Source organism: Myodes glareolus, chromosome 7 (genome assembly GCF_982192425.1).
Source record: "Myodes glareolus chromosome 7, mMyoGla1.1, whole genome shotgun sequence".
In the NCBI taxonomy this organism is placed as follows: Eukaryota; Metazoa; Chordata; class Mammalia; order Rodentia; family Cricetidae; genus Myodes; species Myodes glareolus.
The window spans coordinates 57,048,312-57,109,259 of record NC_142032.1 but is presented as its reverse complement, the minus strand read 5'-3'; the positions used below and the strand labels follow the sequence as shown (position 1 = coordinate 57,109,259).

Below are 60,948 nucleotides of genomic sequence, written 5' to 3'. Positions count from 1 at the left end.
TGCCTTTACTGAGCCCTCTCGATGGTCTCTCATTGTAGGGTTCCTCCCCTCCCCCCCCCGCCAGACAGGGTTTCTCTGTAGCTTTGGTGCCTGTCCTGGAACTTGGTCTGTAAACCAGGCTGGCCTCAAACTCTGAGATCCACCTGCCTCTGCCTCCCAAGTGCTGGGATTAAAGGTGTGCGCCACCACCGCCCGGCTCATGTTGATTCTTTTTTTTTTTTACCCCCACCCCCCTCATGTTGATTCTTATGTTCACTGTATGTGATCATATTTTGTTTTCCCTTTAAAAACCAATTTTGGAGTAGGGGTGGATTGAGGAGGACAAGGAGGAGGTGAAGGGGAAAGAGAGGAGAGGAGGAAGGGGAGGCTTCGGTTGGTGTAAGTAGAGACTACTTTTTCGTTTTCCAGCTACCCTGACCCAAATAATCACACAGAAACTATATTAATTATAACACTGTTTGGTCTATTAGCTTAGGCTTTTTATTAACTAACTCTTACATCTTAAATTAACCCATTTCCATTAATCTGTATTGCCATGAGGCAGTGGCCTACAGGTAAAGTTCCAGTGTCCTCCTTCAGCAGCTACATAGCTCTCTGACTCTGCCTACTCTATCTCTTCCTGCCTGGCTATATTCTGCACTGCCACAGGCAAAAGCAGTTTCTTTATTAACCAATGGTAATAAAACATATTCATAGCATACAGAGAGGAATCCCATAGCAGATTGGGAAGTAAAATGATAAAAAAAGAAACTCTTTTGGTGGAGACAGCAGTCCAGACTGGCCGGGAGCTATGTATGTAGCCCAGGATGGCTGTGAACTTTCATTGATATTCCTGCCTCAGCTTCCTGAATTCTGGCATTAGATATGTGAGCCATCTGGCTTCCTTTTATGTTTTTGTTTCTTGCTTCTCTGCATGGGTGAGACCACTATGCATCTTCGTGTGTGTGTGTGTGTGTGTGTTGTTTTTGAGACAGGGGTTCTCTGTAGCTTTGGAGCCTGCCCTGAAACTCGCTTCATAGACCAGACAGTCCTTGAACTCACAGAGATCCACCTGCCTCTACCTCCCGAGTGCTGGGATTAAAGGCATGCGTTACCACCACCCTGCTATTTTAAACTTTTTATGAGTACCTACATGTATGTATGTGCATCATGTGGGTGCCTAGTGCCGAAAGTGGTGGTCAGATCCCCTGAAACTGAAGTTACAGCTGTGAGTCACACCACATGGGCACCAGGAACGGAGTCCAGATCCTTTACAAGACCAACGAGTGGTCTTTATCACTAAGCCCCCCACCCGCGCCCATTTCTAACTTTAGAGGGAATAGATTAATTAAATAAGTTCACTATGTTTTAAATTAGATGCTATTAGGCTACACACATGCACAAATAATGCAAAAATTAAATGCATCTCTGAAAGGACACTACAAGGACTGAACAAAGGAGCAGAGAACAAAGAAACAGTTTAGAAGAAAAGAAAACTAGGATCAATTCAGTCCTCCCAGGAACCACTTACCTGGAGCCCAGGGAGCACAGCACAGCCCTGGAAGGCAGGCCCATTCATTGCCACCTCACAAAGCAACAATCAGGACCCAGTAAAAACAGCACAGAAGCCAGAGGACACGGGAGCTTTGTCTATAGGAAAGTTAGGAAAGTTATTTCCAGCTTTTGTTTACCACTCGAGCTATTGCACGTGTGAGCTGAATACGGCGATGTCCAGACGCCAGGCTATAAAGAATTTATCTGAGGCTGTTTTACCAAACGAGGGCAGAATAATGAAGAAGACATGGAGCCTGGGAATCAGGGGATCTAGCTCTGGATAAGGGAAAAGGGAACTCTCATAGGAGTCTACACAGAAGCAAGGTCTAAAGGAAGTGTCCTGAGAAAAGAACTGAGGTCAGATGGGAAATTTTCAATGGTATATTAAAAAACTAAGTATATACCAATTCTATGAAAACATCTAAAAGTTCAAAAGTGGTTATTTAGTTAATTCTCAGCTTTACTAAGACTTTCATGTATCATACATAGCAATATAAACAGTAAGTAAAGATGACCTAAAACATGGAGAGCAGGGTCTCGAGCACTAAAGCCTCATCTATTACAAAAACCAAAAGATAATGTCTGAGATCGATAACTGAAGTAAAAGTAGTACAAGGGCTGCAGAGATGGTTCAGAGGTTAAGGACCCAGGTTCAGCTGCCAGCACACACACTGGGCAGCTCACAACTACCTGGGACTTCAGTTCCTGGGGATCCAAAACATCTTCTGGCCTCCTCGGGCATCTGTACTCACACCTATACTCACAGACATAAACCCACACACATCATTAAAATCTTTTTAAATAAAAGTATGCATTTTTAAAATAGTTAATGAATTGGGGAATGAGAAGAGGGAGTTGGGGACGGGAGAAGGGGAGGGAGAAGGAACTGGGGTTGGTATGTAAAATGAAAAAAACTTTTTCTAAATAAACAAATAATAATGAAGCCAGGTGATGATGGTGCATGCCTTTAATCCCAGCACTTGGATGGATCTCTTTGAGTTCGATGCCAACCTGGTCTACAGACCTAGTTTCAGGACAGCCAGGGCTGTTACACAGAGAAACCCTGTCTCAAAAACAAAAAACAAAACTTGACAAAAATGGCTGTTGCACAGGATGGTCCTGTGGAACGGGGAAAGGGCTTTTATTTTAAAGTCTATTCCATATCGCTGCATGGGTGTGTGCTTCAAATTCAGCATTATGAAAAAGGATACAGACTTTTCTCATCCATAGTGTTCCCAATTTCCTGGAGCTCTCATTCCTGTGTAGTAGCATTCTGCACTGTTTACGCTCATGTTCCTTTCTGTCCACAGGAGCAGGCCACACATTTCTTACCAATGCATGGTATGACAGTGTTACAAGGAAGGGTCTTTCCCTTTCTATCATTTTGGTTCTTGACTTCACAGCTTGACTGGGGTGAAAGGGACTGGAATGTCACCTGACCCAGTACACAGCCTGGCCCTGTGACAGCACAGCCTCACTCAATACCTGTGACAAGAGACCCAGCACCTTCTTGAGCAGACCTTCCATCCCTGGTAAGTTCTGTAGGTTGGGCTGGGATTTCTGACTGACAGCAATACTCCCTCCTCCTCTCATCTCTTCATCTCCAGTTTGACCTTCTGCTTATTCTAGCTGTGCCTCCGCTGGTTGATGCAGGAAGAAACCCTTTGTAGGGGATGGCAATATGGGAAGGAGGATGGCTGTTTCTTGGTCTAGGCCCACCGTCTCACTTCCAACGTACTCTCTTAAAAGGGTCAAGGTGGGCAGTGTCACCCTGGTCAGATGTTGTTACTGGGCAATACTGGCCAGATCGGAGCCATTGGTCTTGTGGGCAGAAGTCATGCAGTTCGGTATCGTCTTTTTGGAACATTTTTCCTTCCCTCCCTCCCTAGGAGCTGTCAAGCTCTGATGGTGTTAGAGCTGTTTGGAATTAATTCAGTCAAATTCTTCTTTTACTGGAGAGAGGAAGAAGCCTGAGGAGGTGGGCCTGAGCTGTGTGCCACACTCCAGGCTCCACCTGGTCAGACAGGAGAAAATGTTGGTCTCCATGGAGCAGAGCCGGATTCTCAATGTTCATAATGGTCTCTGAGGAGGGCCAGGGGCTGCTGGCATCTAAATACACCTTTGTTTAGTCTTCTGCTTCATTCCAGACCCCCAATGTGTACCTTTTTCAGGAGCCTCATGCATATTTTTGCCATGGCACAGAAAACATTCCACCCTCTGGACCGTCTGGGCTAAGTGTATCCTCACAGGTACTTGTTGGCATCTGCTTCTTGGGTCACTTCCCGGGTCCCAGAAATAGTCCTCCTCAAGCCACCAGCCCTAGCTCTGCTATCTAGCATGGTATTCCATTTCAGGAACAATGTCTCTGGACACGAGCACTCGGGTCAGGAGCAGCTGCTGTGTGGGAGCTCTGGCTGCGGCTGGGACCTCTAGCTCCTCACATGGATCCTCTCTACATCTTGAGCCCCCTCCTCTGGCAATCTTTGTGGCTAGTCTAAAATTGTGGACAGAGCCCTGTGTCTCCTGAGCTGCAAGGTAGAAAAGTAGAGCCCCTCACTCATGAGGAATGCTTAGTATAAGTGCCTGCGAGCTAAACTGGCAGAAATCTTAAAGGGCGGCAGGGGCTCAGTCTCAGCCCAATTCCCAGGCCAATCAAGGCCTTGAGCAATTGTGTCCTTGATCTGAAACAGATGAGTGGAACGAAGGAAGGACTGGGCCTCTGCTCACTTTGATCACCTCAGTTCTCTTCCTGGGACCTGGGGAGATTTCTTTAAAGAGCTGGGGAGGGTGGTAGGCAGCAGGAATTGTGGGACAGTGCTCAGAAGGGTTCTGATGGAGGAGGAGCTGATTCTGAGCACTCCCTGTCTTGTGGCTCAGGCCCAGAGGCAAAAGTGGGGAGCAGGGACTGTTTCAGAGAGGAACAGGAAGCTGATGCCTCAGTACCCTGCTGTGTGGGGGCGTGGCCTGGGGACACTGAAGTCACTGAATGGCTGGCTCCATTGTGAAGGCCTGACTGTTGGCCCAGGGCTCAGGCAGCTGCCAGCCCCTCACTCACAGGCATGTTGATGTGGGCACTCAGCAGGGGCGCACTCTGGCCTTCCCGGAGCACCAGCACCTACAGAGAAGACATGGTGGAGGGGGCACACACCAAATCTTCTGTCTGTGCTGGCTCAAAAGATAGGCTACCAGCCTGTGTCAGAAGACCTGGGAGCCTCTGCTGTGCTGACATACCCCATTGCAGCCCAGAGCCCCAGAGTCCTGCCCACCCTCATCCTACTGTCTTCCTCAGAATCCCACTTGCCTCTGAAACACCAAAGAGCAACCTACCTTGATCATGTCTGAGATGCCTTTGCTACTGAGACTCTCTACAAAGGTCTCCAGTGGGTAACTGAGTCCTGGCACCAACATAGGAACCTATGTTTGGGAGACAAAAATAAACTCGTCCTCAAAGCCCATATACCCAGTGTTTGGCAGCCTTCACAGCATTTGTGCCTCTCCACTCAGCTTTAGCCTGGGCGGGGATGACTGGCCAGAGCTGGGGAACAAGGGGAAGGGAGGGTAAGTGCATGCCAAATCCATGTGTCTGTGATGAATCCTAGACCTCTCGACAGCTACCAAGGCCAGGGTTGATTCCTCCCTATTCAAGAGTCTTGGTTATTGCTTTTCCCAACTTAAGGACACCTTGGTGCCTGGGGGAAACCTGAACCTTTGATTCTGTAGAAAAGGGGCAGAGCGGCTCCTGTTCTCCAGCAGGGGCAGCTGGAAGCAGCATGAGTTCTGGAGCTCCTACCCTCAACAGCATGGAGGAGGGCAGAGGGGCACTCACTCTGCTCTTTTCCATCCCCTCTGTGTGGCTACCTGGAGTCTCTTTGGCTGGGAAAGAGGCAGTAGAGGCAGGAGCTGAGTCTGGTCTCTGGCTTGGGTTGGTCTGCTGGCCACTCCCTTATCTCAACCTAAGGGCTAGGGGCACCTCGTCAGCCCCTGCCCTGACTGTTGGAGCTCATGTCAACATGGAGACCCAGTACCTTGAAGAAGGCCCGGGGCAGGGAATAGAGTGCCTCATTGTACAGGAAGCAGACCTGCAGCCCCAGTACTGGCCGAGCTGTTGAGGTATTCTGTAGGTGAAGTGTGAGCTTAAAGGTGGGGCCCAGGCCTTGAACCTGTGGAAAGAGTAGATGGAGAGGCCCTTAGGACCCAGTGGCCATGCACACTGAATACCACCATCTTGCCTGCTGCTTCCCCATCAATGCCATCAAGCCAGCATCTTTCAATTCTGTCCATCTGCTTCTTAAAGGGCACAGAAGCCTAGAGGTGTACAGGATGGCAAAGGCACAGATCAGGGAAGCTCTTGATGAAGGCTAGGGAGTTGAAGTAAAGTTGGCTGGGTACTGCAGCTGTATCATCAGTGACCTCAGGGCCTGATGGCCTTCTAGGCTCAATGCCCCCATTCTCAGGGACTCTGTAACCCTTTCTTCTTCTGTATCTAGCCACTCTCTTCAGAAAAGAAACAACTGAAGCTGGCACGGTAGTGCACGCCTTTATCTCAGCACTTGGGAAGCAGAGGCAGGCAGATCTCTGAATTTAAGGCCAGCCTGGTCTACAGAGTGAGTTCCAGGACAGCCAGGGCTACACAGAGAAACCCTGTCTTGGGAAAACAGGGAAGAAGAAAAGGAAAAGAACAAGTAGAATCTGGGAGGCTCTGACAACTCAGGCTCCCTGAGAAGTGACTGGGGTTCTATGGGCCTTGAGATTGCTTGTGTATGCGTGTGTATGTCTGTATTTGTGTATCTGTGTGTTTATATGTGTGTCTGCATGTGTGTCTATGTCTGTATGTGTGTCTGTGTGTCTACATCTGTATATATGTCTGTATGTGTGTTTATGTCTGTATGTGTGTCTGTGTCTGTATGTGTCTATGCTGTATGTGTGTGTCTATGTCTGCATGTGTATGTATATGTGTATGTATGTGTGTGTCTGTGTGTTTGTATCTGTATGTATGTCTGTGTCTGTATGTGTGGGTCTGTGTGTACATGCTCTGGTCAGCTAGGGTCAGGTCACGGTGCCCCTTCCCCGTACCAGGCAGTCCTACAGTCCTATTCCCTTAGGTTGGTCATGCCAACAGAAGTCATCTCTTCCCTCCCATGTTAACTTCTCTGTGCTCATATCCCACTCCAGCTCAGGGGTTTGTCTGAGGTACAGCATGGAACAGGGGAGTATGTATCCCTCTGTAGCCAACCACAGAGCGCACAATACAGAAGACTGAACAGCCCTCCTGAGGAGCAGTACAGGAGCTAAGAACAGTCCTCTCAGGAGGACAGGGCCTCAGTCTCTAGATCTATGGAGAGGTGAGAAGGGAGCACAGGGCTAGGTGGCTTGGCATTGGCTCTGGGTGCTGACCTGCACGGCAGGAGGATCCCACTCACCCCGTCCCTAATGTCCCTCCACCTGGGTGCTTACCACAGCGTGCAGCTTGAGTGGCTCCCGGGACGTGGTTGACATGGGGCTCAGGCTGGACTCCAGGGCCTGTACATAGGCTCTGGCAGCCCGCAGGCGCAGCAGGTACAGGTCTGTCTGGAAGGTCCGGTGCATGGCTGCAAGGGAACGCAAAGGCTGAATGAAGCAGTGGAGGGACAGCACTCTTGTTCAGAGTACCCGAAGAACAGAGAAAGCGGGCAGGGTAAGGCCTGCAGGAACTGGGAATACAGGGGTAGGGAGTGCCACACTGGATGCTGTGGACCATACCCTATTTCCTCCTAATCTTGCTCCCTACCCCAGGCTCCTTCTGTCCTGCCTGCAAGGCTGGTCTTGACCTTGGTCTTCTCACCCACCATCTCATTCTCTGGTTAATACAGGGCCTGCTCTGAATCTGGCCGCCCCAAAGAACATCAGTTTCCAGCTTCTGAAGGCTTCAGACTTGCTCCCATATCCACATGCCAAGTTCCAGATGTGCAGACACTGTTGTGTGATGTGTCCCCAGCAGCTCATGGGGGCCCAGGCTGCCTCAGCTTTGGTCATCTCCACCTGAGGTCCCATCCACACCATGTTCAACATAACAGAAACCAGCCTCACCCTGACTCACTTACTATTCCTGTCTACCCACTGGACACTGTCCCCAAGTCCCCTTGGCTCATCTCTTACCCCTAACCATTTGGCAGGTGCAGATGACCCTTCTTCAAATCCCCCTCTACAGCCGCAGCCCCATTCTAACTGCCTTGGTACAGGTTTTTAGTCAGAGTCTCACTATGTAACCAAGGCTGACCATGAACTTGATACCCACCTTCCACCTCCCAAGTGTGGGGATTATAAGGCTGTGCCACCACATCCATCATGAAGATAGTTTTACAGTTTTCTTTACTAGACTCTGTACATTTTCTCATTGTTTATTTCCAGGGATCTCTTTGCTATTGTGAACAGACCTTTCTCTGTCATATTTGCCAGTCAGACATTATTGGTAGTATAAAAAACATCTTGGGATTTTCAATATTTATTTATTTATTTATTTATGATGTGTCTCTGTGTGTGCCTACATGTGGGTATGTATACATGAGTGCAGCACCTGTAGAGGCCAGAAGAGGGCATCAGACTCACTGAAATAGGCCTTAAGATGATTATGAGCTGCCAAGTGCTGGGAATCAAACTTGGGTCCTATGGAAGAGTAGCCAGTGCCCTTCACTGCTGAGCTATCTCTCCAGCCCAAGATTATGAGATTTTAAGACTTTAAATCTGGTCACCTGATAGAACTTAACTCCCCATTAAATTTTTTGACACTTCATCCATTGTTTCATTAACATGTTTTGCTGGTTTTTGTTTGGTTTGATTTTGAGACAGGTCTTACTATGTAACTCCTCTGACCTCAGTCTCATAGAGATCTCCCCTCTCTGCCTCCCAGGTGCCACCATCATGCCCAGCAGTATTTTTCACTCCCTTGCTTGTGCTCCAGCAGCACCTGGAAGAAAGCATCTAGCACACAACATCACGTTGGCCAGATGGACTGAGCTTCCAAGCAAGGGGACGGCCCAATTTAAGACACACAGCATACCTGGTATCATCACAGGTAATGAACGAGTGGGTGAGCAGAAAAACTGAACAAGAATCCTGGCAAATTTCTCCTTTTCTCTTGAGAATTCCTGCATCTGGAAATAACTGCTGGCTCTGGATGCTAAGAGCCCCAATTCTCACCACCAGCACCCTCTGCCTTGAGGGTTAGTTTGTTACTTGACGACTATACTCTGACCTTCTCTATTGGCTAAGGTTTCTCTCATGTTCTAGGCACCCAGTGGGATTCTGTGTGTTCTTCCCGGAGTCTTACCAGTGCCAGCTTCCCGCTCTCGCAGGGTCTGATCCACATATAGACGGGTCTTTCGGGGCACGTTGAGTTTTGTGGTCTGTGCTAGTGGTGGGCCCATCTCACCTGTCCCTTCTACAAACACTGCTGTACGCTTCAGGATCTTAATGATCAGGCCACCACCTGAAAAGTGGGCAAAGAAACAAATTCATCCTCCTGTCCTACCCCACATTCTCATTCTTCCCAAAACAATTACACTCATGTCTTTCTGACGAGACTCACTTTCTAGATGGAATGGAATATCTCAAGTCTGTCTTTTCTTCTGAAGAAGGGACCCATGTGGCTTAGGAAAGCCTTGAACTCCGTGTCAAAACATGACCTCGACCACTTGCTCCACCTTCTCAAGTGCTGCTATTAGTGTGTGACAGCACACGCGGCTTCCAAGTCTCCTATCACTAATTCACTCATTCAGATAGCAGCTGTTTATAAAGTACTGTGATGCTTTTGGCACTACAGTGGGTGCTGAGGATGCTGGCTCAGTGGAGAGGCAGCAGCTTGACTAGGATTAGCGTCTAGGCAGAAAAACCCAACTGCTGACGACCTGACGCACATTACAAAGGACATGTCTGCAGGCCTGGATTTCCACCCATCATCTTCTCACCCCTCCCCCCAATCTCATCCTCTTCGCTGCAGGCGTACCCCACCCTTCCCAGGTCTGAGTCCTCACCTCGAGTAGTCATGATGAGGGTGTTGTCCTCTCGACCGTATCGGCCAAAGCAAAGGCTGGTTACTGCATCCTATGTGGACAAACCAGATTTTACCTGGGAATACCTTGAGAAGGAAAGCAAGATGGGCTGCAGGGGGGAGCCCCGATGGAAGTGAAATGGGTAAGATGTGAAGAAAAGCTATGCAGTGTTGCCTTGGAAATGTTTCTTGGGTTATTCATCTCCCTTCCAACCTCACTGGCCCTGCTGAAGTTCCACACTAAACATCCTTAGCCCTCTTTTGGAGTGGCCTTCTAATCAGTCTCTTGGGCCACCTAGTCTGTGTCTCTGTCTCCACGGTGTCTTTGGTGGCCTCTACTGCCTTTCAAAATTACAAACTTCCAATGACTTTGTTCCTCTGGGTAGAATATTTAAAGTCTTCCACATCAGACTCCAATCTATTGTACCCGGTTTTCTCCTCTTTATTCTCCTACCCTCCTACCCTCCCGGTACTATCAGGCCCAAACACTGCTTTCAGATTTTATGTAGTGATCATAAAACCACTTAGATTTTGGCATTAAGAATGTTCATGTGGGGCTGGGCAGTGGTGGCGCACGCCTTTAATCCCAGCACTCGGGAGGCAGGGGCAGGCGGATCTCTATGAGTTCGAGGCCAGCCTGGTCTACAAGAGCTAGTTCCAGGACAGGCTCTAACACTTCAGAGAAACCCTGTCTTGAAACAAACAAACAAACAAACAAACGAGATGCATGTGGGGCTCGTGAGATGGTTCAGAGGGTAAAAGCTCTTACTGTGTAAGTCTGGCAACCTGAATTCAATCCTCAGAGCCCACAAGGGCAGGAGCGCTCATCCCTGAAACTTGTCCTCTGGTCTCCAGATGCTCACCCTGGCACATGCACACATGGGAAATACATTTATCTAAAAAAAAGTCTATCATCTATCTATCTATATATCTATCCTTTGTCTATCACCTATCTATCTATCTATCTGTCTGTCTGTCTGTCTATCTATCTATCTATCTATCTATCTATCTATCTATCATCTATATAAAGAACCATAGAACTGGTGAAATGGATCAGCAGTTAAAGGCACTGGCTGCTTTATCAGAGGACCCAGGTTTGATTCACAGCATCTACATGGTGGCCTGTAACTCCAGATCCAGAGGATCCTATGTCTTCTTCTGGCCTCTGTGGGAACTGTGCACTTGTGGTGCACAGACGTAGTTAGCCCTGAAATCATATACATACTAAAATGGATCGATCAGATTGTAAGTGTGTATATGTGTAAAACAATTAACAACTAAAGAAAGAGGCCACAATTTTGAGAGATAGCAAGGAGGATGGATACATGTGAAAGGGACAATTATGTAATTATATTTTAATAGTAATAATAAAGAGCAGGCATAGTGGCACAGGCTTTTAATGCCAGCACTCAGGCAGATCCCTGTGAGCTAGAGGCCAACTTGGTCCATAAAGTGAGGTCCAGGTCAGCTAGTGCTACACAATGAGACCATCTCAAAAAAAAAAAAAAAAAAAAAAAAGGAGCTTTTATGCCCCTCAGCCTTCGTACATGCTCTGCTGATCCTGATCTCTAGAATGTTCCTCTGCCATTCATCCACTTGGAAAATCGATTTGTCACCCCTCATGTGGCAACTGTCCACATCATGATAGGTTCAACCATTATTTCTGAGACTTGTCCCTATGGGGTCAGGAGAGGCAGTGAAGAAGCAGGGATAGATGGATGGGGAGGGGGCTGATGAGGCCCCACCCAAGCTAAGGAGCTACTGGCAGTCAACGGTTGCTAGAGGCAGAGGAATCATTTTTATTCAGGGGTGTAAGCCACCAGTAAGTTGGTCATAATTTAGTAAATACACTCACCCCACACACATGCCAACAGTCCTCATTAATTCAGTGGGTTATGAAAAACACAAAAAACAAAACAAGACAAAAAACCATGAAAGCAGAAGAGACCTGTTGTGGGAAAGGGTATCAGAGGGAGTTAGGGAATTAGAAGGGGAATGTGGATGAATGAGATTAATTACATACATGTATGAAACTGTCAAAGATTAAATAAATTATAAAAGGGGGGAGGCTGGGATAAGGAAGAGCCAGCAGCAATGCTGGAGGTATGCTTACGGGGGCATGGATGACATTAAGCAGGGCCTTGTCACGGTAAATGCGGACTTCCCCATTGGCCAGAGCAGCCATGACAGCTTGCAGGCCCCGGGAACGCTGCTCCAGGAGGTTCATGGTCAGGATAGCTGCAGGCATCTGCACAGTCCATAGCTTCTTACCCTAGCAAAAAACAGCCAGTATGTCTGTAGGGAGCTCAGGGCTTCAGGTGGAAAGAAAGGGCAGCCTGAGCAGCAGGGTAGGGCTCACAGGGCAGCTGGTGTGGAAGGGGAGGGGCTTGCCAGAGACCACACCTTGTGGGTGAAGCCATGCAGGCTCTCCTGAGTGCTGCCCACCACCAGGGTCTTGTGTACCCGGACCAGCCCCACAGGCTGGGCACTCAACTCGATGCAGTATTTGGGGTGTTTGGAGTCTCTGTGGAATAAACACACAATCGCTGCCTAGAGAAGCCTTGCCTCTATCTCCCGGGCAGACCCATCCTTCTAAGCACCCCCAGATTAACCTGAAAGCAGCCCTGGTCCTGAGTAGGTGATGGGATTATTTCTCCATCTACCACTTTGTAGATGTGTGACCCTGGATAACACCAGCTGTTTTCCTGCCCTGTCCCTTCTTGCCCTCACAATGGTGACAAGCATCACAGCCGGGATGTCAGGGTTGTGATGTGTTTACCTTAGAGTGGCCTAGTGCTATTGGATCCGGGAAGTTCACTGCTCATCACTTACTGTTGATGTCCCCCCTTCAGCTTTCCTGTCTCTCCACCCTAGTTCTCCTTTTCCAGAAGAAACTGTAAATTCCTGATGAAAATCCTATAAAATCTTAATCTCTTCATTCACTTTCCATTGCTCAGAGCTTAAATTCCTGCTCAGCTTTAAGTCTGTACCATCTGGCTAACTAAGTCTGCCACCTCCAGGAAAGTATCAGAACTATTTAAGCGACATACAAAGTTTGTCTACTTTGAACATGGAAGACCACTGTAGCAGCTTAATAATAATGAAAAACATTTAAGTGGACACCAAGACTAAGTGGCAAGGCAAATACACCCATACATGTATTTACAGATGTAATTTCCTTTCCCAGAAATCACCTCTATTGGCAATGCTTTTCAACACAGGCCGTGGCCCACTTTCTTCAGGCCAGCTAATGACTGTGAGTCTCCATGGGCTTCTGGGTTCTTTCTTTAACAAGGTTGGTGCAGATTCCTGGGATCCAGGAAGTCTCCCTTGTTAGCCTTCTAAATGTTGGGATCACAGGTGCACCCCCTTCAAGCCACCACACAGATGATGTTTCTCTTCCCACTCAGCCTCCATTGCTCCTAAAAAGCACTCATCTAACTTGCAATATCTTTAATCTTTGTCTTCCCCAGGAAGGCAGGAGCCGTTACAGCATCCCACTCAGCAGCACATCCCCACACCCTGTACAGTGCTGAATGCTTAGCAGATGCGCAATAAGTGTCTTGGATTAAAAGGCTGTCTGGAATATCAAACTGATACATGGGTCACATACATTATAAAACAATCTAACAAACACAGGAGACTGCATCTGTCCCCTCCACCTCTGATGGCACTGTTCACGGATCACAACCATCATGCCAGGCTCTTACTTACCAGCCTCCTCCCCCGACTTCTACTCTCACCAATTCAACATCCTTTATTTTGAATTCTCATATCTTTTCAATCCCAAAATTCAGCTCCCATACCTCCTGTCCTCTGAAACCACCAGGTCTCTGTGGCTACCTTCTCAGGATATAGATGCTCCCATTTCGGCAGGCAGCAGTCAGCCGGAACTCCACATCAAACTGGCCAGAAACCTCCAGGAAGACAGGGACACTGGGCAGGCTCATCTGCAGAGAAAAGGCTCAAAACATACTGACCATAGTTGGAAGAAACTGTTAATTCTTGATTAAAATCCTAATCGCTTCATTCACTTCCCATTGGTTACAGCTTAAATTCCTACACAGCAATACCATCTCTCTAAACTCTGCTGCCTCCAGGAGAATATCAGAACTATTTAAGCGACATACAAAGTTGGTCTACTTTGTGTGAATGTGGAAGATCACTGTAGCAGCATTAATAATAATGAAAAACATTTAAGTGGACACCAAGACCAAGTGGCAACATAAATACATCTATATATGTATTTACATAGAGAATGGCTATGTGGGGCCTTTAAAAGGGCTGATAGGAAGCTGGGTGTAATGATATACACCATAATACCAACACTTGGGAGATGGAGGAAGGAGGATCACAAGTTCAAGGCTACCCTGAGCTACACTGGGAAAAAAAAAGGCAAAAATGAAACAAAAAGGTTAATGCAGTTTTGTAGACACAGGAGGACACTGACATCATGCAGTAACATGAAAAGAACAAACTGTCGGATGCTGTACATGAGCCAGTTATCTAAGGGTGCTGTGCTGTTTGCAGTTAACATCAACTTAGCAAAGCCTGGACCCACTTGTGAGGGGAGGTTTAGTTGAGGAGCTACCTAGATCAGGTTGGCCTGTGGGCAGTTGTCTTGATTGTTAACTGAGGTGGCAAGGCACACCTTGAATGTGTACCAACTTAGTGTCTGGGCTCTGAACTGTCTGAGTGAAGAAAGCCAGCTGAAGATTAAGCACAAACAAGCAAACAATATGGGTGCATTCCTTTCTCTCTGCTCTAGACTGTGGACATGAGGTGAGCAGCTACTTGGCTTCCCTGAAGGGATAACCTGTAACCTGGAGCTGTAATTCAAACCCTTTCTTCCCACGATGCTTTTGCCGGGGTATTCTATCACAGCAGCGATGATAAAGCTAGAACAGAACTATACCTCTGGATAAAACTATGTTTGACTCAAGTTAGATAACTATGCCACATGTGAGGACATCTAGAAGGATCCATGCTAAAGCTTTCATACTTGACCTAGTAGTGGTGAGCTCTTGGGATATCTATCTTTTTCTTTATACCTAACTGCATGCTCTCATCGTCCTTCAGTGAACAGAAACTACTCACAACTGAGAGAACAAGAATGCAGACTGGACCTTGTACACAGCCCGGGATAGACCTGATACTGACCTTGGTCAAAATGGTGAAGGCCTCAGGGTCAAGTACTAGGAGCTCCTTGTTCTCAGTGCCCAGCACCAGACAGGACACTGCATCTTCATCCGCCAGGTTCTTCTTCAGGGTCGTCATGGTAGTGATGACTGTCTGCAGAAGGACTCCGTGTTCCCAGACACCCCAGAGTCAGAGGTGTGAAGGAAAAGGGCAAAAGAGGAGGAGCAAGCATGAGGCGTGTCTGAATGTTAATGTCAAAAGTGTTTTTGCAACAAACCTAAATACTTAACAAGGAGTATTGTCTAAATTACTTATCAGCTATTCATATAGTCAAAAACCAACAAGGCCACATGTTTGAAAGCAGAGTATGTGGCTCATACCTATAATTCCAGCACTGGGGAAGCAGAGGCAAGAGGATTACTGCATGTTCAAGGTGAAGGTGAGCTTGGCTTACAAATCCAGTTACCCAGTTTCAGGCCAGCTAGAACTACTGAGCAAGTCCTTAACTCAAAAATAAAACAGAGACTGAAGAGATGGCTCAGAAGTTAAGAGCACTGGCTGCTCTTCCAGAGGTCCTGAGTTCAATTCCCAGGAACCACATGGTGGCTCACAACTATCTATAAGATCTGGTGCCCTCTTTTGATGGGCAGGCATACATGCAGACAGAATATTGTATATATAATAAATAAATAAATTTAAAAAAAATAGAAATATAAGAAACAGGGAATATACACGTTTTAAAAGAAGATCCAAGCTAACCATGGTGGCACACGCTTTAATTTCGTGCTCAGGAGGCAGAGGCAGCTGATCTCTGAGTCTGAGAATAACCTGATCTACAGAGAGAGTTTCAGAATAGCCAGGACTACACAGAGAAATCCTGTCTCAAAACAAAACAAAACAAAACAGCAACAAAACCAAACAAATGAAAGACATTACAAATAACCAATTAAACAATTAGTGAGCTACCATCAGCTCACTAATTTTTAGAGTTAGAGTTCTCAACGGCTGCTTAAGGCTCGAAACAAGGTGCTGCTCGAGAGAAGCGGCGAGAAAAGCACAGTGTGAAGGAAATGTATAGAAACGGTAAGTGGGTGTCTCTAGGTAGTGCGATCATCTTTATACTTCTATTTTCTAAATATTCTGCAACAAGAATGTAACTACCTTCACCCTTAAGAAAATGTTTGAGGGCCGGGCGGTGGTGGCACATGCCTTTAATCCCATTACTCAGGAGGCAGGGGCAGGCGGATCTCTGTGAGTTCGAGGCCAGCCTGGTCTACAAGAGCTAGTTCCAGGACAGGCACCAAAAACTACAGAGAAACCCTGTCTCAAAAATCCAAAAAAAAAAAAAAGAAAAGAAAATGTTTGATAATTAATATTATGTCCCAGATGTTCATAGCCATCCCTGTTAACTACAGATATAGACGGCACCTGCTGAGACCCTCGACCTGGAGTACAGCTGGAGGGAAAACCGCCGAGTGCCACTGGCCAGGCTGTGATAGAACTGCTCATGTTCCACTCTCTCTCTCTCGAAGAGAGTGTTTGGAGCTGGGGATATAGTTCCAGGGATACAGAAAATGTTTGCCTGGTAAGGAGGAGTTGAGTTTGACTCCCAGAAGCCATGCAAGAGATGCCAGGCATGGTGACATGTTCCTATAATACCAGTGCAGGGGAGGCAGGGACAGCTGGATCTCTGTGGCTTCCTGGCTGGCTGATGTGGACTAATTGGTGAGCTCTATGCCAAGAGCAATCTTGTATCCAAGGAGACGGATGGTATCCCAGAGGACAGCACCTAAGGTCATCCTCTGGCCTCCACACACATACCCACCTCCACACACTAGCATACACAATTTTAAGAATGTAAGCCCTTTTATAGGGCAATAAAAAGAGAAAGGGCATTACCTGCCGCTTGATAACCTTGGACTTGTGCTGGTTCACAAATGCCTCCATTTCACTCAGCTCCAGCTGCAGAAACCTGCGCACATGTAGAACTAGCACCTGCATGCCATGTCCTGGCTGCCCCTGGGGCCAGGCCACAGACACCCGCTTTGCCCCGCCTCCACAGGACTCCTACCTGAGTGACTGTACAGACAAAGGCACCTCTGCCTTTTCCCTGCAATGAGAGTGGCCAAAATGGCAGCTTTAGTGAAGGTTCACAGGGGAGTTTTGGGATGAAGTCGTGGAAAGTGAGGAAGTGGGCTCTCACCGAATGCCCTCCAGCATCTCCTTCAGGGTTAAGGGGTCGATCCGGTCCTGTGTTAGCATGGAAAGAAGGGAGAGCCTGTGAGCTCTAGCAGCCATGTCCTCAGCCAGCTCACTATGGCTATACCTGGAGACAAGGGACAGGTCTTCCTCTCCACTTTTTTCCAACTCCCTGCTACAAACCCCAAGTCCAGTTTTTGAATTTGAATCATGTTCATGCCCATCATTCTCTTTATGGTTGCCTCCCCTAGGTATCCCTACTCCCCAGGGTCACCTCCCACTCACTCCAGTGAGTCTGTCCATTCTTTGGTTTCCCTTCCCTAACAGGTATGTGGCTAGGGCAGAGAGGTTCTCTAGCTTCTGCTCTCCAAAAGACCTGGCTCAGTGCCTCCCTGGAAGCCATTCCTTGGGACTGAGCATACCTCACTGCTGCTGCCAGAGGTGGGCTATGGCCTACGTCTCACTATTGGCCACTTTGTGAGCCCACTCTTCTGAGAGTCTGGTCCTTCTTATTCAATAGCTGCTATCTTTGCTTTCTTGTTCCCTAGGCCACTTACCTCTTTGGCTTGGTTCCAAAGATCTTGTTCCAAAGGGTTTGGAGGTAACTGGGGCAGGCTGAACTTGAAGTAGGGTCTAAGATTCTTATATACATAGACACACGGTCCTGAAGCAAGTGCCAAGGCTGGCGTCCTGGGCTCATGCTGCTCCATGAGGAAGGTGGCAGCAGACGCTGGCAGGGCAGGCAGTGGGCTTTCAGTGAGCACTGTCGGGCCTTTCAGCACCTTCAGGCGGGGCTGCTGCCCACCTGGGCCAAGGTCTCCCACCACCAGCTGCAGGGAGAGGAGACCATTCAGCATAGTGGTCATTTCTTTAAGGATCTTCTTAGGCTCAGCCTTTTTGTTGGTGCTTCCTAGTCCATCCACACATTCATAAAGGTTTTGCTGTGGGCTTGGAAGAGGTATACCCCTTAGGAAAGCTAATTAGCCATTCTGAACTCAGGTTTCTCTCTTGCAGAATTGGAATATCTAACCCATGACACCTGGAAAAGATCAAATGAACTCTTCAATTATTCGAGCCTGGTGAGTATCCAGGGGTGGCAGATGAGCGGCTTACCCTTCGTCACTCATTCCTTTTCGTTCACTGTGGTGCTGGGGACTGAACCCACGACTTTGAACATAGTTGCAACATTCTCTGTTATGAGACTAAATATATTTATTTTATATTTGTATTAAAATCAAGTTTTTCTTTGTTTTGTTTTGCTTTGGAGACAGGGTTTCTCTATGTAGTCCTGACTGTCCTGGCACTCCCTCTGTAGACCAGGCTGACCTCGAACTCAGAGACCTGTTGACCTATCTCTGTCTCCAGATTGCTGGGATTAAAGGTGTGTGCCACTACCACCTGGCTGAAATCAAGTTTTTACTAAGGAAAATCTCTAAATACAAAGAAAAGTAGAGAGGAAAATATTATGAACCCATAAAAACAGTGAAGCTTTTATAATCATCAGTCATCAGTCTCTTGATAACCTATGCCCTCTTGAGAAACAGAAAATCCTCAATTCCCTGAGGTTTGTCTCTCTTTGTATTCTAAATTACATATATTTATATGTGTGTGGGCACATCCATGCCACAGCACATATGTAGAAATCAGAGGACAACTTTAGGGAGTTGGTTCTCTCCTTCTGTCCCATGTATCCAAGGGATTGAACTCAGGTCATCAAGCTGAGCAACAAGTGCCTTTACCCAGTGAGACTTTAATGCCCATGCCCAATCAGGTATTTTCTCGTGTACCAAAGAACTGCGTCACAGGATCTAAACTAAGAGGCTGTGTGCTCATCCCAGCAGCACATACACTAAAGCTTGGACGACACAGAGAAGATTATTAGCAGTGTCTACTCAGAGATGACACAGAAGATGGGCACGCCGGCTCATGCCTTTAATCCTGGCACTTGGGAGGCAAAGGCAAATGGATGGATCTCTGTGAGTTTGAGTCCAATCTGAAACTTAATCTACATAGTGAGTTCCAAAACAACCAAGAGTACTACACTGAGACGGTCTTAAAACAAAACAACAAAAAAACTAAACCAGTTTTGTAAATCATTTCTTATTTTTAAGCCCATTATTTTGTATAATAAACTAAAATAATTAAGCAGTAACAATTAGACATAAAAATTGGGGGGGGGGGCTGGAGAGATGGTTCGGAGGTTAAGAGCACTAATTGCTCTTCCAGGGAACCTGGATTCAGTTCCCAGCACCAAGATGGTGTCTCACAGTCATTTATAGTGGCATCTGATGCCCTTATTTGGCAAAAGTTGATAGCGCACTCACACATAGAATAAATAAATAAATCTTTTTAAAAGTCAAAAAAAAAAAACCCAAAAACAAGAATGGGGGGCCTGCAGTGGCAAAGGTGCTTGTCACCATACCTGATAACCTAAGTTCAATCACTGGAACCTACATTGGAGAGAACTGACTCTCAGAAGTTGTAACCTGACCGCCACACTTCATGCATCCTCCAAACCCTAAATAAAAAAATAAAAATCTCAAAATTAACTTCCTTGCTAATTTTGTTTTCAGATGGGGATTGGGTTTTTGTTTGTTTGTTTTACTTTGTTTTGCTTATCCAGGCAGGGTCTTGCTAGGTAGTTCTGGCTGGCCTCAAACTTGTTAGGCCAGTCTCAAATTCACAGAGATCCAACTGTCTCTATTGTCCAAATGCTGTGATTAAAGGTATATGTACCACCACTCCAGCCCCCAAATTGATTTTCAGAGAATTATATGTCATGGTATCATAAATCTACAACACTTTGCTTTCTGCTTTATTTCTACAGATCATGTTATAAAATTAATGTTCACTTTCTAAATTAAAAAGAAATTCCGGGGTTGTGGAGATGGCTCAGTAGTTAAGTGGACTGGCTGCCCTTTCAGAGGACCCTGGATAAATTCCAGTACCCAATATGGTTGCTCACAACTGTCTGTAACTCCAGCTCCAGGGGATCTGACACCCTCACACAAACATACATGCAAGAAAAACACAAATGCACATAAAAATAAATAAATCATTAAAAGAAAGATAGAAGTCCAACTAAATGTGTCTTTACAGTACTAATGGGTTCCAGAGTATGTTGAGCCTCTTTGCAAATCTCACTTCTGAGTTTTCCCCACTCAACTTTCTGATCGCCTACCTTGTACTCCCCGTCGCCGTGCAAATCTGCCAGAGCTGGAAAACACAAGCGGGTCGTGCATGAGAATCCCAAAGCCTTCACCATTACCTGATCCTCCCATCCTCCTAGATATTCCTAGGTCTGGAGACTCACCCAGGCAGGAGGAGAAGGTGTGTATGTTGGCCATGGGGTCGTAGTGCGCGTCCAGCCATTTCGAATTGGCTTCGTTGCTGCGATGGGAAAGGAGAGCATAGTTGGAAAATAAGTCCCATGGGAAAGGAAGAAAGCTGAGTAAGGTGATGCCTGAGACTGAGAGCACGGAGAAAGGGGAATATGGGATCAGTTTGCGCCCGGAGCGATCAGCCAGTCACGGACACTCTTGGCCTTTGACTTTTCGTAACTGACTTCTAAACGGCCCTTTCCAGAACTTCCAGCGCTTTCCGAAAGCAAGAGCCCAGGACCCGGCACTAAGGTACCGTCTACTCATCTGAGGAAAAGGAAGGCGGGAGGACCCGGGACTTCACCTCTTAGCTCTCCCGCTGTCGGAATCCGATGAAGGCGTTGCAGCCATCTTTCCGGGCGTCGCCGTGGCAACCACCTCCGCCGTAGCGCAACGCCCAATAATACCCGGACACCCGAAAGCACAGAAACAAACGTTCCGGAATGAAATTGTCCCGGCTGGAACCAAACGTGATAAACGCCAGTTTCCTTGACGGCATTTTCCCTTGCAGTATTATTTTGATTTATGGTTTCTGCATCAATAACAGGGTCCCCCCTGGGGAGGAGCCCTTGTTGGGGGATTAAGACCAACAAAATGAACTGCCTCAATTTTTATGGTTAACCCAATTGAAAGGGGTCATGTTCTTTCTGTCATACTATAGAGGTTCAGGCTCTGAAAAGCAAACCACCAGGATTAAAGGGTGGTATCTCAAGTTGATATGTTCTTGTTCTTAATCTCCTGAAATATTTTAAAGTACAAGAATGCTTGCTGCTCCTGCAGAGATTCCTGGTTTGCTTCTCAGCACCCACATGGCAGCTCGCAATTCTGTTAAGTATAGTTCTAGGAGATCTAATGCCGTCTTCTAGCTTGTGCTTGTACCAGCACAAAGTGAGAAAACGCATACATACACATAAAAATAAGTCTTAAAAAATGTCACAAAGGAGATCTGCGGAGCTCACACTGTGCCTTTGTGCTTTTCTTTAGAGATGACATCAAAATCGTACTGTGGACTGGAAGAAAAAGTGCGGTAGTATGCCCTCCCCAGGCTCTGACTCCAGAGGAAAAATCACACACACTGCAAAGATCATGGTTGTCTGTGGCATTTATTTTTCTGGCTATAAACGTAATACACGAAGAGCATTGGATTTGGTGAGAATGCTTTGAGCCCTGGCTCTGTCACATGCCACCTGCAGGCTTTAGGCCAGTCACTCCTCAGAACTGCCACTTTCCCACGTGGGAAACCGGAACTCCCTCCAAAGATGGCAGTGCAGATCAAGGAACTGAGGAAGTACTTGGTAAACTGGAAAGTGCTGATAAATGGAAGGGTTAGTATTACCACCCTCAGCTGAGGTAGCACCAGAGTCCGAGCTTCCGCCCCTCTCCCGACTCCTAATCACAAACACAATGCAGGGCCACTGACAGCCCTGGTTGGATGGGTGTGGGGAAGGGGATCACACCATCTTCTCAAGACTGGCCAGCTGGGGTCTCCTTGACCTGGTCCCTCCAGAATTGGGCATCTGCTGTGGCCAGCTGGGTAAGGACCTCCTCCAATTCAGGCCCATCTTCTGGAAAACGCTCACGGAAGGATCGGATGAGACCAGCAGCTGAGGCCTCATACTCTACAAGCTGTACTTCTGCGCCTGGGAGGAGATGGAGAGAAAACAGCAGCACCAAAAGATGTGATTAGGGAAGCAGAATCATCATTTCAGAGGTATGGGGCAGCGAGTCCTGACTGAGCTCGGTGGCACCAACTGCTCAACGTTTAGGTTAGTTATCTAATACAGGCATTAGAATAACCCGCGAGGAAGGCAGAACTACTGCAGCAGACTTGAATGAACTGCTATTTTCTTTCATCATTTCCTTAAGTCGAGTCTGGCATGGTAGTGCACACCATAACCCCAGTACTCACGGGGCTGAGGAAGGAAGATCATTAAATTTAAAGCTAGTCTAAAAGTCTCAACTAAACCAAACCAAACCCCAACAATCACTAACAAAAATGACTGATAACAGTGCCACGTCAGGGCTGGAGAGAGAGTTCAGGGATTAAAAGTGTTGCTCTTGCAGAGGATCCAGGCTGCTCTCAGCGTGGCCTCCAGAACCCACAGGGTGACTCACAACCATCCAGTCCCAGGAGATCCAGTGGCCTCCAGGGGTACTGCACACACATGGTGCACTTATATGCAAGCAAAGCACACATAAAACCTAAAGTCAATTTTTTTTAATATTTATTTATTTGTTTATTATGTATACAGTATTCTGTCTGCAGGCCAGAAGAGGACACCAGGCTTCATTACAGATGGTTGTGAGCCACCATATGGTTGCTGGGAATTGAACTCAGGACCTTTGGAAGAGCAGGCAATGCTCTTAACCGCTGAGCCATCTCTCCAGCCCCTAAAGTCAATTTTTAAGTGCTATATGAGATGACACAAATACAGTCCTTGGCCTCTTGAGACTCACAGTCCAGCAACTGCTTCACGTCTCGAACACGGCACGTTTCCCAGCTGTTCTAAGTCTCAGTGCCTTACAGGTAAAGTGGGGAACGAACGCAGTACCTCTTCCCTCAAGGTGTTGTGGTGATTACATATGCTGGAACACCAGCTGGGGGCTCAGTGAATGCTAGCGTCTCTGATCATCGTACCTGTGAGATGTGCCTGTCACAAGGCCCCTGGATTCTGGTGGCGAGCATCCCCTTTGTCACTCTCCAGCTGCTCTACCTCTGCACTGTGTGGTGTGGCATGTGACATGTAGCTCTGAGGTATACAGTAGCTAAGAGTGCAGGCTTCAGGCTAGCACGGCCCAAGTCCAAGTCCTGACTCTGCAACCCCTTAGCTGTGTGGTCTGAGGCATCTGTGTATGAGTATTTTAGTTCACAGATGAGAACTTCATTGGGCTTTGGTGGTTAATCCTTAAAAAGGTTCTTTTTTTCTTTTTTTTTTTCCAGTACTGGGGATGGAACCTAGGGCCTTATATGGCAGTGCAGAGCACACTGTCAGTGAGCTACAATCCCAGCCTATTGTGAAAATATTTCACCTAGTACTTGGGACCTCCAAGTCCTCCACCACCACCATCACCATCACTACCAACTACCAAAGTGTTAGGGGTAGAACCCAGGGACTACAGCATAGTGGGCAAAAGCTCTACCACAGCCCATATTCTAACTCACTACTACCTTTGAAAGGTCCAACCTACTCCTCAGGTCTGGTTTAAACACCACCACTTCCTCCCAAGAACTTTTCTGGAAATTCTAAAGATATTGATAGATCTTTATCCAAGTGTTCAAAGGACTATTAGTATCCTTCAAACATTCATTGACGTTTTCCTTGGGTGATCAGTATCTCCAAGTATTCTCATTCCTAATGGGCTCTGAACGGTTTCAGGAAATGGCTGGATCCCACCCATGGCACCATCCCTCAGTGGCCTCCCCTGGACTGAAAGATAAGAGACTGAAGGGGTTACTTTGTGCTGAGGGGCTGGAGACAGAATGTCTCAGGAAGGTGCCATTTAACAGGGACCTGACCAGCAAGAAGAACCAGACAGGCCCAGACCTGAGGGACATCATGCCAAGCTGTGGGAACAGCATGTACAAAGGCTACCAAGTAGGGTGGACTCAGCGTACTGGAGAGCAGGAAGGGCACACAAGGTACCAGCACCATGCAGTCAGGGTCAGGGATTCTAGAAACAGAGATGTCACTTGAGAAGGGGGGACTGAGGACATCTCCATCCTGAATGTTGTTGATTCCAATTTTCTTAGGTCCTACTTGGCCTGTATAGTCCTAGCTCACTGCCTGACTTTACCTCCTGCTAGGACCTTCCAGTTCCTCCAGGCTTTGGCCTGTCCTCCACAATCTCCCACTCTGTTAGCCTCCCTGAGACCTCTTGCTGCCTGCTTGACAACCAATGTCCATGTGTATGAGATGGAAAATGCCAAGATTCTGGGCCCAAGGCCTGTTAGAAAGAACATGGCGGAGAGGGAGTCATCCCTGAACCAGGAGAGTCATCCATTCTCTGGAAAGACTGCAGGGAGCTTCAGCAATGACTGCAACATCTGTTACCTTCAAGGCGAGTGTTGGGCTGAACAATAAGCTTCCGGGATTCTTTGCGCAGCAGTACTGTGTCCCTGAGGGTGAGGAAGCACTCTGGGGGTGCATCAGTGACCGTAGCATACCCCTCGTACAGGGCCCGTCCTGCAACCACATCCCCGGTGGACTTCAGCACCTGTAAGGAGGAGGAATTAAGTGCCTAGGGTTCCATAACACTTGACCAGGGAGCATGGCCAGGTGCACCTAGCTCTGGATAGGATGTGCTACGATTTGTCTTCTACAAAATTTCAGTGCTAAAACCTAATGACCTTGTTGGGTGTATGGCACACTCCTATAAGCCCAGAACTTGGAAGGTAGAGACAGGAAGACCAAGAGTTTAAGGTTATCCTGGGCAACATAGGGAGTACAGCCTGAGCTACATAAGACTGTCTCAAAAACAAATAAACAGGGGCTGGAGAGATGGCTCAGTGGTTAAGAGCATTGCCTGCTCTTCCAAAGGTCCCGAGTTCAATTCCCAGCAACCACATGGTGGCTCACAACCATCTGTAATGAGGTCTGGTGCCCTCTTCTGGCCTTCAGGCATACACACAGAAAGAATATTGTATATACAATAAATAAATAAATAGATATTTTAAAAAAAACAAATAAACAAACATCCTAGATGGCTATTCCAACCCCAACCCCTTTTATAGACAGAATCTCACTATGTAGACCATGCCAGACTTGAATTCACCAAAGAATCGCCTGCTTGTTTTCTTCATGTTGAGATTACAGGTATGAGGCAGACTATCTGACAATAGTTTTCTTAGGACCAGTGTATACTAAGAAGTCGGGCTTTGAAGTTGAAGAGATAGCTCAGTGTGTAAGAACGAGAAACCTGAGTTTAAATCCTCAGCACCCATGCAAACAGCTGGGCAATGACGCAGGGGCCTGTAATCTCAGTGCTGGGGTAGGGGAGACAGGAGCGTTCCTGGGTCTTGCTGGCTGCATTCCTTGCTTCAGGCTCAGTGAGGGACCCTGCTTCAGGGGAACATGGCAGAGAGCGATGGAGCAGGACACACCCACGTGTATGCCACACATACACTACACTCATACACATACACATACACATACACACACACACACACACACCCCAAAAGTTAATTTAAATGAAAAATAAAAGAGGTGGAACTTTTAAAAGTGTTCAGGCTCCTTCTCTGTGGGTGGGATTAAGGCCACGTGGCGGCAGCTGTGGAAACAAAGACATCATTACTTTGTCTCCTCATAATCTCCCCATGCTCTTGAGCATCGTTCTATCAGACTTCCTCACTCTTGTGGACACTGCTCAGTTCTCTTTTAACCCTTCTCTCAGTAAGCTTCAGATACAGCTTAGTGATATAGTACTTGCCTAGTAAAACTGAAGTCTGAGGCTGGGCGGTGGTGGCGCACGCCTTTAATCCCAGCACTTGGGAGGCAAAGGCAGGTGGACCTTTGTGAGTTCGTGGCCAGCCTGGTCTACAAGAGCTAGTTCCAGGACAGGCTCCAGGCTCAAAGCTACAGAGAAACCCTGTCTTGAAAAACAAAACAAACCAAACAAACAAACAAAGTCTGAAGTTGAATTCTCTAGTCTTGCCCCCCAACATTTCTTTCTCCTCAGTGTTTTATTTCTGCTCTTCAGTTAGATCTACCACCTGTCCTTTCTATGAGCCCTCCCCTGTTTATCCCACTGGTTATCTAGTTTGCTTCAAGGAAATCTACTTAGCTTAGATCACCTCTTGGTGACATATTCTGGCCAACAGGCCAGACCTGGGCAGCTCGTGCTGGGGAGTTAGTGCCATGGGTGCCAAGGGAGGCAGCAATATCAGGAGTGACTCGGGCAGGCACAGTCCACAGGAACAGGTTCTAATATCCTCAGTGGATAACAAAACCCGAATGTTCAAGTCTCTAATCCAAAATGCTGTGCTTTATGTGGTTAATCTCCACACATCTGCTGGTATAGTACATTTTAAATCACATTTACATTTCTTACAAACTTTAAAGATTTATTTGTGTGTATGTGTTTGGTGTGTGCAGAGAAAGCCAGAGCATCCTGCTCTATCACCCGCCACCATAGTCCCTTGAAACGGGGTCTCTCACTAGACCTGGAGCTGGGCTAGCAGCCAACAAGCTCAATGATCCTATCTCTGCCCCTCACAGTACTAGGGTTACAGGCACTGGCTTTTTACATAGGTTCTGGGGATTTGAACTCAGGCCCTTATGCTCATGCAGCAAGCATATTTACCCACTGAGCCATATCTTCAGCCCTACCTCTTTTGCTTTTGAGACTGAACCTATATAGGCCACGCAGGTTGGCCTCAAACTGTGAAGGAAGACACTTAACTCCTGACCTTCCAGCCTCTACTCCTGAGTGCTCGGATCACAGGTAGGAGCCAACACTTTCATACAATGCTGAGGACACGACCCAGGGCTTCATATACACTAGGCAAGCACTCTACCAACTGCGCTATAGTCCCGAGACAATTCAGTGCTATGTAATTAGTTCTTATTCTGTTCTGTTTAGGGAAAGGTAAGAAAAAATATTGTGCATGTCCAGTAGATATGAGATGATTCTCTTGAATACTTTTTTGTGTGTGCATTCGGTTGAACTTATGGATGTGGAACTAACTGGTGAATACAGAAATCGACTACAAGCTGAGCAGTGGTGGTGCGCGCTTTTAATCCCAGCATTCAGGAAGCAGAGGAAGGTGGATCTCTGTGAGTTCGAGGTCACTCTGGTCTATGAGAGTCAGTTCCAGGACAGCCAAGGCTACAGAGAAACCCTGTTTTGAACCCCCCCACACACACACAAAAAAAAAAGGAAAAAGAAAGAAAGAAAAAAAAAAGGAATCAGACTACAGGAATAACAGGAAGTGGGAGGTCCCTGGGTAAAATGAAGTCCATGCCATGCCTGAATGTGGGGCACTCAGCTCTGGCCAGTTAGTCACACAGGCATTGAAGCCACTGTTGCCAGACCTCCGGAGAAGTCATAAATACAGTTCACACCTAGCCTTTGTCAAGACCAGCAGGAGAAAACATGGCTGATACAACACAGCTGCATCAGAGACGACTTCACGTAGTCTCTGTGAAACACTGCCGAGGAACCTGAACATACGCTGCCAGATTCCCCCTGGACAGACCCAGCTGGGTCGCTCGTGGTGGCAACACCTTTATCCCTTCACTAGAGAGAAAGAAGGGCAGTCTCTGAGCTGGGGGACAGCCAGGGCTACACAGTGGCTCAGTCTCTAGAAGGGGCTGCTTTCGGTCTTGCCTAGGAGCTGATGGATTTGATTCCTACACTTAACAGCTCCTTTTTGCCACTTGCAGCAAAAATCTTCAGTTGTAAAGACGGTGCAGTGAGCTCCCAGAAGCTATCAGGATGGCTTCTCTTCTCGCCAGCTTCATAACTGGCCCATTTCTACTAACTAGATTCCAGTCCCACCTAGGTCTTACTAGCGTTGCCAACAATGCCCCTTCCTGCCCTAGGACCCCCCAATGACATTGCTTTTCATGGCTTCTATCCTAATTGATTTCTGGGTACTGAAGGAACGAAACCCAGGGTCTCACATATATTAAGCACATATACTACCTCCAGTCCCTAATTTAATTTTAACTTTACAAGCATGTGCTTTAGCTGGGTACAGCGATACACAGCTATAATCTCATATTTGGGAGGCAGAGGCAGAAGGATGACACAAGTTCAAGGCTAGCCTGGTCCACATAGTAAGTTCAAAGCTAGCCTGGTCTACATAGTGAGTTCAAGGCTAGACTGGTCCACATAGTGAGTTCTAGGCCACTCAGGGATATACACCTATGACCCTGACCCAAAAAATTAAAAACAAAAAACTAAAATCAACAAATAGGGCAGGTGGGGTAGCTCAGCAGATAAACACAATTGTCACACAAGCCCGACTTTAGTTTGGCCCCCAAAAATCTACATAAAAGTACAAGAGAATCAATTCACAAATCATCTCTGCCCTCCATACACACACTGTAGCTCATGCACAACTCCTCAATATCACACATAAGTTTTTGTCTGTTTTTGTATTTTTCAAGACAGGTCTCACTGTGTAGCCTTGGATGTCCTGGAACAACTCATTTTGTAGACTATGCTGGCCTTGAACTTGGAGATCTGCCTGCCTCTGTCTCCCACATAGACACAAAAATTTAAAAACAAAATCACCCCAAACTCCCATGCTTTAGTGAAAGATTCTTTAGATCCTTCCTGGAAACAGATGGGTATACAATCAGAGATACTTTGATCCTAATTCAACGACTCATAAATCTACAATTCATGAAATATAAATTGCTAAAAATATTCAATATGTTCCTATGTTTCCTTGTAGAAAGTACCATACCATAAAGACGGGTTTCTCAGGGGCTGGAGAGATGGGTCAGTAGTTAAGAGCATTGGCTGCTCTTCCAGAGGACCCAGGTTCGATTTTCAGAACCCACATGCTGGCTCACAACTGTTGTAGAAAATTATTTTAAGATGTGTTACATTTGTTTATGCTGTGAATATTTGTTTAATGATGCAAAGATGTGTTGCATTCTTTCATGTTGTATTTATTTAACTCTGTGAAGCTGTGATTCTTTGCCTAAAACACCTGTCGGCCTAATAAAGAGCTGAATGGTCAATAGCAAGGCAGGAGAAAGAATACGTGGGGCTGTCAGGCAGATAGAATAAATAGGAGGAATCTGGGAAGAGTGAGAGAAGGAAGAAGACTCCAGGGGTCAGTCACCCAGCTACACAGCAAGCCACGGGGTAAGAAGTACAGAAATGTGCATAGGATAAAGAGAAAAGCAAAAGGCAGATGGGATAATTTAAATTAAGAAAAGCTGGCTAGCCAGGTGGTGGTGTCGCACACCTGTAGTCCCAGCACTCAGAAGGCAGAGGTAGGCAGATCTCTGTGAATTCAAGGCCAGCCTGGTCTACAGAGCAAGTTCCAGGATAGGCTCCAAAGCTACAGAAACCCTGTCTCAAAAAAAGAAGAAGAAAAAAAGAAAAGATGGCTAAAAATAAGACAAGCTAAGGCCAGGCATTTATAAGAATAAGCCTCTGTGTATTTATTTGGGAACTGGGTGGCAGGCCCCCTAAAGAGTCAAAGAGTAAAAATAACCAACTGCAACCAGGTGGTGGTGACAGACATCTTTAATTCCAGCACTCAGGAGGCAGAGGCAGATGCAGCTATGTGAGTTCAAGGTCAGCCTGGTTTAAGGAGCGAACTCCAGGACAGGCTCCAAAGCTACACAGAGAAACCATGTCTCAAAAAACCAAACAAACAAACAAAAACCCAACTGCACACAACTGTCTATAACTCCAGTTCCAGGGGAATCAATGCCCTCTTCTGGCCTATGCAAGCATCTGGCCTTTCCTTCCCAATCTTTCTCACCATCGCACCCAGCAAGCAGTGTTAGCACAATACAGCTCTCTGCCATGATCTGAAGCATCCTATTGCATTCATGAATGAATGTCTGCATTCCTTCATGACCGTGTGAGAAACTGCTCATAGCTTATTATCAGTCATGAGAAAGACTTGCTGGATGAAGGGACCGGCCAGGAGGTTAAGAGGTATTGACAGGATGAGAGGGAGGGACGGAGAAGAGGTTGGAGGTGGCCAAGGTGAGACTTTCACTTACCTGGAGTCTCCGTAGGAACCGCTCCAAAGCAGGTTTGCCCACTGACCGGATCTTGCTGCGGTCTAGGTGGACACGGGCATCCGGGCGCCCATCAGAGCCTGTGGTGGGAGTGACGGTAACAAGTCCTTCGCCAGCCTCCAGCAAAACCCTCAGGATCACGAACCGGGCCTGCATGTGGGCCTGCCAAGGCCGAGGGAAAGAGGTCACGTGTGGCCCGTGTCTGGCGCTGGATGCAAAGCTTGTTAACGTGTTCAATAAAGCTGTCAGTTGTCACTGCCCATGTAGTCTCTCTTTACCCTTTCTGCCCACTCCTCTCTCCTCAAGTTCTTCCTTTCTTCCTCCCAGCCTGTTCACCGGGGCTGGCTGTGAGAGCAGAGCCTGGTGCCCTATGCCCCCTCACCACCTGCCACAGCTCTTAATGCTCCAGACAGCAGTCATTCCTGGGGTCCCCTCACTACAAAGACCCTGAGGACTCTCCCAATCTTTGTTTTTGTTTTGTTTGAGACAGGGCTTCTCTGTGTAGCCTTGGCTGTGCTCCATCGGTAGACCAGGCTGGCCTCGAACTCACTCAGATCTGCCTGCCTCTGCCTCCCAAGTGCTAGGATTAAAGACATGTGCCACCACTGGCTGGCTCTTTCCCAATCTTTTTTGTGCTCAACAATGGAACCAAATAGACATCATTATCCCCACTTCTACACATGACAAGACATTGAGGCCCAGAGAGGTGAAGTGACTGGTTCAAGGTTACACAGCTGCTAACGGAACAGTGAGGAGTCAGACCTCAGTCCAGACTCCAAACATGTTTTCCTTTATTTGGGTGTGTATGTGCGCACACATAATTTTCTTTGTATGTTTCCTTTTTAAAAAACTTGCCTCAATTTCCTTTTATATGCATGGGTGTTTTGCTTACATGTATGTGTACCACATGCATGCAGTATCTGTGGAATCCAGGAAATGCTGGATTCCTTGGAAATGGAGTTACAGACAATTCTTATCTGCCATGTAGGTGCTGGGAATTGAACCCAGGTCCTCTGGAAGAACATCCAGTGCTCGTAATCACAGAGCCATCTCTCCAGCCCTCTTTTCTCTTTTGTGATGGGGTCTTGTTATGCTGCCCAGGCGTCTCAGGAACTCGTGGGTTCAAGTAAACCTCCTGTCTGACTCCCCCAGTGACTGCAAGGTTTACAGCACCCACCTTGGATGACATGCATGGCCTTCCCAAACTGTATTTACTTCATTTTGTTAAAAAAATAAAAAGGCCTGCAATCTGGCTTGATGGATAAAGCACTTGCCAAGCAAGCCTGAGAACTCGAGTTTGACTCCCAGGACTCACACACTGGAAGGAGAGAACTATATCTATACAAAAATAATAAATTTAAAAAAAAATTAAATCACTATTGATTACCATAGTTTCAAACTATATGTTGATCAGGTGTGGTGGCAGAGGAAGGTGGCTGCGTTCACGACCAGTCTGCTCTACAGAGAGACTTACAGGACAGCCAGGTCACACAGAGTAACCCTTTCTTGAAAAACACAAAACAAATCGGATCCTGACTCTGGCAGAAGTGATGCGGCTTGTCCCACCAACAGTAGAGTCTGGGGTTACAGTTCCTCTGCATTTGTCCCATCCCTGCACCCAGAATCCTGACTATGGCCACACGGCAAGCTCCCTCTCTATCCTGAAGGTGGCTCCTTGCCAGTCCCACCTGTCGCCAGTTGGCCGCTTCTGGAGTGTAGAACTCCAAAGCCAACAGCCCAGCCCGAACCATGTTGAGCCAGTTCACGTAGATTACGTCTTCTGCGTCAGCTCCCTCAAAGCCAAAGATCCTGGTGGGTGGGGGGACAGGGATGATCCGATTAGCCCTATGCTCCAACACCTGCAGAGCTGCCCAGTCTGGGGACTTGGCCACCACCCCTCCAGCCCACTGTTCCTACTCCAGCACTTGGGGGTTGAGGCAGAGGTAGAGGCCCACACTCTCGGCCCGGCATTCTTCGTAGCTGGAGGCAATGGTGCTGAATTTGCTATCCCATGTCTCTCCACTTCGGTACCAGCTCTGAATCTAGAAGGAGGACCCAGGACCCAGGAGTCAGGCCCCGCCTGTGTCCCCCCTCCCAGCAGCCTGGCTCCATAGATGATCTCCTCACCTGCTCCCCAGTCTCTGGGTTGATCACTGTATCTTGGTCAAAGTTGAACGCACCTTTCTCATCCTGTAGAAGAAGGGTCATGAATGTGGGGTGGGCTAGGGGACGGTGTCCCCTGGGCAGAATCTAAGTAGCTCAGAAAGATAAGGAAAGGAACAGTCAGGCAGAACCCCTAATGCCTGTGACCCTCAGCTCTGTGGTGCCAACAACCTCCTCAGGTCCCTCAGCACTAGAGGAACCACCTACTGACTTCACTGTACAGAGAGGAAAACGGGAGGGACAAGGGAAGGACCACCTGAAATTGTCTGTGAACCCAGACTCTCCAGACCTGTGTAGGAGACACCCCGATGGGTAGGCCAAAGAGCCTGTCTGCTTCTCCCCATGTGTCATGGCCCCAACACTCATGCTGCCAGCACGACACCCCCCTCCACCTGCCATATGCCAAGTGTTTTTCATAATATCACACATTTAATCCTCACAGTCACCTCCTAGGGGAGGCTCTATCATCACCACACACCACAGGTGGGAAACAGGCTCAGAAATCAAGAACCTCTCTGCCTCCAAATATTCATCCATGCTTGCTAAAACCCTACTGTGCCAGGGCCACGCTTCACCTTCTCTTTTCCTTCACTTTAGTTCATGTGATGGTGTACAGGTGGGTCCACTGAGGCCCAACCAGAAGAAAAGTATTTAAAAACATGGCCTGAGTAAGGACTGGATGGGACACCATGCTTGGCTGCTGCCCCTTCAGAGGCTTTCTAAATTCTCTTGACTTACCAGGTCCAGCGCCAGCCCTCCCTCATCTAAGGAGGAAGCCCCACCAATGGGAACAGGCCCAACCCAGAACCCTGACCTCACTTGTGGTCCTTACCCTCCTCTGGTTGTTTGGCTATGTGGCTCCACACTGGGAGCCCACAAGTTTCCTTAGCCTGCTGGAGAGACTTTCTGTGTTCACCCTTTCTGTGTTCCTTAAGTGAAAGTCAAGGGCTCCAGGCACTGTGGCCAATGGGGAAAGAGAAGCGCTCCGGGGAGACAGCTCCTTAAGTAGGAAACAGCGCCAGGATCCCAGATGACTGAATGGGTAAAGAGGGCTCTCCAAGACAGTTCAGCTGGTGGCTGTTGACCAAGAGGGCCTACTGGGCTCAGGCTGCGGAAGCTCCCCTCTCAGGGGCCCCTAGACAGAGACCAGGAAGGGCCGGGCTCTGCTGCTGCTGTGCAACGCTTTCTCACTCTGCACCATGAGCCTGGACTTTCCCAGATATTGAAGGGAGCCATGTAGCCCCAGAAATGAACAGCTTTACTCAGGGTGGGACAGGTCAAGCGGCCCCTGCTGGCCCTTCTTACCTGCACAAAGAGCTTGCCGCTGCCATGGCCCAACAGCTCATGCAACCCCACCTGCACGTCAAAGGACGGCCCCTTCCAGCGGATATACAGGTCCTGTCGAGACAAGGACCCACAGATCACCATTTCTCCGTGGGCACATGGCACAGAAGGCTTCTCAGCAAAGCTGAGGCCCATGTGGGGAATGTGCTTTCTGGGAAGCCATGCTTAAACCATTCCATACACGTGGAGCAGCCCAATCGCAACCACACAAGGACCCAGGAGGAGGGACTGCCTCCACGGTGTGAAGGAATGGAAGCTCCTCTGTGACAAACCGTCATGTGCCAGGCAAGTGGCTAGGCCAGGACCAAAGCTGGACTCAGACCTTACCACAGTGTTGGTTCATATGCCTTCCCAGACTCAATACAGCCAGGTACAGTCTGGCCCGAAGCCTCAGGCAACCAGTGCCTACCTTGTCCTCTTCCTCCAAGAATGTGAGTTTCTCCCGCTTTGTGGCATAGGCCACAGCCAACACATTCCCAAGAGACACATTCTTAAAGCCTTCTGTCTGTCTCAGGTCGTCATCTAGAAGATAAGGAAGAGAGGGAAGGGCGGAGGTCAAGGGGAGCTGACAGAAGGGGGAGGGGCAAAGGGGAGGAATATATGGGGACTTCCTTGAATTGGGAGGACATGAAGGGAGCTCACAGTTGGGGATGTTGATGCCGGCAGGGATACCAGAGCCAGCAAAGGTGAGGACATCCAGGGAGGTGAAGTCAGGAGTGAGGAACTTGTCCTTTTCAAAAGCAGGAGGCCAGGGTAGCTCCTTCAGCAGCTGCTCAGCACTCGCCACCAGCCGCTCAAACTTGGCACTCATGGCTTTGTTCACCATGGCTACGAAACCTGTTGGGAGGTGGGGCTGTGGTCTGGCAGCATCCTGGGATCCCACTGCACCCTACCCAGTTTCTCAGCCATCACATGTATGATAAACACTGCTGTGTGCAGCAGCGCTATGCAGGCTGCTGGGGACCACAAGGTCCCAGGTCCCAGGCAGGAAAGCTGCAGGCATGAGAATTCTTTCATGTTCCTATGACCTCAGCCTGAGCCTCCTATATACCGCTGGGACTTTCCTCTCCTGCCAGGCTAATCCCTGGCTTTAGCAACTCATTGTTCAGCCTCTCTCTACAGAATGGGGAGAAAGAGAGTAGGCAAAGACCAGTCTGAATCCTCCAGCAATGACCTGCCTGTGGGATGGGGACCGAGGCAGTCTGCCATCAGCTGGGGACGACGACTCCATCAGTCTCACACAAGAGGCACATCCACTCTTAACTGTTGGGCACATCAGTACACACAAGACTTCATGATGCTCAGAGGTCTGAACTCTTGACACCCACAGATCAGAAGGGCAAATCCAGGGTAAGAAATCATGTCTGTCTGTCTGTCTGTCTATCTAGAGCCTTGCCAGGTCAGGCACAAAAGGCAGCACAGCCAAATGATTCAGTCAGGGTAAATGGACTCAGCCATCACTATGGTAAAAGCCTCACGTTCTGGCTCAGTGAGACAATAGAGGCTAACTTTGTACTACACAATGCCAGGTCACTGCAAGTAAACTGGCCCAGGGCTGCTGTTTTACTTCTAGGAGAGAAGGACAGAACCCTGGAGGGAGTTCTACCCAACCTCCCCACTCCATGAGAAGTTACCTTCAAATTCTCCTCGGGAGCCAAAGGGGTCACGGTAGCTCTCAATGAAGCCAATGTAACTAGAGGAGAGAAGGGGGGAGATGGAGGAGATCTGGCAGAAGGCATGAAGGGGGAGCAAAGGCTGGCATCTCACCTCTCTACAATGGGGCCTTTGTCCTGAATCCAGAAGCGGGAGCCCCTCTTATGGGCCTCAATGGAGCCCTGGGTGAAGCTCTCCACGTACTGGGCCAGCATCTGCTCCTGGTGGCTGTTGGCCGCATATGTCTAGGGATAAAGAGCTCTGGTCGGCCTTGGACCATCCACCTTTGCTGCCCAGAGGGGTTGGAAGTAGCCCCCTCAGGCCCCAGCTAGACCTACCTTGGCTTTCTCCAAGTGTTCCACCACCTTCTGGAGGATGGGGGCATAGTCCCCCCGAGTGACCCGGAAATGGCTTCCCTGGAACTCATAGCTCTTCAGCTTGGAAGTCAATTCAGAGTCGAGAGCAGGGTCTAAGGAATGAGGAAACACTCAGGGAAAAGTCAGTATCGCACACCCCAGCAGGCTTTTCACTCTGGCCCACTAAGAACTTCAAAGTCTTCCCACTGCCAACAGAAATGAGGATCAATTCTCTTCTTCAAACATGCACATGTTCGGGGCTAGGGATGTGGCTCAGCTGATAGGGCGCTTGTGTGGCGCACACAAAGCCCCGGGATTGATATCTGGCACTGCATAACCTAAGCAAGAAGCACATCTGTAGTCCTGGCGTTTGGGAGGTGGAGACAGGAGCATCACACTGAGTTTAGACCAGCCTGAGCTAGAGTGGGGCTTGGAGTACCTGGCTCTGGTATGGTTCCAACCATCAAACCTGATGATCCTAGGTCCTCCATATGGTGAGAGGACAGAATCAACCTTTGTGGATCGTCCTCTGACTTCTATTCCAGGACATGTGTACACACGTTAAGTGTGAAAAAGACAAAAGAAATGAAGCTGCAAAACAGCCGGGTATGGTACTGGATACCTGCAACACCATTAGTTAGAAAGTAGACACGGGGAGAGGTCAACTCCCCGTTGATGTACCTGTGTCATCTCAGGTACACAGTGAGTCTAGGGTACCCTAAAGACTACAGAAGACCCTACCTCAAAAAACAAAACCTCCACAAAACCCCAATACTCCCTACATACACACCCCAAGAGTTATGCTGAGCCCAGTGGTGCACACCTGTAATCCCATCAGGCTAGCCTGAACTACAAAGTTAGGCTCTGTCCTAGAAGAATAATAACAGGACTAGAGATGGCTCAGGGGTTAAGAGTCCATATTGCTCTTGCAGGACAGTGATGGTGCATGCCTTTGATCGCAGCACTGGGAAGGCTGGGGCAGGCAGATCTGAATTTAAAGCCAGCCTGGAGTAAGTTCTAGGATAGCCAGAGCTACACAGAGAAACCCTGTCTTGAAAAAAAACAAACAAATGAACAAGAGTATATATACTGCTCTTGCAGAAGGCCCAGGTCCAGTTCCAGCACCCGTAACAGCGTCTCACAGCTATCTGTAACTCCAGCCATGGGATCTGACACCACCCTCTCCTGGCCTCCGCAAGCACCTACACAGAAACTCACACAGGCACACACACTATACACACAAAAGAAATACTCAAAAAGAAAAAAAGAAAGAAATCTTTGAAAAAAATAAAAGGCCAGTTTTTCAGTACTTGAAATAGAATCCAAGGCCTGAAACATGTTAGGCCAGGGCTCTACCCACAATCCACATTCCTAGCCCCCAAGCCACTCTTGGTCACCGTCCTGCCCTACAACCTGTGCTGTTGGCATGTTCCAGCTTCTCCGTCATCGTGATCCCCCGTTTCCCAGACCTGTGTCCCTTTCCTCTCTTTCTTTTTAAAGATTTGTTTTTATTTTGTGTATATGTACAAATGCCTGCATATATGTATGTGCAACACATTCGTGCTTGGTACCTAGGAAGTCAGAGGGAGTGTTGGGCGCTCTGAACCTAGAGTTATAGCTAGCCTGAGGTGGGTGCTGGGAACCTAACACAGGTCCTCTAGAAGAGCAGGGAGAACTCTAAACTGCTGAGCCATCTCTCTGGCTGATGTGTTCTTTCTTTTTGAGTCAAAATAGACCTCGTACTGTTCCTTAAACTTTTCCATTACCCTGTGGGGGCTCATACTTCCCTCTATCTGGAGTGTACATGGTACATCCACTCACTGGGTACCCCACTGTCCCACACTGAGGACCTGAGTACCAGCAAGCACCAGACATTGGGAAAGACGATAACAGAAGCACACAGTCCATCCTAGCGGGGGGCTTGTCATTACAACACAGATGACCAACTAGAAAGCTACTGGGAATGTTGGGAAAGGTGCCATCCACCTGCAGCTGTGGGATGAGGAGGGGCCGGCTAGGTAAAGATGGGCTGGGCTAGAAGCTGTTCTGAGCAGGAAGTAGGCAACACACTGCATGAAGACGTAGTGATGGGATGTAGGAATCAGAAGCTGGAGAACGTGACTAAAGCAGATGCTGGAGGCCAGGGATGTGGATGGGTAAAAAACAGCTAGCGAAGGGCCGCACACAGGCCTAAATATAGTTGCTCTCCTTGCTTGTAACAGGTCCCCACTGCTGCCACTCCTGTCTGAGTGACCGAGGAGATGCTGATCTTGCTCTGGGGTGGGCTTGAGACCAGGTAGACCCAATCAGAGCCCTGTCTCTTGTCCACTTGCATGGACTGGTTCACATTAATACAGGACTTCAGAAAGATCGAGAGCCACTTTTCTGCTGTATGAAGAAACAACTGGAACCAAAGGACTCTTTGTGCTGGAGGAGCTGGGCTGCTGCCCCAAGATGGTTGACAGCAGACATTAGGGCCCGAGCGCACCTGTGTTCAGTACTGAAGCCAGTCGCACCTCATAGTGGGACTTCCCTTCCTGGTCGACCACCTTGAAGAGCCGTGTGTTGTACGCACTGAGGTTCTGGAAAAAACAGGAGGATTTGAGGAATGTGAGATCAGGGAGACTTGAGGGAATGGAGGAGCGGCCATTCCATGGACAAAGTGAGGCAAAGTAGGGGCTTCTCTGAGGGATCTTCCCAAGCCTACAGGAGAAGGCAGGCCAGCCGGCCAGGGAAGACCGTCATGCTGGGCTTCACACATCAAACGCTAACCTAGAAAGAATATTGAGCAGTGCGCGCCTTTAATCCTAGCATTCAGGAGGCAGAGGCAGGTAGATCGCCGTGTTCAAGGCCAGTCTGGTCTGCAGAGTGAGACCGTGCTTGCCTCAAAAAACTAAACTAAAATAATATACTGGGACTGAGAGATGGCTCAGCAGTTACAAGTGCTTACTGCGTTGCTTTTGCAGAGGACCCAGGTTTGGTTCCCAGCACCTACATGGTGGCTCATAACCATCTCTAACTCCAGTCCCAGGGCTCCTGAATAAAGGTGGCACACATTACACACATTCAGGTGTGCACACACGTTCTCTCTCTCTCTCTCTCTCTCTCTCTCTCTCTCTCACACACACACACAGAGTTCCACACATGTGGCACAGTGCTTATGTGGAGGTCTCAGAATAATTTCAGGAATTAGTTCTCTCCTTCCACATCTAGACAGCAGAGGAGCAAACTCATGTCACTGGGCTCACTGGCAAGCACCTTCACCCACTGAGCCACTCACCAGCCCCAGGAGCGATAACTTTCACTAAGCACCGACTCGACTCTGTGAGGCACAAAGCCACCTCAGCTACCTCTTAGCTGTGTGTGATGGAATTGGGAAACATCAACATAGCTGGCAAGGGGCTGAGGGACACAGGCCCCAAGAGCCCCATCTTGGAAGTGTGGGAATGGCCGGGGTGGATGCATCCTGGTACGTGTGTAACATCTTTGTCTTCCTGATTGGCATAGGCTTATCTCACACACAAAGATTCCTTCAGTCTTTTACACCTCAAGGACCCCAGAACAGGTGCCCCTGGTGAAGGGGTAGGGACAAGGGGCCCCATCAAACTAGTGTCCCAAATTGCCAATTCCCAAACCTGAGAGTCCAGGAAGCCCTGGGCCAGCTTAGCATCTTCCATGGTACAATTCCCAGAGAAATAGGTGGTGACTCCCTGTGGGGGAAAGAGATGGTGGGAAAAGGGGTGAGTGGGCAGACATGTGGGTGGAGTTACTGAGGGCACGGTGGAACCCTATATGGCAGCTGATGGCTTCCTTGCTAGGCTCTCTGCATCCCCTCCCAGCACCTCCACCCTGTCCATCTAAGTCCAGGGAAAGAGCTGTAAACTGGATTATCAGCTTGGGACATTTTTTTTAAGTTTTTTTCCCTGTGAGACACAGGATCTCACTATGCAGCCCACATTGGCCTCACACTCACAACCATCCTGCCTCAGCCTCCTGAGGGCTGGGATTACAGGTTTGTGCCACCATGCCTAACTCAGTCTTTCCTCCAGCTCCACCCCTACCCATCCTCGCTAGCTGGCCCACCCCTAAGGCTTGTCATATCCTCTTCCCAAGCAGCCCGAGCAATCCCTAGAGGCAGGGTCCCTGGAGCCCCCACATCATTCCCTCCTAGACTCCCTTCTCCCAGTTCTTTTCTCCTTTCCTCTTCGTGCACCTACATCCTGGCAGGACAGACCTGGAAGAACATTCTGGAAACATTCCATACAGTTCTCTTCCCATTACAGATAACAAGCAAGCCTGTGGTGCCAAGTGGCTTCAGCTAGAGAACAGAGGAAGAGCACCCTGCCTTCCATCAGCTGCCCTTCCACACATACCAAGCAGCCTCAAGGATGCCCTCCAGTCTACCAGGCTCTTGGATGGTGGGACTCACCTCATTCCCCAGCCCTAGGTGTCGAAGTCTTGGGTCCAGGGAGAACATGAGCTCCCCACAGATCTGCCAGAGTTCCCTAACTTCTGGCTGCTGCTGAGCAGCCTTACTGCCCAGGATCACACGTTCCAACTTTTCCTACAAGGAAATAGGAAGTCACTGGCCTGGTCACATGCCCTGCAAACCTCCAGGACCTCCCTCTACTTGAACCTAAGACCCCAGAGTATAGCCCAGGGAGCAGCAGCAGCAGCAAACACTGAGAAGAGCTGAGCCTCAGGTACCACAGACCGGCTCAGTTAGACATTGCATTGAACATCACCAGACCGCTGATACAGACATTCACATCTGAGGAACACCAGTGCATGGGCTCCACCTACTCCCAGTGATGACCAGCGGGCACCTAACAGCTCACATTTACACACCTGCCCTTGAGTGACTCTCAGATCAGCAGTCTGAAAGGGTTGTACTTTTCCTTCGTGTGTGTGTCTGCAGCACTTGGGGATGCTGAGTGACACTCATGTCACAGTGTCCCATTGACAGTGTTATGACTTGAGTCTTCCTTCACCTTTGACTCCAACCAGAGCCCCTTTTACATTCTCCAACCACAGCCCACCTCTGCCACCTTGCCACCCTCCCCAACTCACCTTAGGCAGGTTAGGAACAAACTTGGTGTCACCGAAGGACTTATAGTTGCCCATGTTGGAGTAGACCCCTGCAGCATAGACCAGGAATGCCTGGGGAGTGGAGGCACAACACAGTGTCAAACACCCGAGAAGCACCACTCCCTTTCGCTTTCAGGAAGATGTCAGCTTGAGACCAGAACACCAGGGCACACCAGTGTGGAGGAGGCTGGGAAATCTCAGGGCAGAACCCTGATCCTAGGAGGCCCCAGTCTGGCCCAAGCTGTTGCTGCAGATCAATTTTCACACCCACCCCAGTATGTGGCCAAACTGGTTTCAGCAGCAACCTCACACCTGGTGACAGCACAGACATAACAACAAGCATCGGGTTCAGTATGGACCCTGTTTGGGGGCTGGAGAGATGGCTCAGTAATTAAGAGCGCTTCCAAAGGACCCAAGTTCGGTTCCCAGCACCTATATCAGGTGGATAAAATACCTCTTGCTTCTGTGGGTACTTATAACTCAACACACACACACTTAAATAAATATTTGTAAAAGAGATAGAGAGATCCTGTTTCAAAGGAGTAACTTTCTAGATGTTCCACAACTGCACAGATGCACACAAGACTGTCATTTTACATTTTAAAAAAGTAAATTAAATAAATATACCATGCACATACAAGTATCAGTATCCAACACACTGACACGGAATGGAAAAGGACTAGCCACAGTAGCTACCTCTGGAGAGACAATGAGCATATGTGACTTTTGTGCTTTGGATGTTTCTGAACCGCTGTAATGCACTAAGAATTAGTGTGTTATTTGGCTAATACATCTACAGACAAGTAGGGGACAAATAGGACATCCTCCCCAGCTTCCTCACTATGCAGAAGAGTAACTCAAACTTCCTGATTTATACCCAGGCTGCCTTTCTGTCTTCTCAATATCAGCTGTGAATTCCTTTGTACAATCACTGCAGACTGCTGAGAACTATGGTACCTAGGCTGGTCTCAAACTCACAACAATCTTCCCACCTCAGCCTCTAGAGTGCTGGAATTAATGGCATGTGCCATTATGCTTGGCTTGGCTTCCTCTTGAACCAGGCACTGTTCTAAGTAGGTCACCACAATATATGTGCATACCATGTGCATTCATGTACAGACCATGCAAAGACCATGTGCATATTCTACAGATGACAAGTTTGAGGCTTCAGGTAGGTGTGCATGTGAGCATGCATGCGTGTGTGCATTTCAACCCGCAACCATTAGTCTAATCCTCTATCTAGCTGGAGAGAGAGATCTGTGCCCCTTGGTTCTTCACACCCTTCTAGAAGCCCCTCAGAAAACCAGGCTTGCCTGTGAGAACCGACCTGGTACTCTTCTTCAGTAAGGCCCTCAGCCAGGGCATGTTGGCGCAGCTGGTCAGGGTCCTGAGCACGGAAGAGGCGGCTAAGCAGGGCATAGATGTAGGGGGCTTCAGGGGAGGTTTGGAGCAGCACAGCCAGGCCTCCGTACCAAGCAGCCCTGGACAGGTGATGGGCATAAAGGCGCTCTGTGGGTGACAGCAGACGGAAGGCCTCACGGCAGTCCAGGCTAGACACGCCGATGTCATTGGGCAGGATGTACTGGGTATCTGCCATGGGCCCTGCAAGGACACATCACAACCATCTCAGAGAACACATCATCTTCACATCTGAACTCTCGTGAATTAACTTCTTCCACCCAAAAGCCCAGGAGGGAGCAATCCACTAGCATGCATTCACCTGATAAACTGAAATTCAAAGACTCAAATACTTAGTGGGCCCGTTTGGGCCTGTGGCCTCTCAGACTTAAAGTCTGAATCCAACTACCTCATATTACAGATGGGGAAACTGAGGCTCAAAGATAACAAAGACTTTTTCCTAATGATACAGAGGAGGAATCAGCAGGAAAAACCATCATTGCTAGACTCACAGCCAGGTCACTCCCAGTCGAACCTCCACCCTCTCAGGAATCCTGGCCTCTTGGTCTAGAACTCCCATCTCCAGCCCATCACCACTGACAAAGGCCAGGTGTCTGGCTTCCTATCACTCCTGCTCCAATCTGCTCCAGCAAAGAGTTCTAAAACCCAAGTCAGCCACTTCACTTTCCTGCACCTCTCTTTCCTCCTCTGTAAAACTGATATGAAGATGTCACCAAGCTCAACAGCTGGGTATGCAAATTAGAAGAGGCCACCTCCGGAGGCAGGAATGTAACTCAGTCGGTAGTGTTTGCCTAGCCCTAGCGCTAACCAGGCCCTGGGTACAGTCCAAGGCCAGGCTAGGGTACTTGAAACCCTGTCAAAAACAAGTAAATCAAAAAGAGTAGTAATGTTTCTTGCATGCTTTTCCTTCCCAGAATCTGCCCCAAAGCTCCTCTCTTTTCTTCAGCCCTTCATTATCCTGCTTTCTTCTGTTGCTACGCCTGGGAAACTGTACAACGTCACAACCCATTTTCCAGATAGACCCTGACACTTGGAAAACAAGCAACTTATCCAAAGCTTTGCAGCCCAGATGGGACCCAGGGAATTCCCAATACACCACATTCTCCACGCCCCACCCCCGACTAAGCACGCGTTTCCACCCTCCCTGTTCCCCATGCGCGCAGCGCCGCCCCAACAACCCAGTCGACGGGGCTCGGAAAGGGGTGTTAACTCTTTACAGCCCGGAAACCCTTCTTGGCCCAAAAGCAGAGGGAGATTTGGAAGAGGCACTGAAGGATGGACAGAACGAGGATGATCTTGCGCGCACAGCCCGGCCACGCTCTGATCCCCTGAAGATGATACACCGTGACCCCAAAACCAGGGCGCCGCACCTCACCTGCTGCAGCTGCTCCGTTCGCAAACTCACTTCCTGCTTCCGGCTCCCCCCCCCATTCATGGGATTTTTACAAGCTCCGCCCCCACCAACCAATTGTCTGGCCTCTGGGATAGATGGGCGGCGACTCCAGCCAGTACACGAGCCGAGGACAGTACCTCCCTCATCTACTCCCCGCCCCCGGCCGCTATGGGTGGTGCTTGCTTAGAAGGGCCCTGAGGCCTTGGCCTTTTGTCCGCTGGCCACGATCGCTGGGAGGAGTGGCGAATGGGGGAAGTGGTTTGGTGTCTCGGTAACCCACGTGGCTGCTGCCTGGTGCAAACCGAGGGAACTGACAAGGTCCCCAAACCCAGGGTCCCTATACATCGGTAGCCTCCACCCACATGTAGCTGGAAACTGTGGTCTCTTTGGGGTTTCACCTCCAGTGTCACTCCTACCTGGGTTTAGCGGTTAGTAACAGGTATTCAGAGAAGAGCGTAGCAATGTGGATCCCCCCACTCCTCTCTGGATTTGGGATTTGGGGGATTATATTTGAAGACTGCAAAACTGTTGCAAAGAGTGGCGGCTACATGCGAGGAAGCTCCGGCAGAGCAGAAGTAGTTCCATCCACCCAGGAGTGCAGAAAAATGGTACAGGAGCTTCACTGGCTCGCCGTGGACCTGGAAGCCACCCTTAAACAAGCGAAGCCCCACTTTTCTCAACCAACGCGAAAACGAGGCCAGCAAAGAGCTGGCATTTTCTTGGTGCAGCCGTTCACCGGACAAACTAGGAAAGCAGCCTCCGGCTACTCAGAGGCAGCCCAGGATGCAGGCAAACATGCTGTCCGCTTTTACTAGTCAGGGTGATGTCTGTCTGAGTGACTTCTAGTAGTGTGTGAAAGTTCCTGCTGACTGACGAGAAAAATGTCGTAAAAACCTTGGGTTAGACTGGGAGCTGACACACATTGCCTAAGGCCAAATCAGACTTTTGTCACCTTCCAGTTAAGTGACTTTAGGTGGGTCATTTGGGCTCTCTCAGCTTTACTTCAGGACTAAGTGAACCTGCTCCGAGGGGAGACCGTCAAGGGATAGTGCTGCCCCCTACGGTTGTGTAGAAGGTAGTGTCTTGGGAGTGAAATCCAACATGCTCTCCTTGCCACGCCCATGTATAGAGCCCGACGTAACTGACGTCCAGTACAGGCACCGGTTTCTCCTTCACAAAGGTTCCCAAGAGGGGCTTGCCACCACAACGCTAGTAGCTGTTGGCTCTGATTGGTGCACATTATTGTAAGAAGGGATCCTGTAAAAATGTTTATGTCCTGAGGACACTCCCCTTCTCTCCTTTTCCTTTTTTTCATTGTTTTTAGGTATTGTTTTTGGGTTTTAAAATAGGTATAAAGTGGACTGACTCAGATGAAGTTGGTGTAACCATAACCACGTAGGAGAGATAGAGCTGTCCATAGCAACCAAGGGGTAGCTCCGGCAAGTGAAGGATCCCAGTACCCAAGACCCCCAACCAAGCTGCATGGTGCCATTTTATAATCTCAATTAATAGGAGAACTTATTGAATGAAGTCCTTTACCAGCAGCTTGCCATATAGAATCTCATTTAATTCTTGCAAAACCCCTGAGATAGCATATCACTGTTGTATCAATTGCACAGGTGGGAAAACTTAGACTAAGAGGATCTTTGCTTTCCTAAGACCTCCCACTACACCGTTTCCTCCCCCTGCCCCAGCTTGCTTGCTCTCTCGCTCTCTCTCTCTCTCTCTCGCTCTCTCTCTCTCTGACCGAAGCACATTCTATTAATGGGTCATGGCTTTTCTGTATGTGAACAAAATATTCTTTGTTTTTGTTTGTTTGAGACAGGATCTTGCCATGTAGCTCAGGCTAGCAATAAACACACAATGTTCCTCCTTCCTTACCCTACCAAATGCTGGGATTGCAAGCACAGGCCACCAAGCCTGGCCTTAGAGACTGTCATTCCACCTAACAGTTGTGGAATCTGAAGCTCGAGGGCTGGCTCCCACCAGCAGCCTGAGTTCTTCCCAGAGCCCAGGCAAGTACCTTTCGTTCATCCCTCCTCCCAGAGTCTGAGATTCAAAACCAGAGATAAGAATATGCTCCCCTGCCTGGTCCCCAACAGGAGCATTAGCAAGAACTGGGCAGAGGTTCATTTCTAGTGTTTGGGGGTAGGGCTGAAATGTTCCTCATACACTGTGGCACCCCCCTTCTGCCATGCTTCCCACGGTAGCTGTGACACTCGTCTGAGGGAAGGCTGCCTTCTGTCCTCTCAATAGCCCAAGCCTGGTTCTTGTGGGATCTGCGACTCCCTGAAGCTGTGGATCTATCCTGCACTGAGGACAAGGTCACATCTACACTCAGAGCCACCCCCTTTTATTTCTCTTTAGTCTATCTACCTATTTTCCTGGTTCACTTTCCTTTAAATGATCGGGGAAACCCCAGCTGGGTCCCTGGTTCACAGGAAGACCTGACTCACCACCCGGAGGAGTAGGGAGGGGTTGGCGCTGACTTGACTTCCACAGTCACCAAGGTCCACCAGGTCTCAGCCTACAGCCCTGGTCCCATCACTCTTTCTCTACGGATACTGGTTGTTAGGCACTTTCCCTGCTCTTCTATGCCGCTGCCCTCCAAACTCCATCCTGCCTCTGCAATGTCTGCCAATCAAGATGTGGCTCTGGTTTCAGGCCGTCTAGAGTTCTCGGGGCAACGCCTTGTTGCGCAGGTGGCCAGCAGGATGTGGTGATCAGCTTCTGGCATCAGTCCCACAGGGCCTCCTCTATGTGGGAGCCCTTGTTTATTGCTGGGGTACACATGGGGCTGGACACTGAGCAAGTGGATATATATCCATCTACCTGTTCAGCTTTTCCATGAAACAGATTCTAAACTGCCTTACCTCTATCCTGCCCAGCCTTAGTATGGTCTGATGGGTAGGTGTGGCTTCCCATAACCCCTTGCAACTAGATTGTAACTTTATCTTTCTACCAACCTAAGTGGGGACACCTCTCTTCCTGGATCACTGTGGGGATCAAATAACCAAATCTTCGAGAGGCAGAGTCCTGGTACCTAGCGAGGGTTCCAGGAACACTGCTGAAGTGATTGTTAGGATGGGATGGGGCACGCAGTGACTATTCAGTGTTGGTAGCCCTTGGGTCAGAGCCAGTGCCATGGAGCTGACTCCTGATTGTTCACAAATGAGGATCTGAATTCTCCACCAAGCATGACCACACCCTATGCTCCAGCATCCCTTAATCTGTTTCTCCATCCCTGCTTCCTTACCCTGAGTCTGTGCGGAGAGGGTACAGAGCCCTTACCTTGTGGGCCTGGAAAAGTCGAAGCTAGCATGGAGGCCGAGCCCCTGCGCTGCCACCTCGACGAAGCCTTTTACTTTCCCAAATCCATCAAGTGCTGTTCTCTAGCCCTAGAACCTAGAACTCGCTGGTCCTAACACCCGCGAGGCAGTCTACCCTCCACCAGGCTGTGAACTCCACCCGGTGGAGAACCTGACTGCCCACGTGACCTCCACTTGGGGCTATCCTGCCTGCAAATGCTGACCTCAGACTGCCGGCCCATTCAGTACTCAGAGGGCTGGAGACATTGCATGCATGTGGGACACGTGGATCTGTGAGGGCAGCTGAGCGGATTTATAGAGCAACCCAGGGCAGCAGCAGGAGGAAGGAATAGCTGTTACTGGATTGGCAGGTTCAGGGCATAACTGGACTAAGCTGGAAGTCAGGGGCCATGGCCCCTTCACTCCCCCAGGGGCACAGTGTAGGCAGCATAATGTAGGATACCCCAGGAAGGGCAGAGGCATGGGGCACCCTCCATCAGCCTGGGGCAGAGCTGGTGCTAAAGTCCCCATCAGTATGACTGGGATAGAGATCTCAGGGATCCTCTTAGAGGTTAGAGTTGAGGGGAGAGTCATAGCCCATCCAATGTGTCCAACTGGTGTGACTATTGCCAGCAGGCACAGTCCCATATGCAGAGCTCCCTCTGAACGGCAGGAGAGGGGGGACCCGGGTGGGTTGGCAGGCATGGCAGCAAGGACCCTGGAGAGCCTAGTCCAGTGGCCCCTGGAAAATTAGGCGGACACAGCCATGCTCACCAGTGAGCCAAGCCCCACAAAAGGGGCAGGCTGCATGGAATGCATGGGTGCCATGCGGCAATGGCGTCTGGGCCCAGTAACGGGCAGTCTTCTCAGAACAGACATGGCCACAGGGTGCAAAAGCGTGGCTGGGTGGCCCAGGGTCCAGGCAGAGACCAGCCTCCTGGCCGAGCCACAGGGGCACATAGGGTCCCACAAGGCGGCAAAGAGGACACTCACGCTCTTGAGGGCCTCGCTCCCTCCGGCAGCCCCAACCATGGTAGCCATGGACATGACCACAACGGACGTAGACCCAGGGCTGTTGCTTGTCAGGTGCTGTGCGGCCACGGGCTGGACTGGGGAAGGCCAAGGTGCTGAGGCCCACAGGACACTGGGGCCGTGCTGCGTTGGCCTCCTGTCGCTGGGCCTCCAGTTGTTTCAGTGTGGGTGCCCTCAGCAACCCTGCTGGAGTGCGCCACAGCAGTGTGGCCCCACATAGGTCGATGAGCGAACCATCTTGCAGGACGTTGGATTCGTTTTCCACCTGCCGGAGGCAGCAGAAGGCCTTAGCCCAAGAGCTCTCTGGCCCTGCCATCAGGCAGCCTCACCCCAGAGAAGCCACCTATCTGGCCAGTGACATTCCCTGGAGAGAACACCCTAGGTCAGCAGGCCAGCTGACACAAGGAAGACAGATGCCACCAAGTACAGACAGCCCCTGTTCTCAGTAGGACCTGGGCTCTGGTATCTTCGCAGGTCAAACCTGAAAGTCTGACCCAAAGCAATGTTTTTCTTCAAAGTTTTCCAAATCTCTCCCATAATGGCAGAAGTAGGATGTAGCAGAGAGAGCAAATACGTCCCATGGTGAATACTGGCTACCCAGCCCAAAGCAGCTGTCCTAAGGGTCATGGATCACATCAAGAACTCTAGAAGGAGCCTGGGTTCAAATCCTGGTCTTGCCATTCACTTACTCAGCTAAGAGAATAATTTAATTTCTGAGTTTTGGTCTCCTGGGCCTCAAAATAGATTCCATTTCTCAAGTGGGCCTTGCGAAGACTAAATAAGCCATCCAGACAAAAACATGGAACGATGTCTGGTATGCAGTGGGCACATGACAAGTATACGTCCACGTCACATTCACGTGTGTGGTTTGCTTTTCGTTTTGTTTAATTTTATGAGTGTTTTGTCTGCATGTATACTATGTACCATACATATGTCTGGTGCCCACAGAGGCCAGAAGAGGGTGATGGAGTTACGGATGTAAGCAGCCATGTGGATGCTAGGAATCAAACCTGGGTCTTAAGAAAGAATAGCTAGTGCTTTTACCACTGGGCCATCTCTCTAGTTCCTGGTTTGATTTTGAGACAGGCTCTTACTATGTGCCCAGGCTGGCCTAGAACTCACAACCTTCTCATGTGCCAACACCTGGGGAGAATTCTGTGTGGTCCAGAAGTCAAGGAATACAGCTATATGGCCCTATGATTCCTATCACTTACTATCAGCTCCCAATAGCACTAGAGGGGTAGTTCTGGACCAGCAGTATAACTATTCCAAAGGTCATTTACTGCTGGGGAAGAATAAAGTGCTAAACCTCCCCGAATGCGACAGACACAGTATAAGCTGCCAACACTCTGGGCTATAAACTGCGCATACACAGAACAAGTGTCACCCTTGGAAGAGGATATGATTTTCCCAGCCTCAGAGCCTACAGAGGCAGGCTCTACACACTGCATTTTTGTAGTTCTATTTCATATCACCTGCTGGATCCCCAGCAGGATGAAACTATGCCTAGGGGCCTTGCTCTGGCCCTGTCTATGGGGTAGGTGACAAGCGTCAAGAACACACTGAGCCTGGGGCTCACCAAACAGAGCCTAGCAGGACTCTCTTGGAGAGAAGTACCATTGGTCATCTCCCAGCTTGGAAAGGCAATGAACTGATTATAAGGGCCTGAGAAGGGTGGGGAGAAATGGAGGAGGCCACCTACCAGCTTCCCCCGCTGCTGGGCTGAGCGGCTATCCCGCAATGTGTACACATTCCCGCAGACAGAAATCTCCCTCCAGACACCTGGGGCAGAGTCCTCGGAGAAGCCACCAGCTGGGTGCATCACCAGGACCCCGTTGGTTGTCAGGCCGTCCATCAGACCATCAGGAGTCCTCCATTTGGCTGCCCGCTCCTAGGACCACATGAAAAATAAGCTCACAACTCCAGGACCTCTCAAAAAGCTGCTTGCCAGAGGTGTTATCCCCCCACCTTCGAGGCCTGGAGTTTCCCAGAGAGGTCCTGGGTACCACCTGACCTCTTTGTACCCCACTTTGCTTCTTTGAGAAATGGGCTGCTAAGCCGTAGGAGAGTGACGCCGCGGCCCCTCACCCTAGGCTGCAGAGGCCTCTCACCCTGGGCTGCAAAGGCCCCTCACCCTGGACTGCAGCAGCCCTCTAGCCTCCCTCCCATCAGCTTACTCTGTGGAAGGGTAAGCCCTGCTGGGGGCTCACTCACTCCAAGAAAAATGTTGCTAGAGGCATCGAAGCCAGCAGCATAGATGCGGGCAGTATAGGGTGGCCGGCGGTCACAGAGGATGCGGCAGGCATAGCGGGAGATGGTACTTTGGGTGGAAGGGCCCTCTGTGGCTCCTCCGCCAGGAGATGTGTCTGTTACCACAAAGTCAATCATGTTTTCGGTAGAGCGGCCAATCTACAAGGAAAGGAGGACAAGCACGTGTGTACAGGTGGATCTCATAGGCTTCTCACCCAGTGTCTCAGCAGCCACCAAACACCCAAAGAGGGTAGCACACCACAACTCTCCAGGGCAGTGGCTCTCAACCTTCCTAATGCTGTGACCCTTTAATACAGTTCCTCGCGTTGTGGTGACCCCCAACCATAAAATTATTTCGTTGCTACTTCATAACAGTAATTATGCTACTATTATGAATCGTAATGTAGTTATCTGATATGCAACCCCAAAGGGGTCACAACTCACAGGTGAGAAACTACTCTAAGTCCTTTGGGCTTGTATGAAGGGTCTCTACATCTGATCAGCTGAGGCATGAAGAAGCGTCTGCTCTGTGGCCCCATAGCTCTGAGAAACACCCCACTCAGGAAGAATCAGCTCATCTGCTGATAGACCCATTAAAAGGTGACACCCTGGAATAGTAACAGCAAATTAAACTTTAGTAAGAATGCATCTTTAAAGATTGTTGTTGTTGCCGGGTGGTGATGGTGGCGCACACCTTTAAACCCAGCACTCGGGAGGCAGAGGCAGGTGGATCTCTGTGAGTTTGAGGCCAACCTGGTCTACAAGAGTTAGTTCCAGGACAGGCTCAAAAAAAAAAACCCAAAAACTACAGAGAAACCCTGTCTCAAAAAAAATCACATAAATGAATAAATAAAGAGATTTTTGTTGTTGCTGTCAAGTAGGGTCTTACTATAGAACCTTCACTGGCCTGGAACTTGCTATGTAGATCAAACTGGTCTCAAATTCACCTTTTTACACCTCCAAAGTGCTAGGATTAAAGTCTAAGCTACCACACCCACTTATTTTTGTATTTGTATGTGTGCCTGAATGACTTAATTGCACATGTGTGCAAGAGCCTATGGGGGCCAGAGGGCATCGATTCCCCTGAATCTGAGTTACAGGCCACTGAAGCCAGCTGATGTGGGTGCTGGGAGCTGAACCTGAGTTCTTTGCAGGAGCAAAAGGTGCTCTTAAACTCTCTCTAGGCCTAACCTAGGCATTTTATACAAGACCTCAGTTTCTCTTCCCATGGGGGAAGCTACTATGAGACTCATTTTACAGATGAGAAAATAAGACTCAGAGATGTTAAATGACTCTTGCCCAAAGTCACCCAATGGTAAGTGCACAGAGCTGAACCTAGGCATGATGAGAATTACCCCTATCCTCTGAATTCCAAAGCTGTACATCACCTCTAGGTGTCCTGATGCTGAGGGCTGCTGACTGGCTACAGACTGCAAAGTCAGCAGCCCAGCCTGACACATCCTGCTTCTCATCTGAAGGGCAGTCCACTGCAATGAGTGGTCAGAAACTCCTGTCTCAGGGTCTCTGGGCTCATGGTCTGACCCTGAACACCTGCAGAGCAGAGGCTGGGAGACTGGACATACCTGGAACATGTCTGTGTCGCTGTCATGTGTGTACTCCACTATGACTGAGTGGCTCCGGGACAGTGTGTACGAGATGCTATGCTGGCCTCGGTTACTCAGGGCCTGGTGGAGAGAAGGCAGTCACTTCCCAGGGTACAAGAGAGGTGTAAACGTCTGAGCCAGAGGCCAGCTCAAGACCCAGTAGCCACTCCCAGAAAGGGGCGGCTCCATCCTGTGCAGAGGAGACTGCATAGAAGGAGCTGGTTCTCTTGTTTAACCCCCTAGCTATCTCAAAAATGTGCTAGTTGGGACTTGCAGGTCAGAGACAAGAACTGGCCCTTAGGCACACAGCTGGAAACAACAGAGACTTAACTTCCATGCCAACCCCCTTAAGTCAAAGTTTTCTCTTTGGTATTGTGTGTGGATGACTGTTCTTGGTTGTCAACTTAACTATATCTGGAATTAACCACAACCCAAACAACTAGGCACACCTGTGAGGGATTTTTGATTAATTAAATTATCGAAGTGAGAAGACCCATTTTTAATCCAGATATCTGAGGTGGGGAGATAAACCTTTAATCAAGATTTTTTTTCAGGCAGGAAGAGCCACCTTTAATTTGGGCCACACCTGCTGGCAGCCTAGGTAAGGCCATGGAAGGAGGCTCTCGCTCTCCCTCTCACTGCAGTCACTGCAGGTCCATTCCTTCAATGGCATTAGAGCTCACTTCTTCCGGATTCCAGAGTATATTGAAGATCAGCTGAGACATCCAGCCTCATAGACTGAACAACTATTGGATTCTTGACCCTTCCATTGGTAGACCGCCATTGTTGAACTAGCTGGACCATAGTCTGTAAGCCATTTTAATAAATATCCCATGTATTTATTCATAGACGGAGAGGTATGTAGGTAGGCAGAGTTTCATTCTATGAGTTCAGTTTTTCTAGGGAACCCTGACTAATACATTGTGTGAACATCACATCCCACTCATGGAGCCTTAGCTACCTCTAAAATAATGGTGAAAGGTGCTGGAGAGATGGCCCAGTGATTAAGAGGACTTGCTGCTCTTGCAGTGGGCCCAGGTTTGATTGCAAACACCAATATGGCAGCTCACAGGGTTTGTAAATCCAGTCCCAAGGTATCCAACACCTTCTTCTGTCCTCCCCAGGCACTGCATGCTCATGGTGTATAGACACTCCTGTGGGCAAAACATCTATATACATACAAATAAATCTAAAAATTTTAAATGAGTAAAATTTCCAACCAATGAATGGGGAATGGCAGTGAAGGAAACATTCTGAAGGCTGTTAAAGAGTGGGCACACTGCAGAGAATATCCATTAGCACCATTTTGGGATGTGTCTGTGGTGTGCACGTGTGTGCACAGGTCATGTGCCCACAAAGGCCATCGGGTGTCCTCTTATCCCTCTGATTTATGTCTCTCACTGAACCTGGAGCTTGTTAGGATGATGGTGGGCAAGCCTAGCAATCCTCCTGTCTTTGCCCTCAATGGTGTCAGGGTTACAGGCACGTGTGTTTTTAGTTCATGAGTGCTGGGGAACCAAACTCAAATCTTCACGCTTGCACAGCAAGCCCTCTTACCCTACTGAGCCGCCATCTCTCCAGCCCGTCATTACTATTTCTTTGCTGAGCTAATAGGCAGTGAGTGAGAAATGACAGAGTGGAGCCCCTGCTCCAGAAAGGCCATGGTCAGGTAGGTCTAGGAAGACTGAAGACCTGGGCCCGGGCACACAGGACAGGATGGCATCCATCCCACTGGGATAAGCTGCTTGCCTTGGAGACGAGTGGTGTGGAGATGTGGTGCATGACATCTGGCTTCACTCCGTTGGCATGTGGCCGGCGGTTCAGTGCCAGGCGGCTTCGGCGGCGGCCCTTGTCCCCACTTGCCAGACACCCATTGTAGCTGTGGATGTGAGGGGAGAGACAGTGGGAGAAGACAAAGAAGAGAGTGAGCCCCTAGGAGACCTGGAGGAAACTGCCAGCTCAGAGCAGGCTCTACCTTGATAAACAAATGCTAGAACTACCCAAAGCTACAAGAGCCCAGAACAGCAAATGGCTGCATTGAGGGGCAGGCAGTGGGGTCCCTCCTGCAATGAGCCAAGTGTTCCCGGATGCCTCAGCTTTGACAGCAGATGCTAGGATCGTAGAGGTGATGTTTCACAGTCATGTTTGTGCCTTCAGTGGAGGAACCACCTGCCATGACCCAGGCACAAGTCAAGCACACTCAAGCCCCAGTGGCAGGAGCTGGGATAAGAACCCAGGGCTGAGATTCTGGGAGCAAACACCTACCCTGGGCCCCGAAGGCTGGAAAGACCTCTGCAGCAGAGGATCATTCGTCAAGCAACTACCACAAATGACCAGGCAGGGAAGAAACCAGCTTCTAATGCCACCCCCCCATCATCTCCACAAATGTTTGGCTTCCATCTTCCTTTCCAGCTTTTACTCAGGGGGATGACCATAAGAAGTAAAGAGGAGGTGACTCATTGGCTTGACTGCTGCCATGGCTGCTGCCTCCGTTCTTGGTCCTTCATGTTTTTCATTACCTAATGGAATGTGTGAAATGTCCTGCCAGGGAAGTGTCTTTCTTCCTATTTTATAAATTAGACAAGTCAAAAGAAGCCAGATTGTAGTCATATTCCACCTAGACTTGCCAAAGTCCTTCAACCTATAGGACTCTGAGCCAAAGCCCTAAGACTGGCAGGCTATAGTGAGGACAGCCTTTGAGACTTGGTGGTAAAGCATAGTGTGATGATATGAATACCAAGCTAAGAAGGTTTCCTGTAAGTAGTGGGGAGTCATAGAAAGCCTTGGAGAAGGGAATTAGTTGCCAAATACAGGGCTGGGAATGAAGCTTAGTGGGTGGAGACTTTCTAGCGTATACAATGCTCTGGGTTCAATTCCTAGCAACACATAAATGCACTCTGGTGGCAGATGCCTGTAATCTCAGAATTTGGAAGAATGAAGATCGGGAGTCAAGGTCATTCTCAGATACTTAGGGAAGCAGGTGGAGTCCAGCCTGAGCTATGTGAGACCCTGTCTCAAGAAAAAAAATGCCAAATACAAGGACCAATTAGAATTTAGTGTGTCTGTTAAAAATCTATATTCTCTAGACCCATTCAGAGATTCTGCCTCGCCAGATGGAAGGTTCCTCCAGTATCTCACAGCTTCTTTTCTCTCTCCTCCCCTTCTATTCTTCATTCCCTCTTTCTTCTTTTTGTTAATTTGGGGACAAGGTCTCATGTAACCCAAGTTGGCCTCCCTACCTCTACCTCCTGAGTGCTGGGATCAGAGGTGAGTGCCACTCCACCTGACTCCATGTGTGACTTCCGTGTGTTCTCCAGCCCTGACACACAGCCTAAGTGAGGCTTCCCTGAGCTGCTCAGGGCAGAGGGCTGCCAACAGGCCCCTCCTCTGAGTCTGCAGTCTTCTCCGACCCTGGCCTTGCACAGATAAAAACACAGCTTTTCCTTTGGTCTGGACACAAAGCAATTGCTTTTCAGAAGTGAGCACCCTGGTGAGAAGCATCTATTTTACCTTTCTGAACACTTCCTGAATGGGCAGAGGCAGGGCTAGAAGGGGACAGATCGGGATGCAGGCTGAGACACACAGGAACTGGCATACATACATCCTGGCTCCTGCCATACCTCTCTGAAATGGGGCTCATTTGTCAAGACCTACTCAAAAGGTGGATTCTGAGACTCAAACAAGATAAAACACTGTAAAATGCTTGACAGAGTTTGGCATGGTGATAGCAAGCTCTTGATATGACTGAGCGAGTATTGTTATTTAAAGGAAGGTGAGGTGGCACATACAAGTCACCAGACAACAGCCACTGCTATGTATTGTTACTCTCCATCATGAACCTACAGCCGATCAAGTCGTGTCTTCAGGGCAGAAACGAGGTCAAAGACACGGAGAGAAAGAAGCATCTGTGTCTGGGGGAAGAGTTTCATGGGAAGTGCAGGTAAGGACGGGGGTGGGGGGCTGTCCAGCCATCAGGGCCCATAAATTCCTCTCTCATAGCCTCCACTTTCTCATCTGTAGCACAAGAGTGAGTTGCAGCTTACTGACAGTGTGCTAGATCTACAGTTAGGAAGACCTGAGTTCAAATCCCAGCCCTGCCACTTACCAGCTGTGCGCCCTTGGGCCAGTCACTTCCCTTCTCTGAGCCTCGGTTTCCTCACTTCCTTCCTCACAACATCTTTGTGAAGATTGAAATGAAATAATGTCCAGGAAAAGGTTGGCACTGCCTGCCTCCCAGACGCTTGGTCTATGTCCTTTACAAAAGTCTCTTCCTCAGATAACCTTTGGGGGGTATGACTGAGTGTCAACCCTGTCTTCAGAATGGGGAAACGGAGGCACAGGAAAGTTTGGCACCTTGCAGAAGTAGAATTGGGACGAAGGAGTTCTGTTCAGCATCAGAGTTCTTGCTCCACACCTACGCACAGTACAGACCCTTTCTCATCTAATTAGAAACTCTGGTAAGCAGTTAAGAATTGTCTCAGAAATTTTATGAGAAGCAGAAAGACCATGTAATTATGAATGGATAAGGGTTTGGTCAATTTTGTCTTTCATCTGGAAAGGTAACAAGAAACAAAGAGCCAAGAGTCCTGAGGACAGCTGGTACCCATTGTTGTTTTGGTTGACCCAAGGAAGGGGTTACCCAAGGTCCATCACTCCTGAACTAGGGAGGCTCACCCCAGGACGATGAGTTCACCATACTTGATGGGTTCCTCGCCTGGCAGTGCGTCTTCACCAGGAGAAGAGAGGATGCAAGAGCCCTTGTTCCCTGGGTGCTGGAGGTCCAAGGTTCGAGGGGATCCCACGTCAGGGTTTCCTTCCAGCACCATTCTGAGCAGAGTGGGAGAGGAGAAAAGAACTCTGCAGCGCCCCACCCAGCTCCTCTCAAGCTCAGGCTAGCTGCAAGACCACGGCAAGAGTGGCCCTTCAACACTTGTTACTATAACTACTCTGTCTCCCCTAAACAATGACATTGCTGGGATACCAAGAAGGGAGACTGATGAGAAAGGTCAAGAAAGAACAGCGAAATCAGAGGGTCAGGATATTTGATGGGGCCAGTGGAATATACCAACTTTGGATGGAATATGCCTGGAAGACGAGCAGCCAGGACTTAAGGGACCTTACCTCTCAGACTTAGTTCCTGTCTTAAGCTCTTAACCCCAAGACCCCAGTTACTCCCTCTGACAGGTTCTTCTATCTATGTGTTCACGTTAATCTTTCTGCCCCATTGCAGGTCTAGGCCTCTGTCGGTCAGTCCGTCCCCAATGACTCTCTGTCCTCCCAGCACTGTCCTTTTCTGCCTTTTCTCTTCCCACACTCGATTCTCCCCTCCCCTATCAACCTGCCTTCCTATGTCCGCTTGCCTGTCATTCACCTCACTCAGTCTCCCCATCTTGGCCTGGCACTGCAGGCAGGCCTCCAGATCCTTCCCGGTGCGCAACACCACCTCCCTCGCTCCCTCCGTCCCTCCATCCCTCTCTCCCTCTCTCCTTCCCTCCCTCAGGTGTCTGTCCGCGGTCCTCAGGCCGCTCTGGTCTCTGGAGGCCTGTGGGGGCGGCACTCTTCAATCGGGTTCCCCCTGCAGCAGAGCGGGTCCTCCGCAGGCTGCCTATTTAACAACCCCAAGGCAGGATGGTCTGCGCTGAGGCAGGCCCGCACCCCCGGCTCGGGACGGGCACAATGACTGCCCAGCGCATACGCAGATACACAACCCGGTGGCCCCTCGCAAACACGCGCGCGCGCGCGCGCGCGCACACACACACACACACACACACACACACACACACACACACACAGTCCCGCACACCCCTAGCACCGCGGGAAGTGCCCAGACGGGCGCAGCAAACCCAGACCTGCTACCGCAGGGACGCGCCCACGCGCTAACAGCCTCGGGCGCTAGCCCTCAGACCCGCTCCTCTAACCTCACTGCCACCAGATACGCAAACACGCCCCCCGCACACTCCCGGCACAGCCCCCGCCTCCCAATCCCTCCACCTCTCCGACCTCACCTGGAGGCGCTCAGGGCTCTCTGTGCGCTGCTCGCCCCCACCCACCTCACCCTGGCTGCACCCCGGGACTGATGCGGCGGGATGGACTCAGCCCGCGGCTGCTCGGTGCAGCCTCGTCACGGGGACACGCGGGGCCCGGAGGAGGGAGGGTTGAGCACACAAACCTCCAAGCTCCACCCCCTGCCCAACGCCCCGCCCCCTAGACCCGCCCCCTAAGGGCCCCGCCTTACTCCGAGGCTCCGCCTCCTGCGGCTTAGCCTAACTGTATCAGAGCTGCCAAGAGGTTTTTGGGAGCTCGCGCCCGTTCCTGAGCCCAGCCCCTGGAACCAATGAAGTCCTGCCCGCCATTCCCTCTGAGAGACTCTCTATCCCCTCCTGACTGGTTGAAGAACTCCTCTTGGTCTACAAGACCCTTCCCCTATTCCAGGCTCCAGATACTTCACCCTCCATCCAGGATCTCCGGGGTTCTCCCCGAGACCGAAGCCTCCTCACAGTAGACTAGAGGTTCCTTTCCCCAACCTTAGACTGGGGACTCCAAGACCCCGCCTCCCATTTGGAGAAACCTTGGCATTAGAGAGAAGCCGGGAGCGAGCTGAGAAAAGGATACTACTAGAGGAGGCGGAAGAAGGTGCGTCACCCGCGGAGGCCGAGGAACGCCACTGCGGTAGTCTTGAGCGCATATCTGTTTTCCAGTTCAGCTTGATCACTTTCTCTCTGTAGCCTTCGGTGGACTCTGGCTTCCTTGGTGTCCGGAGACAGACACAGTTGCCTCCCCTTCCACCAGCACGCTCCTATCCTTTGTATTTCCTCAAGAGAGCCGACTTTGCGCGCGCTCAGTTCCTCCGGACCACAAACTTACAAAAGAAATCTCTTCTGTCTGTATCTGGCTCTCTGCGTTGAATTTGAGCAAATTAAGTCTTTTAATCCTTAAGTGGCAAATACAATATTTGCCTCCCCTCCACACCCCCAAGAACGAAACAGATTTACAGAAATGACTTTCAGAAGAGAAACCAAGAGGGGATCTGACCTAGGGCTTTATACAGCCTAGCAAGCATTTACCGCTAACGAGCAAACACCCCAGGCTCTTGAGCTCCTGACTTTGTTTCTGTTGTTGTCTGTTTTGTTTTAGAATTTTTCAGTCTGTTTTATTTTTATGTATATGAGTGTTTTGTCTTCACATATATCTGTGTACCACTTGCATGCCTGGTGCCAACAGAAGCCAGAAGCTCAGATCCCCTAGGGCTGGAGTTACAAATGGTTGTTAGCCACTGTATCAGTGCTTAAAATTGAACTAGGGTCTTCTGGAAGAACAACCATTGCTCTTAACCACTGAGACATTGCTCTGGCTTCCTTGTTTTGTTTTTTGAGAAGGGTCTGACTGTGTACTTCCAACTGGCCTGGAGCTCACCATATACATCAGGCTGGCCTCCAGCTCACAAGATATCATTCCTTTGCCTCCCAAGAGCTGGAATTAAAAGCAAAGGCCACTGCAAGAGACCACTTCCTAAATATAACCCCAGTAGCACAGACACTGAGAGAAACAATTAATAAATGGAACCTCCTGGAACTGAAAAATTTCTGTAAAACAAAGGACACGGTCAACAAGACAAAATGGCAGCTACAGAATGGGAAAAGGCCTTCACCAACCCCACATAGGACATAGAACTGATCTCCAAAACATACAAAGAACTCAAGAAATTGGACACCAAAACATCACATAATAAAATAAAAAAAAATAGAGTACAGACCTAAACAGAGAACTCTCAACAGAGGAATCTAAAATGGCTAAAAGACACTTAAGGAAATGTTCAACATCCTTAGTCATCAGAGAAATGCAAATTAAAACAACTCTGAGATTCCATCTTACACCTGTAAGAATGACCAAGATCAAAAACACTGATGACAACTTATGCTGGAGAGAATGTGGGTAAAGGGAACACTCCTCCCACATTGCTGGTGGGAGTGCAAACTGGTACAGCCCCTTTGGATATCATTATGGCGATTTCTCAGAAAATTAGAGAACAACCTTCCTCAAGACCCAGCAATACCACTTTTGGATATATATCCAAAGGATGCTCAATCGTGCCACAAGGACATGTGCTCAACTATGTTCATAGCAGTTTTGTTTGTCATAGCCAGAACCTGGAAACAACTTAAATGCCCCTTGACCAAAGAATGGATAAGGTAAATGTGGCACATTTACACAATGGAGTACTACACAGCAGAAAAAAATAATGACATCTTGAAATTTGCAGGCAAATGGATGGATCTAGCAAATATCATATTGAATGAAATAACCCAGACCCAAAAAGACAGATATTATGTGTATTCACTCATAAGTGACTTTTAAACATAAAGCAAAGAAAACCAGCCTATAAATCACAATCTCAGAGAACCAAGACAACAATGAGGACCCTAAGAGAGATATGCATGGATCTAATCTACATGGAAGTAGAAAAAGACAAGATCTCCAAAGTAAATTGGGAACATGGGGACTATGGAAGAGGGTTGAAGGGAATGGGAGAGGCAGGGAGGGGAGCAGATAAAAATGTATAGCTCAATAAAATCAATAAAAAAAAAAAGCAGAGGCCACCAAGCCCTTCACTAGAACTCCTGACTTTGTAAATTTGTGAAAAAAAAAAATGGAGGCTCAGATGTGGCCTCTGCTGCTTAGTAGCTCTTGGTCTGGAGCAATATCCCAGCGGCCAATTAATCCCTGAGTTTGTGCATTTGTTCTGAGACAGGGTACTGTGCAGTTCAGGCTAACCTTGAAGTCGAAGCTCAGGATCACCTTCTGCTTCTCCTGTCTCCACTTTTCAATGCTGGGGTTACAGGTCTATGCCACCATACCTTGTCTATTCAGTATTTGGGATCAAACGCAGGGTTTCCTAGGTGTTAGGCAAGTACTCTGCCAGCTGAGCTGCACCTCTGTCCCAACCCCTGAGTCTGAAGTGTGCTTTATGAGGAGATCAAGGACCTATGCACAGAAGAGATGGTATATGACTTCTGCTGCAAAGAATGAGTGGGAGGGGCTGGAGAGATCAGTCAGAGGTTAAGAGCACTGACTGCTCTTCCAGAGGTCCTGAGTTCAATTCCTAGCAACCACATGGTGGCTCGCAACCTTCTGTAATGAGATTTGGTGCCCTCTTCTGGCCTGCAGGCATACATGCAGACAGAACACTGTAAACAAAATAAATAAATAAATCTTTAAAAAAAAAAACTAAAGGGGAAAAATACAGTCTCCCTCCTAACTTCCCAGACCCCCTAAACCTGCCTCGCTAATCCATTCCATTAACTTCTTACCTAAAACCAAGTGAAAACACCAGCTGCTTTGCCAACTGTC

At 48.9% G+C, this 60,948-nt stretch overlaps 3 protein-coding genes across 4 annotated transcripts; all 3 read right to left on the bottom strand.

Annotated features, from left to right (window-relative positions):
* Window positions 1-2,482: 2,482 nt before the first annotated feature.
* On the bottom strand, window positions 2,483-20,682 carry Bbs1 (Bardet-Biedl syndrome 1). 2 transcript variants are annotated; one of them, XM_048458495.3, is made up of 17 exons: window positions 20,582-20,682; window positions 20,211-20,287; window positions 20,079-20,113; window positions 17,455-17,727; window positions 16,902-16,948; window positions 16,770-16,808; window positions 16,598-16,670; window positions 14,720-14,851; window positions 13,403-13,509; window positions 11,963-12,083; window positions 11,673-11,831; window positions 9,543-9,612; window positions 8,840-8,998; window positions 6,988-7,121; window positions 5,559-5,693; window positions 4,861-4,947; window positions 2,483-4,648 (listed from the first exon to the last, which is right to left on the bottom strand). In XM_048458495.3, exons 1-17 carry the CDS (start codon window positions 20,626-20,628, stop codon window positions 4,562-4,564), a joined length of 1,782 nt encoding a protein of 593 aa, XP_048314452.2. In that variant the 5' UTR covers window positions 20,629-20,682; the 3' UTR covers window positions 2,483-4,561. The 2 variants fall into 2 exon arrangements, with proteins under 2 accessions (XP_048314452.2, XP_085549624.2); XM_085693498.2 differs by having other exon boundaries at window positions 5,613-5,693; window positions 20,582-20,659.
* Window positions 20,683-21,361: 679 nt separating this feature from the next.
* Dpp3 (dipeptidyl peptidase 3) lies at window positions 21,362-43,506 on the bottom strand. Its single transcript, XM_048458492.3, has 18 exons — window positions 43,389-43,506; window positions 41,922-42,196; window positions 40,577-40,666; window positions 39,936-40,070; window positions 39,142-39,216; window positions 37,995-38,088; window positions 35,489-35,619; window positions 35,265-35,395; window positions 35,132-35,190; window positions 34,140-34,334; window positions 33,907-34,019; window positions 33,459-33,551; window positions 32,118-32,180; window positions 31,908-32,032; window positions 31,679-31,799; window positions 29,973-30,152; window positions 24,330-24,492; window positions 21,362-21,917 (listed from the first exon to the last, which is right to left on the bottom strand). The coding sequence occupies exons 2-18, from the start codon at window positions 42,189-42,191 to the stop codon at window positions 21,742-21,744; spliced, it is 2,214 nt and encodes a 737-aa protein (XP_048314449.3). The 5' UTR covers window positions 42,192-42,196; window positions 43,389-43,506; the 3' UTR covers window positions 21,362-21,741.
* Window positions 43,507-44,952: 1,446 nt separating this feature from the next.
* Window positions 44,953-57,730, bottom strand: Peli3 (pellino E3 ubiquitin protein ligase family member 3). Its single transcript, XM_085693499.2, has 7 exons — window positions 57,606-57,730; window positions 56,275-56,427; window positions 53,350-53,479; window positions 51,580-51,681; window positions 49,961-50,155; window positions 49,449-49,637; window positions 44,953-48,011 (listed from the first exon to the last, which is right to left on the bottom strand). The coding sequence occupies exons 2-7, from the start codon at window positions 56,424-56,426 to the stop codon at window positions 47,442-47,444; spliced, it is 1,338 nt and encodes a 445-aa protein (XP_085549625.1). The 5' UTR covers window position 56,427; window positions 57,606-57,730; the 3' UTR covers window positions 44,953-47,441.
* Between the last annotated feature and the right edge of the window lie 3,218 nt (window positions 57,731-60,948).

What these genes read in the sequence shown, in the direction of transcription:
- Bbs1 (XM_048458495.3), bottom strand. Translation starts at nt 20,628, where the DNA reads ATGGCTGCAACGCCTTCATCGGATTCCGACAGCGGGAGAGCTAAGAG. An exon ending in ACGGCGACGGGGAGTACAAG is followed by an intron (nt 17,728 to 20,078) that starts GTAGGCGATCAG and finishes CTCTCCCTGCAG; the next exon opens with CTGGTGGTGGGAGACCTTGG. An exon ending in CCTCATCATGACTACTCGAG is followed by an intron (nt 8,999 to 9,542) that starts GTGAGGACTCAG and finishes CCCACTTTTCAG; the next exon opens with GTGGTGGCCTGATCATTAAG.
- Dpp3 (XM_048458492.3), bottom strand. Translation starts at nt 42,191, where the DNA reads ATGGCAGATACCCAGTACATCCTGCCCAATGACATCGGCGTGTCTAGC. An exon ending in CTCAACCCCCAAGTGCTGGA is followed by an intron (nt 31,800 to 31,907) that starts GTAGGAACAGTG and finishes CCCACCCACCAG; the next exon opens with GATCTTTGGCTTTGAGGGAG. An exon ending in AAGCGGCCAACTGGCGACAG is followed by an intron (nt 30,153 to 31,678) that starts GTGGGACTGGCA and finishes CGGCCTTGGCAG; the next exon opens with GCCCACATGCAGGCCCGGTT.
- Peli3 (XM_085693499.2), bottom strand. Translation starts at nt 56,426, where the DNA reads ATGGTGCTGGAAGGAAACCCTGACGTGGGATCCCCTCGAACCTTGGAC. An exon ending in GGTGAACTCATCGTCCTGGG is followed by an intron (nt 53,480 to 56,274) that starts GTGAGCCTCCCT and finishes TCACATCCACAG; the next exon opens with CTACAATGGGTGTCTGGCAA. An exon ending in CCACACCACTCGTCTCCAAG is followed by an intron (nt 51,682 to 53,349) that starts GCAAGCAGCTTA and finishes TCTCTCCACCAG; the next exon opens with GCCCTGAGTAACCGAGGCCA.